The 72,089-nt window shown below is 34.8% G+C and overlaps 3 protein-coding genes across 7 annotated transcripts in view; all 3 read left to right on the top strand.

Annotated features, from left to right (window-relative positions):
* Positions 1–12,185, top strand: part of LOC118189162 (uncharacterized) — a 16,674-nt gene extending 4,489 nt beyond the window's left edge. For 2 of the 3 annotated variants that reach the window (XM_035359709.2, XM_035359712.2), the window contains exons 2-3: positions 4,434–4,771; positions 11,247–11,602. In XM_035359709.2, coding sequence (XP_035215600.1) covers positions 4,445–4,771; positions 11,247–11,324 — 405 coding nt within the window. In that variant the 5' untranslated portion in view covers positions 4,434–4,444 and the 3' untranslated portion in view covers positions 11,325–11,602. Of the gene's footprint in view, positions 1–4,433; positions 4,772–11,246; positions 11,603–11,926 lie in introns of those variants that run through there. The other variant, XM_035359713.1, reaches the window with a different exon arrangement.
* A 3,888-nt stretch (positions 12,186–16,073) lies between these two features.
* On the top strand, positions 16,074–33,071 carry LOC118189154 (uncharacterized). 2 transcript variants are annotated; one of them, XM_035359702.2, is made up of 4 exons: positions 16,117–16,230; positions 21,849–21,956; positions 28,504–28,736; positions 32,832–33,071. In XM_035359702.2, exons 3-4 carry the CDS (start codon positions 28,515–28,517, stop codon positions 32,913–32,915), a joined length of 306 nt encoding a protein of 101 aa, XP_035215593.1. In that variant the 5' UTR covers positions 16,117–16,230; positions 21,849–21,956; positions 28,504–28,514; the 3' UTR covers positions 32,916–33,071. The 2 variants fall into 2 exon arrangements, with proteins under 2 accessions (XP_035215592.1, XP_035215593.1); XM_035359701.2 differs by lacking the exon at positions 21,849–21,956 and having other exon boundaries at positions 16,074–16,230.
* A 10,740-nt stretch (positions 33,072–43,811) lies between these two features.
* LOC118189155 (uncharacterized) lies at positions 43,812–59,521 on the top strand. Of its 2 annotated transcripts, none has more exons than XM_085817731.1 (3): positions 43,812–43,968; positions 52,358–52,706; positions 59,286–59,521. In XM_085817731.1, the coding sequence occupies exons 2-3, from the start codon at positions 52,365–52,367 to the stop codon at positions 59,373–59,375; spliced, it is 432 nt and encodes a 143-aa protein (XP_085673857.1). In that variant the 5' UTR covers positions 43,812–43,968; positions 52,358–52,364; the 3' UTR covers positions 59,376–59,521. The 2 variants fall into 2 exon arrangements, with proteins under 2 accessions (XP_085673857.1, XP_085673858.1); XM_085817732.1 differs by lacking the exon at positions 43,812–43,968 and adding an exon at positions 44,099–44,226.
* The last annotated feature ends 12,568 nt before the right edge of the window (positions 59,522–72,089 follow it).

Raw genomic sequence — 72,089 nt, 5'->3', positions numbered from 1 at the left:
TAAGATCCTTTACATTTCTTTTAAAATTTTAATCTGAATTTATGCCAACTTTAAGCCGATCTGAGAAAATGAAAACGAATACAGTGGGTTTCACGCCTTCAGAAAGAAAGCTATTAAGTTAATAGCAAAAATTCCGCAATTACAAAAACGAAAAAAAAAAAAAAAAAAAAAAAAGAAAGAAAAATCTGAACGGTCATATTAAAGGGACTCGTACATCTTAAAACCCATAAGATCTTCGAATATGTGACTGTTGCAAGAATTAAGACAATTTATTTATTTTAAAAGCAATTACTTCCAACTTTTACAGCTGACTACATAATATAGCTGTTTTCTGGAATAGTAAGCAGAAAGTTTGTGTTGCCACAAATATTTTTATAATTTAATCCGCTTTGTGAAAAAATTTTTTTGTCATGTTTCCACCTTGCGCGAACAGTTTAAAATATTCTGTTGCATATTTAATATATAGCTTTTATAACATTTGGAAATTACTGAGAAGCAAAAATTCTAAGAATTTCTTGTTAAATTTTTATTTTATTTGGAGTTGAGTTTATAAAATGTATTTTATTAAAAAAATTTTGTAATGTTTTCATGCATAAAATTTTTTTAATATTAAAATATTCATCAGATTTTTGGTTCAGTTAGAAAATAGTGCCCATATAAAGAATTCCATCAAATTTCAAGTATGTACCATTAGCCATTTTAAAGTATCATGCGCGCAAGGTGGAAACATGGCTAAACCTTTTGTCACCAAACGGATTAAATTACAAAAACATTTGTGGCAATACAAACTTTCGGGTTACTAGTTCCGAAAGCAGCTATATTATGTAGTCAGCTGTAAAAGGTTGGAAGTAATTGCTTTTGAAATAAATAAAATATCTCAATTCTTGCAACAGTCACATATCCGAAGATCATAAGGGGTTTTAAGGTGTATGAGCCCCCTTAACGGCATTTTAACGGTGCCCCAAAAGGGTTTGTTAAGGTTTTCCTATTCTCTCGCTGAGCTCGCAGTCTACCAGTGTGCTGTTGCGCTTACTCTTACTAACCCACTTCTTTTCTTCTATTCAGCTTTACTGTTAAGCATCATTTTCTTCTTTCCGTTAAAGCAATTGCATCTCTTTAAGGCATTAAAAAATCGCAGTGCTTTTAAAATAGTGTCAACAATTAATTAAATATAAAAAAAAAATATTTAAATTTTAGAAAAGCTAAAAAGTACAATATTTGTCAGCATTTACCTATGTACGTTATGCAGGACGTTACGTGGAGGACTTTTTAAGAGAAACTGGCTTGTATGCACGTTATAATGGAGAAAACCACAAAAACGCCCATGCACCTAGCCCGTTCGCCGAATTTTTAACCTCGGACGAAATGCCAGTGTTTAGCACTTTAACCGCTCGGTGTCTGGTGGGCGCTACAGTGCACTAGTGGAGGATGGCTTATGTAAAGATCTTACTTCATTTGTTTAAATGTCCGTGCGCTTTATTTAACAGCGCCGGTCCTTGCAGTCTTGCGCCACTGCAAGGACCGGAAGTGGTGGATATTTCATTATGGAAGCATCTAAATAGGTGGCCACCATTGCCTCCTATGAAGGGACAGTTACATCCTTGCCTTCTCCGGTTTTCGAACCCGGGCCCTACGCTACGGCAATCAAAGTCACTAACCGGCTGGGCGGGAGATCTCACTTCACTGCAGAAATGATATGGTGTGTATTTAAGGGCGGATTCGAGGCATGCTTTGGGTACAATCGCTAAAATACGCGCCTTCGAAACAAAAGATTCATGTTTCGATTTGATCGACAGAAAATCGTTTCTTTCAGTTTAGATTCTAGATGGCGCCATTTGTAAACCCACATCAAAACTTATTACAATGATCTATTTTGATTTAATATTATTTGAGCAGTGTTGCTGAGAATTAAATCGGTGGCCTTACAGTCTTAATATAAATGTCATGAATTCCTAATTACATTCGTTATGAAATTCCATCAAGGTATGTAACATGCAGTCTGTGAATTTTGCAGGTATTTCTTCTTTAAAAGACTACTTCGCATATTTCGCTTTAAAGTAGGATGATTCAAAACGCTATGTCGATGCGAAAAAAGTGAGCACATCCTCTGTTCACACTTTTACACAATTTAAATATTTTAGACATCAACTGCCGAAAGTCAGCATACTTGTTTTTAAATAACCTCTAAATTCGTAACGTTTTTGAGACCGATAAATATTCCAAATAGTATTACATAATCTATCTCAATGCAATTACTTTTGCAGTAACTGCTTTTCTACATTTCTGGCATTTTCTACCAGCAACAGGCAATTATGGATATTTTTTAACATTGAAACCTGCTTTTAAATTCAGCCGGATAAAGAAGCTAAATAATTTGGAATTATTGTGCAGATTTATGTAGACATTTGAATACCATTGTCATTGGCATATGTCACGACTGGAAAATTAATTGTACAGAATATTTTCTCATAACAGATAATTAATTAATTGCGTTTAAAATCAAATGTCTTGTTTGCCATCTGCGAAATAATTTTCTTCAACCTTTAAACGTTTGAGATTGTTATATTTTTCTTTGATATTGTGCTGAAAAATAAAAAAACACCGGTAAAGAAATTAAAAGCGAAATCAGAACTACGCCGAGACTAGCTGTCAAAGGTTGTTCGGAGCAGAGCAGACCTGTGATATATATTTATAAACTTTAAAAATATTTAGACGATGTGATTCCACTATCGTAGTATCTCTTTATACTTTCAAAATTTAGAGAAAAAAGAATTACATTTCATTTACCTCGATAATGCCCACGCTTTTTGACGAATAACAACTTCAGTACTTCATACAATCAGCTTCACATGCCTCATAGAATCCGCTTCACATTTGAATTAAAACATAAATTTCCCAGTGGAATACCATCAAAAATAGAAATAATTATAAATATTAACATATTAATAGTATATTTTTTTTATAAAACTTCACATATAAGACCGGCGAATAATGTGCGCGGCATATCTGATGCCATCTAAAAAAAAAAAGAAACAAAAAAGTTAAAAGTAGCTTAATTCGTAAAGTCTGGTAGACAGCTTCCGCCATCTATTGACGGCAATACGTAACAACAACAACGCATAACACTTTTAGTTTTGTTATGCGCTATATAGTTTTCTTTTTAAGTTTAAATAATTTCCTGGTGATGAAGAAAACAAAACTCATCTAGAAATTTTCCTATCCTTAATTACTGTCCCGTGGTATGCAAACGAATCTGTGCTATTATAATATGTGAGCGTCTGTTTGTTGGTTTGTCTGTGACATAATCTCCTCCGGAACGGCGGGGATTTGAGTTTCGAAAGAGGTACCCCCGGATTCCGAAAATTCGTAGGAAGCCATTTCGACCATTCTCATCTTCATACAGCTTTAATCAGCCGCCGCGATATTAATTAAAAATTATGTAAACACTAATTTTCGTTCTCATATTAGCAAGTGGCAACAGTCTAGAGATAAAAATGCTTTATTTCAAAAAGTGTTGCCACCGTTCGCTTTCAAATCGTAGAGTTTATTAATCAACAGTTTGTAAGTTTTGTTGAAATTGTTGTGTTTCAGCTTTGTAGTCCAGGCTGTCGTAGTATTGTTGTATTGAATTTGTGTTGTATTTAGTTGTATTGATTGAAGTTGTATTTAGTAGTATTGATTGAGGTTGTATTTAGTTGTATTGATTGAGGTTGCATTGCAGTTTTTGAATTTGTCATTGATGCCAGTATTGTATAGTATATTTCTCTTATTGTTGTCATTGAAGCTGCATTGTCTTGGATCCTTTGGTAATTGAATTACAAATAAATGATTAATTATTGCTGCGAACTAACCTACAATATCATTTAAATTCTGAGAGCATATGTAAATCAAGTGCAAGTATCAAAATCTATGAATATGTAATTCCAATAAATTTTTTAATCCTAAAAATTTATAAAAGTGCATAAGTGAATAATTATTGGGCAGGCAGGAGGCAGACTTATCAAGGGAAAGTTGCTTCCAAACCTAACTCTTTGAATTATTCAATTTGTATTTCGTCATTCATGTAGGCAAGGATAAAAGGAAAAATCAAAACCAAAAGTAAAACCAAATATTGTGAATTACTAAAAAGAAATTTAAACAAGTTTAAAAAGTGGAATTTTGAGAGAGGAGGAGGTTTTCTCCCGTTAATAGAAAATTTACTTCTTAAAAACGTGAACATTTAAATGAGTCAAGCATTTAAATGAGTGAACACTGGTCACAGCATTTAAAATGAGTGAAATGTTACAATTTCATGTAACTGTATTACTATCACATTTATTTTTTAATAACCGAGAAATTACGATGCATTTTCTGGTAGCAAATTTACACAGTATATTTTATATAGATTATGCAGAAAACTCCTGGTATCTCTTAACCTTTTTTATATTTAACAGATTAATCAAAGATGGCTTCTGTCCAAAATTTGCTCCTTTTGCTTGTGGTGATTTTTGCGACTCTAAACTCGGCTTATTCAAGACCAGCTGATACGGAGGCCACTTCAGCAGCTACTCCAGCTGATACCGCAGGAAGTTCATCTACTCCAGCAGATGCTTCAGATTCTAAAACAGATGATTCGACAAAAGCAAATGATTCATCTAAGGCAGATGATTCAGCTACTACTCCTACAGTTAGCTCAGTTACTACTGTAGCTTCATCATCGAGTGACGGAGGTTCTTCATCTAGCAACGCAGATTCTACAGCAAGCTCCTCAGATGATTCAGCTACTACGGCAGTAAGTAACTACTTTATCATTTCAGCAGCATGTTTAAAAATAAGGCTGAGGTTAATTTTCCTGTGAAAAGCGACTGATGTTTAGTAATTTTAGCAACCGATGTGCGTAGACTATACCTTCAATTTCAAGGATGCCCACAGGGGTCGAATAGCTCTCCGCTGCTCTGTAACCTGGTTATTAACGATTTATTACATAAGGAGTTACCTATTAATGCAAAATTTATATGCTATGCTGATGATTTAATAGTTTTGACAGCTGAGTCCTCCCTCGAGAAGATTGAAAGAACTTTTGTGAAAATTTAGGATGTTATAGAAGAATGGCTTTGAATAGAAAATTGAAATTAAATATTACCAAAACCAAGGCTATGCTTTTCTCGCGGAGAGGTAAACATACTATATATCCCAGACTGCGATATAAAGGTGAGAAGAAAGGAAGGAATTTAAAGTTCCTTGGAGTTATTTTTGATGATAAGTTATCGTTTAAGGATCATTTTGATATGGTCCATAAAAAAACGGATACTATTTTACAATTTTATAAGAGATCCTTCTCTGGGGAGATTTTAGCCACTAAGAGTAGGATTATGAAACAAATTTATGAATGTGTTTTTGCTCCTATTATAGCTATTAAGAGTAGGACTATGAAACAAATTTATTAATGTGTTATTGCTCCTATTATAATGTACGGTGTTGGAGCTTGGGATTCTAGGGCGGCGGAGTTGCTGAGACTAAGGAACAAATTGAATTCTATCCAGAGAGGCTGGCTCTCGCAATCACAAGACTTTTTAGAACTGCTCTTACGGAAATTGCTAATATACTTGCTGGCATTCCATCCATCTCGTTGTCCTATGACTTTTACTATAAAAAGTTTTTATGGAGATCAAATAAGATTGACTTTTATATATATACAGATGATATTGTTTTTAACACTGCTTTTTATATTTTTAATTGTCATCTTTTACATCCAAGGGAAAGAAGATCAATTATTTTTAATAGGTGCATTCCTGTATTTAATGATATTGAGGTCTATACGGATGGCTCGGGGTTGGAGGGAAAAAATTGGCTTAGCATTTGTAGTGTTCTATCATGGACTGCAGATTGAACATGCGAAGTTTAAATTATAAAAATATACACAGTCCAGTCACATTAATGTGACCATCTGTCAAAAGCCAGAATAACCACCTTTCGCAGAGCGGACTGCTGCGAGACGTGCAGGAAGAGACTCACATAGGTCCCTGAAGGTGTTCTCTGGGATGTTGAGCCATGCCGACTCTAATGCCGTGGCCAGCTGCGCTAGATTACGCGGTTGAGGATCCATGGCGCGAACAACTCGATCGAGATGGTCCCACAGATGCTCGATTGGGTTTAAGTCAGGTGAGTTTGCTGGCCAGGGGAGGACGGTAAACTCATCCTGCTGCTCTTCGAACCACGCACGTACACTGGCAGCTGTATGGCACCTCGCATTGTCCTTAAACAATGCGAGGTGCCATACATAATAAAATAAATATGCTGGAAGATGCCATCATCCTGAGGAAAAACAATGCGCATGTAGGGGTGAACATGGACCGCAAGGACAGATGCGTACTTGTATTGATCCATTGTGCCTTCCACAATGATCAGTGAACCTAGAGAATGCCAGGAAAACATTCCCCAGACCATAATGCTCCCGCCTCCAGCTTGGACCGTTCCGGCAATGGTTGCAGGGTGGTTCCTTTCAGAGGTTTCACGCCTTATACGCCAACGTCCATCTGTCCGATGGAGCATAAAACGCGATTCATCCGAAAACGCAACCTGTCGCCACTCAGTGGACGTCCAGCTGCTGTATTGGCGTGCAAATTCTAGCCTTCGGCGTCGATGAACAGCAGTCAGCATAGGTGCACGAACCAGGAGTCTGCTTCGGAGGCCCAGACGCAGCAATGTTCGCTGAATAGTACTTTGGGAGACACTTTTGGTAGCCCCTTGGTTCATTTTGGTGGTCAGTTGCTCAACGGTAGCCCGTCTATCTGCCCGAACGCATCTCCGCAACCGTCGTTCGCCTCTGTCATCTATGGCCCGTGGTGCACCACATTTGCCACGTCGCTGATTTTGGACAGTCCCATTTTGCCATGCACGGTACACTTTTACCACGGCGGCACGCGAACAGTTCACAAACTCAGCCGTTTCGGAAATGCTTCCACCCTTGGCCCGAAAGCCAATGATCATGCCCTTTTGGAAGTCGGATAAATCGCTTCGTTTCTGCATTACGCCAACGATTGAAATGTTTTCCGAAGCCCTCACACACCCTTTATATACGCTCAACTGCACTGTGCTGCCACCTGCCTTCTGTGATTGGTTATTTAACTCTGACATGGAAAGTACGTGGTGGTCACATTAATGTGACTGGACTGTGTAATTCGTTGTATCAAGCTGAACTGATTGCTATACAAAAAGGCCTTGGAGTGATTTGTAAAACATCTTAATGAATCACATGTAATTACAATACATTCTGATTGTATGCCAGTTCTTCAAGCACTTTCTGACCCTAACTATTCAAATTATTAAACAATTGGTGGTCCAATTGGAGGTAAGGCATCAATTGAATTTTAATTGGGTTAAAGCCTATATTAGTTGTTTGGACAATGAGAGGGCGGATGTCTTAGCAAAGGGGACAACAATGAGTAATGATATGGAAACTGTCAATGTACGAGCCTCCAGGAGAAGATGCATTAACATTATGAAGTGTGACATTGTATAGATAAACGGCGGACTCAATGGGAAAACTCTTATAAAAATAATATGTTCATGAAGATTTTTGTTCCTAAGAATAATATGAATATTAACAATGACATTGACTTGAATCAGTTAATTACAGGTCACAAGAGATTTCCCTTTTATCTGAAAAGATTTTATGTTCAAGATAATGATTTATGTAAAGTATGTACAAAAGTAAGAGACAATGTCCACTTTATTACAGAATGTAAGTTAACCAGATGCATTGATGGAGCGAACATAGATTTCATGAAAAATGGTTTACTTAAGGCAAGAGCAATAGCACATAAGATTATGAAGATTATTACTAACAATAAAGAATCCATTGGCATTATGTGATTCGTGTGTTTGTATGGTTGTGTGGATGTTTGCGTGATGTGTGAATATTAATTTCTCTTTATTTTTTATTTAATTATTAACACACCATTTTGATGAATTACGATTAGTTTATGTTTCTCTTCTTTCCTTGTGTGTTTTAAAAAGGAAAATTTTATCAAGCAGCTATATTTTGAAATGCTGGCTGAATGTATATTTTGAGTTTCTTTTGTTGCTTCATTCTAACGTTTTAGTTGCTCGGACTCGGGGCCTGGTTTCTCGGTGCTTAGTTTTAATTTTCTGCTGCATAATTTTATTTATAGGGTATTTTGAACATGGCTGGGCCGCTGGTTGCCCTTGTTTGTGGTTTTTGTACTGGTTTAGCCCGTATAGGGTCATAGGGCAAAATTTGTTTTGCAAGGTGGACCGGGCTGCTCCCTAAGCTCACCTTCAATTACAAAAATGTTTAAAATACGCAAAGAGTTTTATTTCGGCATTTTTAAATTTAAGAGATCAGTTTTGAACAAAATTACAAAATCTATTTTTTTAACTCATTGTAAAAATAAAACAGAAAACGTTTGACATCCGTACGACATAAACTGAGCGAGGTATTAAATTTTAAAATCGAACATCATAATCAGGGCCTGCAAAAACTGAAAAACGAGATGTATCTAAAAACATAAAATATCAGTTAGGAAAAAGTATCTGATATTCAGAGATTAAGTTCAGCGAGATGTATCTAAAAACATAAAATATCAATTAGGAAAAAGTATCTGATATTAAGAGATTAAGTCCAGCGAGATGTATCTAAAAACATAAAATATCAATTAGGGAAAAGTATCTGATATTAAGAGATTAAGTCATGAGCATTTCTATGCAGATTATTGCGAAAGGTATTTTTTTTCCAAATTGTGATTTTATTCATATAATCTCATAGAATTCATATCCTAAAAAACACTGCAAGATTTTAGTTCTAGCATGTAGAGAACTTTTAATATAATTTGCATTAATCAAAAACTAAAAATATATGTAGCTTAATGAATTTGTTGTATAATTACTACTTTATGATTCCAAAATAATAAAACTACATGCTATTAACGTATTTTCAGACTATAACTCGTGCTTATAAATCATTCGTCTTTCGGCGTAACAAATGTCAGGATTTGGCGATTGGGTCCCCTAAAAACCCCAATCGCCCTTTAAAAGGTGGAGTATATAAGCATGCCTTCTTAGCATGCCTTCGTAGTGCAAGGTCTGCAAGCTCGGCACGTGTTCGAGAGGTCCGGGGTTCGAGTTCCGGCGAGGGCATTGCTCATTTTTCAATTCTAATTAAAGTTTTCTAATAATGAAAATTAGAGAAGAGGTAATTAGGCCTCTTACCGTGGAATACATTTTCACCGGAAATATGCAAGTCTTTCGTTTGAAATATTCGTCCTTCTTAATGCATATGTTTAATATTTTATGCTCTTGTACTAAATATCCAGAAAATATCCATATGATAGGCGATCTTATTTGCCAGGAACTTATAAGGTATATCTCCCGCCTTCTTAGCCTGCCTTCGTGGTTTAGTGGTCTGCACGCTCGGCGCATATTCGAGAGGTTCGAGACCCGGCGAGGGCATTGCTCATTTCTTCAGTTTCCTGACATTGATAAATTGTAAGTTACTCTGCAGTGAAGCCCGAACTAAAAGGTGGTTAATGATGATACTTCGTCACCAGGATTTAGCGATTGGGTCTCCAAAAACTCAGTCGCCCTTTTAAAGGGGGAGTATGTAAGGTATTTCTCCCGCCTTCTTAGCATGCCTTCGTAGTGTAGTGGTCCGCACGCTGAGCGCATATTCCAGAGTTCCATGGTTCATTTACCGGCGAGGGCGTTGCTCATTTTTCATCATTCCTGCTTCAAAAAAATAACCGAATGACTCTACAAGGTTTCCAATAATTTTTTTAAAAATATCGCCTTAACGGACTAATCATTTGTGTAAAGCGGGAAATATTACCTTTCCGCACGTCAATTGACTGGTGCTGATACCGAATGATCGTTAAACGGTATTAGTTGTGGCTTGTTTCAGTTGTCTGACCTAATCAGAACAAGTCGACGAATGTAAACATGCCGAGAAGAACAAGATTGCATCTGTCGTTAGTATGGACTATAAACATTATATAGGTGACACTACGATTTTACCCAGGTCCATCCCAGACTTTACCCATGTGAGCACTGCAGAGGACGGGTCCGGCGGTGTCCCTTGCCTCTTTCTCTATCACTAAAACGCCCGAGAAGACTTTTGGTTCTCCGTGAATGAAATATGTGAAAAGTGACAATTCACCTCTGCTTCGTATTGAAAATGTTTTTTTTTTTTTTTTTTTTTTTTTTTTAATTATTATTAATTTCTTTGCACATGCGATGCAAATAATTGATGTTTTCTCTTGCTGGAATAGGCGTAATTAGGGAAGGAGAAAGGAAATTAGGTAAAATACGTATAACCAGTGAACATAAAATTTTAAAAACTAACCGTATAAATGCAATACATTAGCAAAAAATACTGTATTAGGAGGTTTTATATGGTAGAAGTAATAAGCAAAATTTGTGTATGAAACCTTCAGTGAGATTCTGAAATTACCGATGAAAGGTTTGTAGAGACATTATGTATTTTTTTTAAAGCAGGAGAGATGAAAAATGAGCAACGCCTTCGCCTGGAATCGAACCACAGAACTCTGGAATATGCGCCCAGCATGCAGACCACTACACCACGAAGGCACGCTAAGACTGCTAATCTTATAGGTTTAGGCTTCATTCTAAAAATTTAGAATGTATCAAGCTGGCTTAAAAATAATGGAGACTCAATCTAAATATTACCAGCATCAAAGATTTTAAAAGCATACTTTCAAATAAGAATGTTATTAAAAATTTTAAGCAAACATCTCAATACGCTGGAAACCTTTAAATATGTTAAAATTATGTGAGTCTCTAAAATTAAATGAAATATTAGAATGAATAATTATAAGACTGTTACAGAATGAAGAACCGTACAGATAGTAAATTAAAATATTGCTATGGTTCTATTATTCTAATATTGCTAACATTTCAATACTTTGTAATTAACAGCCTTAAATTAAAGTGTACTGAACTTAAAATATTGAGCAGTGTAAAGAAGTAACTGCTCAATATGAGGAAAAACAAAACTGTGCAAAATTCATTAAAATAAGTAAAATAATTAACGTAAAGTGTTACGGTTACAAGAAACCTCATTATATAATGAATACATAAGAAATAAGTTAAAATTAAGGGTACATAGGAAAGTATGCAGAATAAAAGGTAAAGTAATTTTAAAAGTGTTCGACAGATGACACTGTCACAACAAGCAGTCTATAAAAACATGAAATTTTTCAAAGATTTTTTTTTTTTTTTCTTTCCAACAGTTTCAAAAAGAGATAAGAGACTGTGGCGTCATCGTATTAGCCCACGATAGCTTTTACCACCATGACTGTTGCCATTAGGCGAGGATAAACTTTTGACGTTGCCACTCACACAAGTATATTTCCGAAGAGCGGAAGTCAATTCTATTTATCTTACAGAAAGATCCAAAGTACTCCACTCCAATGGACTCACAGGGCATGCCCAGTGCTGCAGGCTTGCTAGTGCAGCAGAGACCCTACTATACAGCTACTATTATCCTTTTAATCTTTTCGTATAATTGCTTTTTTTTGTGAATATAATATATGGTTACAGACGAAAAAATATAGTAGTGTATTAAAATAAATTTTGTTTGTTCACAGTTATGAGTTCCTTCCTTCATGCTTACTATTCGTCTATGCTTACTTTGTCCGTGTTTATGTGTTAAAATCGTTACGCTTACATCTGCTTCGTCAGTAATTTTTTTAGAAACACCTTATAAGGTACTGCCTTAAACCTTTCTGATACAAAAATACTACTCTTTCTTTTGAAAGCCTGAAAAAAATTTGAATTCAGTTGGTTTTTTTAAAACATATCTGTGGAAGTGTTTATAAAAATCGTTTTACATTATAATGCATTTATAATTGCTGAAAACTGTGTTAATATAATTTTTTAATTTAATTTTTTATTTTTTTCATCGTTTCAGAAATCTTTTGCAGAAGAAGTCATCGCAATGGCATTTTAAATCCAGGAGAATGAAGAACGCTTCGAATTAAGACCTGTATTGAAAGAAAATTAAAAAAAAAAACCTCCAAATCTCTTAAACTAAACCTATTATATTTTTTAGCATTGCACTTGATCTACCTCTTTTAATTACTTCAGAAACATTAATGTTTATGTAAATTATTACTGATAAACAATTTTTTTAATTTAAAATATACAGCCTGAATAAAAGGAGAAAAATGTTTCTGTTATTTTTCTTCGGTAAACCCTTGCACTAAAACATTCATTTTACAGTTTGTTCTGATGATAAAATGTAAAATAAAATTTCATTTATCAGTTTTAATCAATTACATTAAGTGCAAATGTAATGGCACAGCGGTCGGCAAACTTTTTTTACTAAAACGCCATATTCCAGAAATGCAGAACTTCAGAAGGCACCGTGAAACTTCCACAGTAATAATAATAATAATAATAATAATAATAATAATGAATATAATAATAACTTTTATCAAAACAGACTTAAATTATGTGTACTTAAATTATGTTAAGTTATAATGCTCTAACGATCTGTTTTATTATTGTATCAGGTTGTTCATAAATTTTGCTAGATAAGCAAGACAAATTCAACTATTGATATTTTGCAATTTAAATTAGTGACACATAACAATCAGCTGAAATGAAATAATTTTCTTAGTACCCAACAATGCAAAATCATAAAATTAAATCATAGTAATAAGGCTTGTAACATCCTACATATTGTATTATTGGAATTTTAAAATTCCCAATTTTTAATAGACATGAAAAGTCTTAGCTATTTCCCAAAATAATAATTTTAAAATTTTGAATTCTATTTTAAATTGCTTTACAAATAGTTGTCATCCACAGCTTCAAAATAAAGAATAGTTAATCTAAACATTTTCATATTTTTCAAAAATATAATATTTATATTATATTCAATATTTTCAGATACTGAATTAATATTTTCTATGTTAACAGTTCATATCAACTTTGTAAATAAAAATACCAGAAGATCAAAATATTAAAGAAAAGTTTGCAGCCATTTTTTTGACTTCTAAAGAGCAACAATTTTCGCAGCTGTAGAATCAGTAGCAAATCATTCGAATAATTTCATAAGTTTACATCCCAAATGTAAATAGTTAACGAATATAAAGAAGTGTGACAACGCTTAACACTCTGGTAAACGTGAACATTGATTAACTGCGTTTGGGTCCACGGCATTTTCTAATATAAAATAAACCATTCCTGAAGAAGAAATAATTTAAAGTAATCATAATCGTTTCAGATTCTTTATTATCTATTTTCTTAAATATTGGGAACCTGGAAACCAAACAATTTCTCATCATATCGAAATTTTAATTTACTTTTTTAATTAGCCAAAACACTGAAAATATCTTCATTGGATATTTTACTCATTTTCTAGTTCTTCACTAGCTAAACTGAATACCGAAATCGAAAACCATCTATATAAATTACACCGATATTTCAATAATCAGTGTAATTTCTATATAATCATATCTATATAATAATGTACATCAATTAAAACGAGATTGAGTATATAAATGTTTAGAACAATCAGTCGGTCTGCATAAGAAAGTTACAGCCGAAAACATCGCGGAGAAAACTAGGCGAAAACGTTGTGGTATAAAACATCGTGGAAGGAAAAAATGTAAAGAGAAAAGATTGCGGTTCTAAAACTCGTGGTACAAAATAAAGCGGTCGAAAATCAAAAACCTCGCAATTAAAAACATCGTCGTAGAAAATATTGTAGTAAAAAAATAAAGTACCTAAAAGTCATCGCATTGTGATCACATGTGTTTTTCAGGTTTTAAAAGTTGAAAAGGCATTTTCACATAATGATTTTAGAGCGCAAGAAGGAAAGAGGGTGAAAATGTTAATGACTCTTTAAAAATAAACGGAAACAAAACAAGGTATAATTTTTCACTAAAATATAACAGATTAACAAACGTCAAAGAAAATAATTAACAAAGCAATTTTTATAGAAATTATCTCATGCAGTTATTTATCTACCTTTTCGTAAACATTTTTAGACTGTAATTTTAATTAAAAATTATCAGTAAAACTTTTTAAAAATGATTTATTTATTAATAACCTTTGTTAATTAACTACGCAAATTTAAAATTAAGTTCTATAGAGTTGCATTAATTTTCTACTCATTTTCAATTTTTAAATGCTTAAGTTTCCATCTTAATTTTTCAGAAAAGATTTATTAGTTCATTCAAAGGTACGAAATATAGAACTAACAATATTCTTCTTTCTTTTTCTTGTGCTCCCAGATCATTATTCGAAAATGCACTTACAACTTTTAAAACCTGAAAACGCATGTGTGTGATGTTACCGTCACGGGATGATTTGTAGGTACTTTATTTTTTACCACGATATTTTCGACGACAACGTTTTTAAACTGCAAAGTTTTTGAACTACTTTATTTTCGACCACGATATTTTGTACCACGATGTTTTAGAACTGCGATGTTTTCTCTTTGCTTTCTTTTCTCCCACGATGTTTTGTACTGTGACGTTTTCGTCTTGTGTTGTTTTCTCCACGATATTTTTGCCACGATATTTTCGGCGGACACCGCTCAAGAAGTAAGGACATAAAGGCTTCACTTGAAATTAAAATTCTTCCAGGGCAAGACTTCAAAGAACGCCACCTAGTAGGCACATGTTTGAGAATTTCACAGAATTCTGTTTGTGTAAATAAATGAAATGCTTCAAATAATTCAGGCCTCTTTGCTGACATTGAAAAATGGCCAAAATTTTTAGAACAATATTTTCTATATCCGCATTCAATTCCAAAGCATATTTTGCTGTATTATGTACAACATGAGTACAGTAATTAGCTATTGCAAACACATTCATTTAATATAAAGATGTTTGTAGGAATGCTTATTCTAAGATTACAGTTTGCATTATGTGCACTAAAATAAGAAATTACTTTCCAATCTAATTGCAAATTGTTCATAGTAAAGAAAACTGTTGAACCAATTATGCCGCGACAAATATTCAGAGTCGAATTCGTAAGCGTCGAATATAGTCGAATTCGTAAGCATCGAATATAGTCGAATTCGTAAGCGTCGAATATAGTCGAATTCGTAAGCGTACACGTGCGTGTTTGCGGAGTTGTGCTTATCATGGAGATATCAGGTCAGTTTCGGCGATTTGTGTGTCGTAATCCTTCACGACATTAGCCCTGTTTGTTGCAAGAGTTCTGTAAATTTTATAAGATATCAGGTAAAATGAGTAGCCAGAAAGGTATGAATGGCGGAACGAGATGAAGACGATAGATTGAAGGTACGCCAAACACAAACGCAGGTGACTACAGAATTCAACATAATGCCCAGTGTCGTCTTCAGTTTGGGGAAACAAATTCAGGACATTGTGATCCATACTGAGAAGACCTGGACAAGGTACACCAAGATCGACAATGACGAATGCTGATCGTCCTTTGACACTTTCAGCGCGGCGACACATGATTGCTACAGCTTTACGCTCTCACGTGAGTTTTATGCGCCGATGAAGCGCGAGTTTCATGGTCTACAGTTTTCCAGAGGTTTATGAGACAGGGATGTCTGCTAGAAGACACGCTGCTTGTATCCCGCTCAGTACAGAGTACACGACAAGGTGTTTAGCATGTCCACAATTTTGGCCACCACTGCAAATACATGTTCTTGATTTTTCTGACAAGCAGGTAAAAGTGCATTAAAATTAAAAAAAGCTTAAATTTGATTTTGATTTTAAAAATAACATATGTTTTATTATTTTTGAAACTTTAATCAAATAAAAATTCACTTAAATGATAAAGAAGTATTTAAAAATGTTCAAAATACAGACAATGGAGTTATAACATTAATTAAATAATGTACGAAGGGGAAATATTCAAGAAGTTTTGCTACAACTAAAATTATTAACACGTTTAAGCCAGAAAAGGAAGGTTGCTTAAAATTTCACGCTTAGATATAAGTGCTTATTAGAGTAACAAAGTACTTCTATCAATAGGAAAAAATCAGGAATGAAATCAAATTCTAAGCATGCGCACATAAAGTTATTGAGGAATTATGGGAAATCGTAATCCAGATAACATCAAATTCCTCTAATTCTAGGCGTGAAGGTTTATTTGAATTCCGAAGGGTTTTCTTTGCTGTCTTTCGCAATATTTTGTCATAAAACTTGCTTTCATATTCACTTCTATTCAAACTCGAGTTATTCTCTTCAAACCAACATACAGAATTATTTTTCGGAAATCCAGGTAGGATTGCTGTCCTTTAATACTCTGTTATCACAGTGTCATTTGAAAGATTTCGAAAAAGCTGATTTCTTAAAGCAAAAGTTTTATCATATCAATGAAAATTGCAGTATATTGATAAGAAAACTGTGACAAAGAACAACATTCTTAAGGTTCTTATCTCTCTTAATGAAACGTCTTCCTAGTTTGATTATTCTTATTCAAAATTTTTATTCATGTACTTATATTTATTTAAAATTTTGATAGAAGAAAACATCACTTTGAAGGAAAAAAGTTCTATAAAACCTTTAAAATTTATAGCTAGGAAGCAGTCAAAATGAATGTGAGATCTGAAACAGAATCGCTATTTACATAAAATTTTAGAAGTAAGAATTATGCTTTTAATATTGCGATTATTTGATAGATCTTGTAACAGATTTTATTATGAAGTGAGATTTTGAAATCGGAAATGCAATGATGAATACGCAAATTGGAAATCCAAAATAGTTCCCTCAAAAAAGGTGGCGAATTGATGTACTAATTATGCATTTTAGAGGAAATTCTAAGAAAAAATTCTTTGCATTTACGTTGCAAAATTACCAAATTGAAAATTACCTATAACGGAAGCTCCTTCAGTTGGAAACTGTATCCTGAATCCAATTTTGAGTATTTAATTTTTTCGTCCATTCAAAGAAACACTTTTGTAAAATTTTAAGAAATCTAGAAAAAAATCAATCAGTTATCGAAAATTTCAGGAAATTATTACAGTTTAACAATTTCATTCCATAGATTTTTTTATGCAGGAAAAGTACATTTCTCAATATATAATTGGATGAAAGCGGTGCTTTTATTGTGTTGTAGAATACTCCAGTTCAGTCCAGTTTGGTCACACGTTCTGAACTTTTAAAAGCTTTCCTTGCCCACCAGCGGCCGAGTCGCTGAACACTGGTAGTTCGGTTCGGGGATCGAATTCCGGCGTGGTGCATGGACGTTTTTCTTATGTGTAACTTGTATATCAGCCAGTCTTCCGCTTAGGTAAATAGCCTTCGAGTGCTTTGCTCTAATTAAAATAACCCAAACGAAATCAGCCTTTTCTTTCGGGAAGGAGATTCACAAATCCCTTTTAATTTATTTTATACTGGTTTTCAATTACTATTTTAACTTTCTGATCTTTTTTTCTTCTTTACAGTGTAGGGATTTATATTTATTTTAACTAACATTTTAAATTTTAAGTTCAGACTTTTCTATAAGCCTTCATTCCCTTAATTGTCTGTGCCAGAATAGTTAAATGTTGTAGTATGCGTCAACGCATGCAAATTTTCTGTGTTCAAAGAAGTATAAAAGCCGAGAGTTTCGACAGGAGAAAGGAAGAGTTGGGTTCTAGCTACAGTCTTTCTGCCGTAGGGTACGTTTGCTTAGTGCTGGTTCAAGTGGCTTAATTGTATTTCCTTACTGCCACTGGCGTAGAAGGGGATTGAAGTTAGGGATCTGGCTGAGCATTGTAGATTAGTTTAGCACTTGTTAAACATTTCAACTTTTAATTTTCAATTATTCGACTTTCAGTTACCGCCAAGGTAAAGGCGAAGTTGATGACGCATTGTAAATTTTAAAGAGTTAATAAAGGGTTTGAATCCTTCTTCTGTGTAGTTTCCTGCTGCTTTTGTATTCAAATAGAAGTTAATCCATTTGGACGCTACAACAGCCTTGCATGTACATTTGTTGCGTTTGCATCGTAATTTGCTTTTATTAATTTCAGGTCCTCCTATTTTGGGCTTCGAACAGTGAAAATTTATATTTTAAAAAATGTCATGAAGGGTAAAGAGGTTTGGGTTGCACATAACTGCAATTCTTGTTGCTAGTACAGTTACTAAAACTTACAACTTAAAATTCTTATTTGCTCTCAAGATTATGAATAGTATAAATTAGCTATATGCAGCTAAAATTAACCCTTAGATTTTAAAAAGTAATCGTAGTTATTTATATTACGCTCGCAAACGTAGTTGCTTCATATGAGTTTCAGAGATTTCAGTAGTGTCGGAAATTATTTACTGAAATGAACTGACAATATCCGTTAAATTTTCTTAAAATTTTAGCTCTTCCAGTTCGCCATTGCAAACAAAAAGGCCAAAAGTCTTGTATAATTACCAGTTAGTGATATCCCAAATTTTCGCGCACATACTAATCTAAGACTGCCGGTATTTTACTACATTACCCATTCACAAGTTAATGCTTTAATTCACGTTAGGATAATATCTGAGTAAGGGACTTAGCAACGCTGACTGTAGTACCGAAGGACCCAAGTTCGAATCCCGTAGAGCCTACGGTTGTTTTTATATGTATAGATTCTGTGGAGCGTGGGAAGCTCTAAATATGCGGCGAGCCGAAAATCCTCTCGAGCGGTTGGTGGTAAGGTAAGATGGATAGAAGACCCTCTGAATGCTCGCCTTAAAAAGTGGAGGCGAAACTGTGCAGAGTCGTACTGTCGCTACTGACGCCTGTAAGGGGCTCAAGGCTGTTGCCAACGACCGGCTCAGTCTTGCACTCCTTGCCTCGATGAATTCCGAGGGTTTGGTCTGGTGTTACTGTCAGACAAGTTAGATACGTCACAACAACATAACGTCAACGTATGTCTTGTGACTTCTCCCGCTTCTGGATAAAAAGAAATGGGATAACAAGGGTATTTAGATTTGCGTAATTTAAGTACGATTTAAACACGAAATGAAAACTGATAGCAAGAATGTTGAAGAAAATTCAAGAACTCTCTATGGATAATTTTTTAACATTTTTCTGTTTAAAGTTTACTGAATTCAATGAGAATAAATATCAGTTTATAAGGTATTTCTCCCACCTTCTTGGCGTGCCTTTGTGGTGTAGTGGTTCTGCACGCTGGGCCGGTATTCCAGAGGTCCGCGGTTCGATTCCCGGCGAAGGCGTTGTTAATTTTTCATCTTTCCTGCTTCCTAAAAATACTAATGTCTCTACACTGGCGCCCGAACTAAAAGGTTTGTGGATGATGACTATCCACACCCAGGATTTGGCGATTGAATCCCCTAAAAACCCCAGTCGCCCTTTAAAAGGGGGAGTATATAAGGTATTTCTCCCACCTTCTTGGCGTACCTTCGTGGTGTAGTGTTTCTGCACACTGGGCCGGTATTCCAGAGGTCCGCAATTCGATTCCCGGCGAAGGCGTTGTTAATTTTTCATCTTTCCTACTTCCTAAAAATACTAATGCCTTTACAAGTTAGCTACAGAGTGACTCATTCCAAGCACGGAAAGATTGAAATAATGGTAGAGACTGATTGGAAAACTCCTTGGTTACATAAGAAAATATTAACAACACTTTTATTCAATATCTTCACAATTTGAATGGACAGCTTTCTACTAATTTTAGTTTGTGCACATTACACATTATATTATTTTCATGAATCAAAAGTAGTTAGGACTTCAATCATGATTCGATATGGTATCCCTGTGTCTTTTTTAAATCTTTATAATTCAGATTACAACTGTGTAACTATCTCTGGTTATGACCCTAGCCAAAAAAAAAAGTAGATTTTTATCATATCTCTTTGAGGCTTTTGTTAACTTTTAATTTAATTTAAACAAAATAGCTTTACTCTTATAGAAAGAACTTATAGAGTTCCTGTTAAATAAAATGTCGAGGAACCTAGTGAATTGATAAGCGAATTATCGCTTAGTTCAAAGAACAGAAAGCGTAAGCTCAAAAAGGGTTTAGTCACTCTTTATCCACTCAAAATAAGATTAACAGCCCTTTCTTCGGGCGTACAGCAAAGCCTCCAGTTGCGCTTGAACTCAAAAAGTAAGAAATATTCGCCCGCAATCTTAAACTAGCCGGCAAACTATCAAAAGGCAGGTAATCATACGGCCGAGCGTACAAAAGCTTAAAGAGACGTAACCCAAACGAAAACTCGCGCTACCCTGGAATCCTAACTCTCTTTCGAAGTCAGTTGACTTAACCTTCCAGCACGCGTGTATGCGCAAAATTTAAGACAAATTCAGTTTTTAATGCATATTTTTCGCATATCGAAGCTGAGACGTCTAAAGGTCATTTCTATTCCCTTTCTACCCTTCCCCACATCATGGAATGGGCCAACAGGAAGACATTTGACTTTTTAAATGGCTTTTCCGTAAAAGTCACGACACGCGCGTGGTCGTGGGTGAAAATTCGGAAAATATTTTTTCCTAAAATATTTTGTAATTTTGTGTTATTCATTGCCATGTATTATTTTAATTTGAATATATTTGGCTCTGTAAATTTTATGTCGGTTTTTATGGCAAAAAAGTATGTGCAACCAGCTGATTTTGCTCGCATACTTCAAGAATTATCTGATGAAAAAAAGGAAGACAAGAAAACCTTTGGATGGCAGAACAATAGAGATTTCCATTCCTTATTTTCTTTTATTTCTATTTTTTTAGAAATAAATAAAAATATTAAAGTTAAGTGCGTTTTTGTAACCAGTAAGAAGTAAATTTCCTTTCAGAAGTAAGTAATGCTAAACTTACTTTTTTCCCTACCAAGGTATTTTTCTTTTTTATTGTCTATACTTGCCTTTGATGAATATTAAAATTAGCTTCAATTTTAAAATATATTTATTAATTATGAATTTAAATTTTTCTATAATGAAATACATCATTGCATTTCCATCTCACTGACATAAGAACTTTAAAAAAATAATTTGCTTATATTTGAATGTGATATCATTTGCATTTTGCAATAATAAGATTAATATTTTATTTCTTAACAAATTTATTATTGATATTCACTCATTTCTGTCGTTTTTCGGGCCAAAAACGGTAAAATAATTCACTTAAATGCCGGAAAAAATACGACGCGCGCGTGCTCATGTAAAATTGCCAAGCGCGCGTGCTAGGAGGTTAAATACTATTCTCTTCCTCATTTGTATTTACCGCGTTTCTAAAACTTCATTCTGGTAGGGAGTTGTAATCTGAAGCTAGGAGAGACAGGAAAGGTGATCTAAATTAAAATAGCTGTGACGAAACTAAAATATACCTTATAAACTTTCAAATTAACTTGGGAAAGCAATTTTCGGAGTGTGAAATAAAGTAATAAATTTAAAATGTCGTTTTGTTGACGCATTGATGCCAGCCGAGTTGAATTAAGTGAATTATTACCTTTTTTTTTTTTTTTTTTCTCTTGCAATTTTTATGTGGCAAAGGCTTCAATTCCGACGGAAAACGTGAGGTCATCTATGAGAAAGCCTCTGAACTTGGCTCGAAAAAGATACCAAAAAGTTAAAAATCAAGATTACTTTTATATCTATGAGAAGTACACTTTTAAACAGTTTTAAAACAAGAAAAACTTAAGAAAGAAACTTCTTGATATTAACAAGTGAAATATGAAAGGAGAAACATTTACCCATACCAGAATAAAGCCTATTTTACTAAAACAGTTGTATATTCGAAGATTGAACTTACATTGGTGTTTCTATGTGCACTTCCTATGATATTATTTCATCTTAAATTGTTGAGAATTATACGTTTATTTACTGAAGAAATTATTACCTGTTCAGTAAATACCTGTGCATTTACCTCACTGAATCATTTGTGCACGAGGCTTGATAAAAAGATTTTCTTCACGTTAGTGCCTTTTGTTTTGCCAGGACAAGAAATCTGCTTATGGAAGAAGATAAATAGTATGTCTTTGAGAGAGTTAATGAATTGAATATAATCTTACACTACCGGCTAGAACGGAAGAGCTTCAAAGGAAGGTGAGATATGCAGAAGAGATTTCCTTTTTTTAAAATTAATTTTATCTAGAATAAAAAGTACGAAATAAATAACCTTTATAGGGTACTCAGTTTTAGTTAAATAAACTAAAAAGGAAATTTTAAAAAACTTTTTAGTTTTTCCAAATTAAAAATTTTCTAAATTTTAGCTTTTTTAAATAATTTCTTCATTTAATACGCGTATTTAAATAGCTATCAGAATATTCTTAGTCGATATTGGGTTAAAAGTGATGTTGCGAGATACCAGTTCAAGAACTATATTGGGATATTAGCAGGAATATTCAAGGAATAATAGATGTGATAATGCAGACATATTGAATGCGTATCAGAACGATTACATTCTCAATTCACTTAAATGCTTCATCGACAATCTTCATTTAAAGTTCTTCATTGATAGCAAACCCTATGAATTTGTTTCTTAATTACATGTGATCAAAAATATTATGATAGCTGGAAAATTTAGTTTTTACTTTGTAGTGTTCCTCGCCCTTTGTCCAAGATGAACGTCGAGGAGTCACTATTGAACTACGTCGCGACTTATCTCTGAGTTCAAGCAACTAAGACGTAGACTCGAGAAGGGTTAAAATACCCTTTTATTCACTCAAATAGGAATAACAGTCGGCTCCTTCTCTTGCTTACAACAAAGCCTGTATTCGGGCTTTAATTCAGAATAAGATATAAGAACTAAACTAAAATTAACTAAACGATACTTAGCCGAAGCTAGAAACAATTATCTAACGTAGTTGGCTCTTAACTAGCCTGAATATCAATAGGAACGTATTATACGGTCAAGCGTAACAGCTTCAAGAGTGGCTTAGCCAGAAAGCAAACACATGCTACTAAGGACTCTCTATCGAAGTGAGCTGAATCTTCCTTACATACTTCTTCTAACTCATTTGCATTGAACGCGATTCTAAAACCTCATTCTGTTAGAGAGTTGTAAGTGGCATAAATTGAAAATGGTTTCAAAATTAAAATAACTGTTATGAAACTAAAATATGCCTTACAGCTTTTTATTGCATCTGGTTAAAACCATGTATTTTAAAATACTTTTTATATTTAAATTATTTTTCATGATTATTTTACAATATCTAAAACATGAAATGGCTTGGGTATGTTTCTTATTTATATCTTCCTTCTTAAAATAAATTTGCAATAATTTGTTTATCTTTGAAAAAGTACTCTTTTATGATTGCCTCTTCAGTAAGACAAACGAAACATTAGTCCTCTGTAAATAATATACCGGACGAAAAGTAAATAATAGCCTTTGCCCCGCACCAGAAGCATATATCATGAAATTTATTTGCTTCAAGAAACGTACATTCAAATACAGAAAAGCCCTCGAAAGGCCAAGCAGTAGTAGTTCAACTAGTGAACCTTCAAAACGCTGAGTAGTGGTAATTCAATATGGGGTCAAATCCCTCCGAATGGATTGGTTGCATATGAGTTTTGGTAAGGTGAATACGACCGAGCTTTCTTTTAAAAAGTACCGCAAGAGACCAACCCTTACAATTTACGTTGGAGATCATCGTACATTGTGTTATTCCGAATATTGCTGACGGTAACGTAGACTTCATTTTTGCGACCAAAACTAAAGACAAACTTTTTTTTTAGTTTACGGATTCCTGACGTCAGTGCTTCAATTTCTGTTTATAGGAATTTTTGGCACATACGCAAATATTGAGATTTTCGATCCGATGATGACATTTCTCCTACAACGCGTTGTCAAGAACACCGATATCCAGAATGACTGCTTGTTAAGGGCAATTTGCCCAGAAGGGCTATTAATTTCGTTTTGCCATTTTGCGTCGATTCACAACAAACGGCAAATCAGTTTTTAAATTGTTACCACCAAATATTAGAGCCCTGTCGAAATATTGTATTAGATTGTATCGAAGCCCTGTATTAGATTTAAAGAAATTAAATAATGAAAAATCTGGATAAATGTATATACGTTTCTCGCATTGTGATAAAACAACGGTACCTACAGCCATCCAGTTTTGAATCATGTACGTATCCACCCGAATGTATATCTGGAATGTATATCGAAATATCTGGAAGCCAAAATTTGGAATTTTTTTATTATATATTTCATATTTTGTAAACTATTTATAAGTTTTTGATTAAGTAACTCAACGATTTCACAGCGAGCAATGGTAACATTGTATGGGGGGGGGAATTATCTGCAGCGTGCGAGATTGGTTATTGTCAAATTCTAAGGATATGCTCCTTTGTAGATTTTGTGATATTGCTGTTTAATTGAATTTTATAGTTTAAGTGAGAAGAACATGATGTTTAATAAATAAAGGTAACACACAAAACGCTAAAAGAACGCCCCTTTGGGCGTAATATAAAGTCTGAAAGCTTTCAGAATAAATAAATCTGAAAGCTTTCAGACATTTTTCCTTTAATTATTTTCATTTATATTGCTGAGTAAGTTTTAATCCTTCCTGTCATGACACATCGATATACAAAGTGTTAGATTTCTACTATCGAAATGCTGCTGTGTCTAATGTGAATTTGTTCGCATTAGGAATACGAAAGAAGTTTAAAATCTGGAATTTCATATTATTTATTATTTGCTCAGAAAGCTAAAAAATACAACTGTTTGTGAAAATAGCAATATTTCGCAGTTTCTGATTTTTTATATTTAACAAATAAGCAGTGAATATCTTTGTCATTTAAATTTGTTTACTGAAACGAGTGCACTAAAAGTAAGTTTTGTTGGGAAAATTTCAGACATAAAACATCTTGATAGGAGGGTCATCCTAATCAGTTAGTCTTCAGCACCAGTACTACTCACCATTTTAGATGCTTCGGTCACAAATTTGACACATCGCTCTACAGTTTTGGTTTGACAAGGGAAACTTTAGAAATCCATTTGCAACGAGGTGCCAGTCTTTAATAGATGTTTGATGCCCTCATCCTTAATGTTCCTGGAAGAGGAGACATATTGCAACTACCCCAGGAAATCGTGTTGACAAAGTCTCTTGCTTGGAAGTTGAATTCTGGCGTGACGAAGTTTCGAATAGGTTTTCCTTGATGGAGTTTTTAACATTTAGCGCAGCCTTAGTTCTCGTATACGTCTCCTTTCATCCACAATCAATGCAAGAATCAAATTTTCAGCGTAAGCAAAGAAGGAATGAATTCTTTTGAATTCTGAGTTGATGACTTGCAGCAATTTTTGAATTAGATATCGTCATGTTCTGATGGTAAGAACTGTCATTAGACCGATTTCGATTTCCAACGGAAAAATATGTAATAGTTCAAACTAATCACCGTCAACTGCCTGATTTCATCAGTATGTTTCTCTAAGCTCGCGTAAAGTTTAAGAACTTAGAACTCGATTTGTTGTCTTTTTGAGTCTGAAAGTGGAACATGATTACTAGCGGCGTAGCTAGGGTTTCAGCGGTGACTTTCAACTGAAGAGTTTGCGCCCCTTTCTGTATGCCAAAATGAAAAATGTTTTATTCTAAAATTTCGTAACATCAATTTAGCGCCCCGGGATGAATGTTGCGCCCAGGGACAAATGTCCCCTCTTGCTCCACCCTAGCTACGCCACTGATGATTATGAGCTCTTAAATCTTCTAAAATTGTACCTGACTTTATGGTAGGGGAAATATGAAGTGAGTAAGAGCGATCCTTGCTCAATAATTTTTTGTCAACTTGTAGAGACATTAGGTTATTTCGGAGCAGGAGTAGTGAAAAATGAGCTATGAGGACTCGAACCCCGAACCTCTCGAATACGCGTCGAGTGTGCTGACCACTACACCACGAAGGCATGCTAAGAAGGCGGGATAAATACCTCGCAAACTTAAGGAATGAAAAATCAACCTACTCAAAGCGAACCAGTAGAAGATTTTCACTGCCAGCGGAGACTTTTCTCGACCAGTCCGTTGAAGGATTTGGGAATTGTGGTAACGTCATCCAAGAGAATAAAATAGCTGACGGAACTGCAGTTTATTGATGTTATAAAGTTCTTAACTACTTGGTCTATGCTGAATGTAGAGGAATTAACTTAACTGTGTAGCGACTTTTCGCTGAGTTCAAGTGTAACGGCAAAGTCCAGAGAAGGGTTAAAATAACCATTTATTAACTCACTTCTTTTTATTCATTTATACCAGATTTGGCCATTGCATGCCATATACCGAGTACGATGGTGTCTATGGTCGTGAAAAACAAATTCGTTATTAAATCGGCTAACTGTGCGAAGGAGGTGAAATCGATTAATAAACAGAGAGCAGAGACAATAGAGCATGTTGAAAAATTGCTTTTAATCTGGATAGCGGAAAAACGTATGTGCAGTATCATGTACATTGCTTTATTTATGTATGGTACATATTTCAGTCATTGCATTTATATTCTAGTATTAAAAAGTGTCATAATAACCCTTTTACAGGCGGTGGTAAATATCTTACCACTAAGCAATTTGTTTTCTAGCAGCGTACGAAAAATTATTTACCCGCGCCCGATATCAGGAATTTTCCTCTGGAACAGAGCTTCACATTTTCTGTAATAGATGGCTGTAGAAGACACGTAAACCGCAACATTTCTGCATTCATCCAGTTTTCAAGCAAAATGGAGAGGGTAAGCACGTACTCTTTTCTTATTTTATTGTGTAATGATATATAAAAATACGTTAAAAGCTATATATTCATATGTTTTGTATCTTAAAGGTTTGATAACTAAATTGTATTAGGCATTTAAAAAATTATAGCGAAATATTTTGTTTTATACATATTTGAATTTGGTGGTAAATTATTTACCACGGCACGTTTAGTGATTTTAGAGGTGGTAAATTATTTACCACTGCCTGATAGAAACACAATTTTACTAATATGTTTCGCTTTAGAAATAGCATTTTGTTTGGCATGGTACTTGATTTCTTTGTATATCTAATACTTTTATATTAGCATTTCAATAATTAATTATTTCTAATATTAATTATTATAAATATTATCGAAAATATTTTAGCGTTTATTTACGATTACATAAATATTTATGTATTTAAAAAGTAGAATTAAAATATTACTTTAGAATGCTATAAAGGTAATATTTTGATCAGTATGTTCAAGAGATATCAAAATATAAGTAACTAATTAAATGTAATGAATATTATTTTAGGTAAACGAATTGAAGAAAAAGAAAAAAAAATAATCACCGAGGAAGCTGTAGAGCATTATTTTGCACTGCCTTCAGATCCTGAAGATTCCGAAAAAGGACTCCCTCACGCAAGAACTGCAGGCTTTTTGGGAAATCATAATTATGAAGAGGATCAATAAATTACCTTAGATTTGTACTGGTCTTCTGACTATTTTTTTCAATAATCAAGAAATCTCGTCAATTATGCCAACAAAGAGATTAAAAAAATATCCTTTCAGATTTGTATATCAATGGCAAAAAGGCTGTCCCTTGAAATGAGCCAGAATTTGTCAAATTACAGTAAATGTGTTCTTTGATCACCCATTTAGATAAAAATTCAAGAAAAATATTCAGACTTCAATCTATTGATGAAAAAATGGTAAAATTCAAAAGAAGGTCCACAATGAAGCAATATATGCCAGGGAAGCCTGTAAAAAGAGTTTATAAGATTTGGGCTAGATCAAACGCATCAATTGCTTACCTATATCAGTCTGAAGTTTACACTAGGAAAAAGACTTGAATTTAGGTTGAGAGTAGCTCGCAGCCTAATTGGAGGCTTCTCTAGTAAAAAACGAAAACTGCAATCAAACTGGGTATCAGCAAAAAAGGAAAATGCTATTCCAAGGGGAAATCCGGAACAACCAATGTTAAAACACACATGCCAGTCAGAGGAGAAAGTTACAGAAGGTGCAAATATTGCATCACAAAAGTAAATCAGAAACGTACCAAGGTGTTATGTTCAACATGTCATGTATCATTCTGTGCTGTTTCATGTTATAAATAAAAATAAAAATTAAAATCAGTAGAAGTAGTGCATTTGGTTATATTTATATCTGTAATCAATTTTATATTAATCATCGATTTTATATTATATGTATATTTAAATAATCAAGAATAAATAGTTTTCATCAAAAATACATGTTTATTTGTGATATTTTTGTAATTATGATTTTTTTCTTTTGCACAACTCAGTAAAATGCCATTGCTTATACCGGGCGGGGTCAAATATGTTACCACCCCTATTATAAACAACAACAACCACAACAGAATTCCAAAAATAGTATTTTTGGTCATAAACGAGCTACTTTTCCCTAATAGTTGCTTAAAATATGAATTTTGAAAATAAATGGCCTGGGCCCGATAAAGGGATAATAACTAATAAGATATGTTTATAAGAAAAAAATTAATTATTTTATTTAATTAATCTTCTTTTCTCAATTAATTTCTTAAATTTTCTTAAAGTTTTCAGCAATGTTTACATCCAGATTGGTATACGTCCAAAGATCTGGAACGGATGAATGATGCTCAGTGAGGTACCACAGTATTTAAGGGAAATCTCTTTGTCTTCCAATTTTAATGGTTTTTTTTTTTTTTTTTTTTTAAATAGATTAGCTGAAGATGACTTCTGGCCTGAATAAATTTCTTTTGATCGTGGTGGTTTGCGCAGTTGTGAATTTAGCAAAGCCAGATGAAGAGACAACAACTACTGCTTCAACTAGCACTGCTGATTCTTCGGGTAAAACAATGGATATTTCAGAAAGAACCTCAGATTCTTCAACCAGTGCGAAAGTAAGCGATCCTACTACAACTACACAGACTAGTAGCACCCTGAAAGATGAGGTGAGTTTTTCTATTAAGGAAGTTTGAGTTTTAGTATTTATTGTAGTTTTTTTTTTTTTTTTTTTTTTTTTTTCCCGTTTTGAATAATGCGTAGTTATGCATGAGTTTAGGAACAATATGATTATATCAGGTCTTCCAGCGTCATAAGTATAAAAGTAAATCAAAAATTATCCACAATCTTGTTTCTGTAATAAATAGAATAACATTAACAAGTGTATTATTTCCTAAATAGTTGTGTTGATTTTCCACGCTGTTCTTCTAGTGGTCCACAAGATTGTGTTTCAACTGCAATACGAGATATTTTGCTGGTCTATTAGCCATTTATGGATTACTTGTTTTTTCACTTGAGTATATGAAGCAGATCGATTGCCTCATAAAACGTCTTTGATGGTCCACATAATGATAACTGTTTCGTGGAAAACATGAACCTCGTTGGTGGTCATTCATTAGATAGATGGAATCGTTTCACCACCAGGTTTTTAAACTATTCTGCTCATAAACACTTTTGGCTTGTTCGGAGCTGTCTCCATGTTGTGCTGTAAGCCCGCGTTGAATATGTCACTCCTACGTAACAAAGAAATCGCATCACTGCTCTCTCTTTTCTTTTTTAATACGCACTTCCAGTGGTGCAAAAGGATCTGGAAAAAGACAATTCAAGTACGAGTACTCAAGCGATAGCCCAACAAATGGCTTTATCTCAATCCATTGTGTGGAGGATACTCGCAGCAAATTACATGAGGGCACATCATCTTCTTCGCGTCCCATTATTAGAGCCTGAGGATTATCCACTCCAGAAGACGTTTGCTACATAGTTCCTGCAAGAGTGCTACAAACAGCGCATTTGTTGGCTCCATATTGTTCACGGATGAAGCATAATTCACACCTGAGGGAGCCTTCAATCAGCATAATGCCCATGTGCAAGCTTTGGAGAACCATCATCGCACGCAACCACGAGCAACTCAACAGCGTTTTACGGGGTCAATGTTTGAGCCGGCATTCTTGAAGACTACCTCACTGGGCCGCACCTTCTGCCCATTCCTTTGGACCGTAGGGCATATCTGATCTTCTCGCAACAAGTCCTGTCCGAACTACAGCGGTGGATCGTTCGTGGTGGCCCGGTAAATTGGCTTCTGAGATCACCGGACCTATCATGCATGGACTTCTTCTGCTGGGGTCACATGAAGAGTTTGGTGTACAAGACGCCCATTCCTTCAGTTGAAGACCTCGTCGCTCCAATATCTGAAGCCAGCAAGATACGTGACATACCAGGAATCTTCCAGAACGTAAGGAATTTCATTCAGCGCCGCTGTCAGGACTGCCAGACGACTTCTGGTCGTAATTTTGAACACCTGTTATAGTACAACCTTTCAATAAAATGTTTTCAGTTCCATTAATGTGTTGCTGTTTCTGTTCTTTTTCTCTGTGTCTTTGCACCATAGCTCTCAACTACGGCATTTTCGACTCTGCATTCCTATGCGATTCCAAGTCGTCTGTGTACCCCCCTACACAACCCGCAAGTTTGAAGGTCTGGTAACGAATAACCCTGTATATATCAAATCTTAATACTAGCACTAAAATCTTACAAACGCTGCTGCGTTCAACCAAAACTACCTCTTCCATAATTGCAAAGCCGAAGCAACCCTAGAAGTTTTCTTATTTTTTCAAGTGGTAATCCGTCGACAACTTAATCTTTCAGTTTCTACTATTTCCAACTGTACAATGTATTATCATGCAAATTTTTCATGCTGCAACTCGTATCTCACAATACATGGGAAACAAATGTTATATCTACGAGTCAAATGCAGGATTTGCAGCTTCATCCGTGTAGGTAAGACACCATTATTAAAAAAAGTTTAAATTCAGGATTTTTGATGACTTCTATCCTAAAAAATTCCGTTGCCTGTGTACACTATATACATATGTTATCAGAAGCTTTAAAGTTTAGACATATTTTCTAATTTCTAGAGAAATGCATCACGAATTATTTTATAACTGCAACTGCGGCTATGGTGTAAAATAAAGTTTAACTCACATTTTTCAGCAATGTTTAAGTCACCAGAGCTTTAGGGCAGTAGTCTCAATTTGGTGACCGAAGCATCGCGGCCCCCGAAATAGTTTTAGTCGGCTCGGGAATATATTTTTCGTAAATTATTCAACATTATTATGACATTTTTTATTATGTCAAGAATTTGAAGGAATTGTCAGATTTTAATTATTCTAACTTCAGTTTCGCATTATTTCCATTAACATTTAAATGAATGTTAGCTATCCCCCAAAAAATCTGCAAATAGAGTTAATTAATTTTCATTATAATATAAGACTTATTTAAAGATTTCTAAAGAGATAGACCCTTATCGATTTAATAGGTTTTTCGATGCAGGAAATGTGAAAAATGTGCATTACCCTCTGAGGGATTCGAACTCCTAACTTCTCGATTATTCGTCGGACGTGCTTACGATCACATTACGAAGGCAAGCGGTAAAAGGAAGAAAATACCTTATACCCTTTTTTCGTACTCGTCAGAAGATAAATACCTTCAGCCTGCGAGTTTTTGCAATAACAGTAATCGTAATGTTTGTGAATACATTAATATTTGAACAGTTCTTTTTACCGCAGCTGAAACTCATTATGTCTAAATCCAGAGCGGGCAGGGTTTAACTTCCTTGGATCACTGGTAGAATTTAAACCGGCTGATAAGCACCGTCTCCAAGTGTGCCAGCTGCTCTGTCGGTGGAGTAAAGTTAAGTGATATCTAAATCCAGCCTGATCTATGAGCAACTATAATTAGTAATAAAGACTAGAAATAACTAGACTAATTCTAGAAATTTGTCTCCAAGCTATATTATGTGTTTTATGTAAATCTAAACGCCAAGAGATATTGTAGGTGAAAGCTACAGTAAGAATAAAAAAGCTTAAGATTTTTATATACAAATATTTGGCTTTTTTATTCATGCACCGAAGAAAAATTTAATGAATAAAAGAAAGACAATAGAATGCCATTATTTATTCTTAAGTGATGTCCCTCTATGAAACTTTTCATAATTTGTTTACTTTTAATTTAATTAAGTTATTTAGTTGTGAAGTCAGGAATATTCAACATTAGAATTATTTTAAATAAATGTCAATTTGAAAAGTTATTAGCTATTATTACGTTTAATTATAAAGTGTAACCAACAAGCATTTCTTGCACATACCCCAACCTTTACATTTGAGACAAAAAAATAATATAAATTGGAAATTTCCTTTGCGATATTATTATTACCATTTACGTACGTTTCGATAAACATTTAGCAAATAAGATTTTTAATTCAGTTACAAAAATTTGTTTTGTTAAAAAAAAGTTTCATTCTATTTCATCTATTAACTGCGATGTTTTCTCTTTGCCTATCTTTTCTTCCACAATGTTTTCTTTGCGTTGTTTTCTTCGCCGTCGTATTTAATAGAATTTTAAACCAAATATAAATAAACTTGCAGAAAATATGATAAAGTTCGACAGAAACACTGAAAGAAAATTTCGAAGTGAAAACAGCATATTCAATAAGGTATCAGCACCTAAAAATATAATTTTCAACTCCTCATGAACGAAACATATCATATGTTTTTTTTTTCATAATTTGGTAATAAGGCAACTTACATAAAATTTTTAAGCAAATATCGGGCACATTTGGAAAGATGTCGATGATAGAGTGAGTTCTATGGCCGCTGTTTTCTAGAACCAGCTGAATGAGAAGGGATTTTTCACAAACTATCAATTTATCGCACAATTCTTCTGTGCAAATGAACTTATCGAGTATTATGTAAATAAGCAAACACACGTGTATACGTACTATATATACGACAAAGAAAGGTGCTTGAGCATGAAACACATGTATGACATCAGAACAAATGTTATGACAATTTGCGGAAAGTCAAACTGAACAAAGAAATTACTCTGAAAAATCCTAAACTAAACTAAAGAAAATTATCTTTATCGCAATGAAAAAGAAATCTCTTAACTTCGGAATGGTTTTTGATTTTAAATGCACTCTTTCGGTCATTTTTAGGGATTTATCTGTTTAAAATCTGTACTTAGTTTTTGTTGTTTTTCTTTTCCAGGGTACAGAATATGATGAAGAAACAGCAGCCCTTGTCTTTATGGAAAAAATCATGGAATCATTTGTCAAAGATATATTTGGTTGATAAAAGCGAAAAATATTACAAAACCATTTTTAATAAAGCGTTTTAGTATTAGATTGGCATTTTGTGTGGAATAATATGAATAACACCAAGATGAGCTCTTCAGTTTTTGTGCTTCTGTGTATTGAGAAACTTTATATCTATAAATATTGAATATCACTCCCTCATACTGTATTTGCTTTGATTAGAATTCAGCTCTTAACAAATTTCAATTCTGTACACAAGAAATCCATCACTTAACGATTAATGATTTTGCAAAGTTTCTGAAAAATTACCAAAGATTTTTGTTTTATAATTTGAAAAATCTTTGTTATAAAGACGTTAGTTGCCTACATCATACCGAACGATACCTATAACTTTGCATTTCGAACGCCTTTTGCTTCTTCTTTCTCTACTTATTGACGTAGAGTCAAATTCACAAGTACTAGGCATTGATTGTAAAGGGATTTATTACGTTGTAACTTCTAAAATAAAATTTTTAAAAGTTCTTTGAATGATTCTTGACATCTTTAGTTAAACTCAGTTTTTAAAGGCGTTGTTCCTTAACCGAAGTAAATCGATATGGAGTTAAATATAATTAAATGCAAGAATGTAATTGAATCAGCTTAATGTGTAATGTGTATACGAGACAGCCTTAACTTAGAAAGCCCTCCACGGAGGAATTCCTTCCTTTAGCAAGGTAACCCTCGAGTGCTTTGCAGTAATCATATAAATCAAACCAACGAACTGTTCCTTAGTAGATTAATAATTTTAAGTAGGAGAAAATCCTAAATCTCAATTAAAACAGTGATATAGTGATATATTGTGTAGTCTCTATGTTCAAAATTTAGGACATCCAAGGAGTCCAAAGCAGTTCAAGAACAGTTTTCTTGAAGGAAAAAATTATATTCCATTCTTTAAAATGCAAGCTTTACATAGCATTACTTAGAATAGAAAATTTAAATATATTGAGAGAAAAAAAACTATATTATTTATTGAAAAATACTTAAAAACAATTTGTAAAGCAGCATTATTATTTAACATAAATTACTATATTTGCCAGGTGATCAATCTGAAAACATTGCATTTAGAGTCAAATTTATAGAAATTTTTAAAATGATGAAAATAAAGATCTTCCCATGTAGCAAATCTTTCTTAAATATGATTATGCTCATCTCTAACAGAATTTCACTCATTGATTTCGCAGAATTTACCAAAATGTTGATGAAATCTTGTAGAGCTCCTCACCACTCTTCTAAAAATTCACTTTTCAGGCTTTTGACGGGATGAATTTCATTGGTGGTAGACATCATACACATGTCTATTGGTGTTCAAATCTGGATAGTAAGCAAGGTATTTCATCAAAGTAATATATTATGTTTCCAAGAGTTCTTACGCCATAGATATTCCATGAAGACGAGCAATATTATCATTAGCAGAAACTCTGAACAACAGATTGTAAATGGTATCAAATATATTGACATTTTCAGGCTCTGCTGAAAAACAAAAGTTACATCTACACTGGTTTCAAAAAGTTAAGTAACAAACTGAAAACTGATGATAACTCAAAAAATATGCAAGCATACTGGACGAAACATACTGATGATATTTATTACACCACTTGTGACTTACAAACACACGAAAATGTTGCACAGAGTATTTGCATTTTGTGATATAAAATTTTCTTAAATTCATGAATACAAATTAAATACAAAATAATTTCTCAGTACTAAGTGTCATCACCCGAATAGCAATACAGGCCTCAGAGTGAGAAAGTTTTGCCTGGTGAATTAGGATTCTTCTAATATGCGGCTGATGTGAAAACGGCCTGCGTTTCTGTGTGCAGTCTGTGTGTCTGTGTGGTTCTGTGTGTCTTTAACAGTGTGGATTTTCATAAGTTCTCATTCCATACTGTTCCGCTCATTCAGCAGTAGCGAGTCGCTTTGCTGACAGATGATCTTCCTTCGAAGATTTCCCTTTCATGAGCGTTGAACTGATTCATCCTGCGGCGGCCTCTTGACGTGTAGATTTCGGCTTGATTGACTCTTTATTTTCCTGTTTCTGCAAGTTTGCTGCTGGTCTGTTTTTACGGCTACTTTCTTTTTGCTGACTTTCCAAATGTAATTGCTTAACACTCGGTTGATCGCCACATCTCAGAGATCTAAAACTAATGACTTACTTCCGATAAAAGTCTTCGAAAATGCCCGCTAAATTCTTTACTCATATTCTGATGTACAGGCATTCATTGAGACTCGCCTGCTTTCAGATTTCACCGCTAATTCAAATACTTGTTTTGGCATACCGGGTTTTTCCAACTAAAAGAAAACACTGGATCTGAAACAATAACCCAGGCAATATAATTTTAATAACTTCTGCATCAATATTTTTTCCACATAGAAAGTTTATTACTTGCAACTTTCTCAAAATAAACTCAGTCGATTTTTCTGCCTTAGTCTGAAGTCCTGACTTCGGTTTTGTTCTATCTTTCACCACGAGTAATACTTTCAAAAGGAAAGTTTCAAACTTATATTTCCTTTTTGGTTCACATAAAATTTACCGACACATTTATACCAGCTCTGGGCCTGTCCTCGAAGCGCAGCGGTTACTGTGGTGACATCACCTAACTCTGCAACAGGGTACAATAATAGATGAGTTTTTAATTGTTCCGAGAAAGTTATTACCACCAAGAAGGTCTTCCACTATCGAAAGTGGTGGCTGGTTTCATTGAGGCGCGTATGTTGTCTGTGCCTTCCATTAGACTACATATTTCTAGAGGAACTTGGAATCTGGGGGGAACCAGACTAAACCTCAGCTGGTCTTCCAACATTATTCGTAATCAAATCAAAGGCCACTTATAAGGTTTTTTTGAACTGATATAAGTCCTACAACATTACGAGATAATTAACGATTATCACTAAGTCTGTAGATAAAATGAAGGAGACTTGCGAAGGTTTACACAACGTTTTTATTAAAGTGAACTTTTAACATAACCAGCAAGTAAACCATTCCTTATAGAGATGTAAGTTAACACTCTGAAGGCCAATTCCTTCACTGACCTATTGCTTAAAATTCACAATCAGCTCAAATTCCGTTTCCGATTTACAAGTTCTGTCTCCTACCGTTCATGAAAGAACAAAGAGATGTGAACTTTTCAAATCATAAAGTTTCTAGTTTCTAACAAAGAGCGGTCGCTAGCCACTGAGTGTACACGAAGTCACCTTTAATCTAAAGATAAGAAAGCACAAAAAAAAAAAAAAAAAAAAAAAAAAAAAAAAAAAAAAAAAAAAAAAAACTTTTAAGGACAAGACAATCTACAATAAAGATGAACGGATATAATACATTTGGAGAAACTGCACCTTAGTCTATTGTGTACTTTAGGTGAAAGCTAGCCTGTGATCTGAGCCGTTCGGATGGCCGTTGGCTGTTTGAATGAAAGGCCATCTTAAATGCTTTGATTGTGAAAGCCTTAATCAATTACAAATACTTAAATTTAAACGTTGATAAAAATAATCTAAAACAATATAACCAAAAAATAAGTAGTAAGCTGGCTAAACTAACTTTGCCAACCTCGTACGTTTAAGACAATAGGCTGTGAGAGAATGCTAAAACCGGGATAATAACATTTAGATAGAGCTGGAAAAATCTAACAGCCCTACACGAATGCCAGAAGCTTTCACTTCTCTGTCTAAGATTCAGCTTAAATACATTTAAAGCTAATTTGTGTTTTGGTGAGGTATACGGAAAATTAATTTAAAGTATAGATCAAAATTCTAATAACTAGTTAATTAACATAAGAACCTGTAGAGACATTAGGTATTTTTGGAAGTAGGCAAGATGAAAAATGAGCAACGCCCTCACCAGAAATCGAACCGCGGACCTATGGAATACGCGAACAGCATGTAAACCACCACACTACGAAGGTGTGCTAAGAAGGTGGGAGAAATAACTTATAAACTTTACACAATCAGTGATTCTATCGCATTACTTTCTTAAAATCCAAATGAATTCATGTCATTTACAAGCGGATGGTGATCAATCAGGAGTTGCGCTAAAGAACACCTTCAACATAGAAGTTTGTCCTTTAACTAAGAGGCACATTAAATGAAGAATTCAATTTTCTTCAACTCTTTGATGTGGAGATGTTGGCAAGCTGGCAAATGAGAAAGAAGAAGTGATATTGATCTATTACTTACAGCATAAGTAACAGCATAAAGAAATCTTATCTGTGCTGTGTTTTGGTACCTTGATATGGTAAAACTTTAGGCATCTAATCGACATTCTAAACTAATTACTTCTATTACTTACAGCATAAGTAATAGATGTAACTACTTTAGAATGTCGATTAAATGTCTCATGTTTTACCATATCAAGGTACCAAAACACAGCACATATAAGATTTCTTTTTACAGGGAAACATGAAACAAAGTACATGAGTTCATTTAATTTCAAGATAACTCTTAAAATATTTACTCTTTATGGATGCGAGATCTCAGACCAGAAAATAGTAGATGGTTAGTATGATTCAGTATCTTATGCTTCTCATATGGAGGTATACACAGGTATACGACTTGCCCAACTTGAAGTACTGGAGCAAAGTAAACTGAGATTCTAGCTGAAAATTTTCAGTTAAAATGCTATATATCATTTGAAAATATAAGTAATTATAATTATATGGCTTGAAAATCACCTAAATTATGTACATTACATTTAAACTAGTTTTATAAGTTAAAAGAATATAGTTTACATTTAATGCTGAAGAAACAACTGAAATAATTTCCTGAATATATATATATATATATATATATATATATATATTTAATTTCATTTTCTGAGAAACATTTCGTTTTCCTACCAATCTTAATTCAATGTGATTTCATTTTGATTTTTCTTCATCCATTCAAAAATACGGACACTCAACTTTTTAAATTGCAACACTGTGAGGGAGTCATCAGCAGTGAAAGAAATTTATTCTGCATATGGCCTTTAGTGGTTCAAAGAAATAGTTAAATTTAGAGAGAAACACAAGAACATTAAATAGATGAAATCTACATTTGGAGAACCCGTCTTGCACTTCAATAAGAGCTCGTACTTATCATGGCATTAAATTAAATAGGCTTTCAGTAAAAGATAGCTAAAAGGACTAAGGAATGCATTCCATGCCTTCAGTTTGCAGAGACACTGAGTCCATTCGAAGCAGGAAAGATGAAAACTGAGAAGTTTCCTCACCGGGACTTGAACCACGGGTCTCTTGAATACGCGCCCAGCGTGCACACCACTACACCACGAAGGCATGCTAAGAAGGCGTGAGAAATAATACCTTATATACCGCCTTTTAAAGGGCGGCTGGTGTATAGGGGACCCAATCGCCAAATCCTGGTGATGAAGAATCATCATTCACCACCTTTTAGTTCGGAACCCAGTGTAAAGTAACTTACAATTTTTCAATCCCAGGAAACTGAAGAAATGAGCATAACCCTCGCCGAGACTCGAACCTCTCGAATACGCGCCGAGCGTGCTGACAACTACACCACGAAGACGGGAGAAATGCCTTATAAGTTCCTGGCAGAGAAGATCGCCTATCATACGTGATTTTGCTCAGACCATTACACTTGACGACTGCCTAATACGACATTCAATAATGCATACCCAAAGACAACGTTTCTTTGTAGGCCCTACACGACGTACGCCTCATACAAACTACGATTTCAGAGTAGGTAAATCCTCCTTCTTGTAAGCCGATCTTCACCCTTCGTTTAAACAACTTTAACTTGCTTATATTGAACCATTTATCAAGATAATGGATAATGAATTCTTATGAAAAGTTTAATCGCGGGCAGATATTGAAATGCTACTTACGTTCAGATTGAACCTTCTACTTTATACTGCTAAGACAGCAGTTCTGATCTCCACGTATGGTATGGGCTCATTCTGAAATTCTGATTAGTGAGCATATGAGATAGGTTTGCATTTCCTCTAAGTCTCAGATTATGTGCATAATTCTTCAATTGTGTTATAATTTTTATAAACAGAAGTATACTTGCAAAACTGATTCTATTATGCTGATTCAGGAAATAAAGCATTACATTAAAAATGAATGAAGTAGACCAGAAACATTTTAAAACATGCATGATACTGAATGGCGTTTAAAACAGCTCGAACGAATTAAGTTACCCATTATCAAGAGCAAATAGACAATTGAAAAAAAAATAGTATTATTACAAGAAAAAATCTGATGTGTACACCACATGACTTCCTTGTACGGAATATTAAATTATACGCATTTTTCTCTTGAATTTCATTTAAATTGATTGGATTGAATTAAATCTACTTCGTCGACAGCGCATAAACCACAATAAAATAAATGCACTCTTTAAAATTCACTATATTTGTTTTCTATACACTCTGAATGCACAAAATGTATATCATTTGAAGAATTATCGTTCCCACATGTTCTATTCAAATTCTATAATAAAGCTAAAACGATGTATGAAAGAAATTAAGCAAACAAAACAGAAAAGAAACAGTTTTTCACAGACGATTTAGTATTTCTCATTCAATTAATTCAGTTCTTACTTCGCGACAAGGCAAAAATACATAAAAACTCAAAATATTTGCATTAAAAATTACGAAGTAAAACTTAAACACTTATTTCCTCCAAAAAATTCCAGAAAGGATTAAGCATGATTTAATTCGCAATAATAAATGAAGGCGTTATTATGGTGTTGCGAAGCTTAGTCTCTCTCGATTGGCAACAAATCTACAATTCTGCTGTTTCAAATGTAAACAAATATGTCCGCCATGTTATTTAAAACTTAACCGCACTTAAACATCTTTTAAATTGTTGATAATTCTACAAATATTGCTTCCAGAATTACGAAAGGCATAAAAACCTTAACCGGAAGATAAAAACAACATAATTCAATCATTTTTAAAGCAAAAAATGTACAATTTACAAACATATAAGAGTAAAGAAACTGAGATCACTGAGCCGGGTAACAGAGTGGATATATATATAAATATATTTATATACGTTTGGTGCGGCCGATTGCAACCAAAATGCGAGGTGCACATCTACATGTTATGGCAGTCCTATATACAAAATTTCAACGTTCTGAGGCTACTCGTTTTTCAGTTATGCGAGATACGTACGTACGTACGTACGTACATACGTTCGTACAGACGCCACGAAAAATTCTCTTCAGAATTAATTTTAAAGCAGTTTTATAATTTTTTTGGAAGAAACGAGTCTTTTATTCTGTCCTTACGTACAGATATCACGCAAAAACATCGTTAAATTGCATTCGATAGCGGTCAAAATGAATATTTTCGTTGAAATATGTTGCCTGAAACTTTTCGCTATTACAATACTTCCTTTTTACTTCGTACAAGGAAGTAAAAAGGAATTCCAGGGCACCCTATTTTGGTAAAACTATAAAAGCAAAATAGCCTGGTACAATATGAAAAACCAAAATCCAAAAAAAAGGAGAAAAATTCATTTGAAGACCAAAATATTACCTTAAAATAAATCCTAAGGCAATATGACTTGAAGAAGCATTGGAGGAAGGCTTTCACTATTTGAATTACGTCCAAGCACTGTACGACTCTTTGCTTAAGGGAAAGGGCGCCTTTATAGATAAACCGTTTAAGGTAAACTCGATCATTTTCATATTGCATGTGGGGAACAACCACTAAAACTCCCATGTAACTACCGTATTGACTTGATTTTGATTCGGTGAATTTTGAACTGTCAAAGGTCGGCGAATTTACTGATTCGGCCACCGTTTCGCAAGGGAATCCGAAGATGTACGAAAACAATAAATAATAAATAATTTGAAATAGCACTCATGTAGTGAAATATGGCTCTTTTAAAATTTTCTTGTGGCTCAAAAAGAATGCAACAGGTATTTTTCTTAATAGTATAAAATATCGGGATTGAATCCTAATCCCGAGAAATAGATTCAGTAGAAAATTCAGTCGGAGAAATGAGATTCTATATTATTACAAATACCCAGAATTCGAACTGAACAGCAAGAGCTTTGAATTGTAGCAAATAGCTATCCACTTGAGATAAAGAAATAATAAACGTATTTGCATAGTTAAACGAAATGATTCTGCAAATGTATCAGCAGTATAAGAATTCAACAGAAAATTCGGAATTATGAAATCAGCTGAGTCGAAGGGCACTTTTGGAGTGGTTAAATCCTGAGAACAGGAATGTTGCAGAACTACAATACGAACTTTACTAGCACCATAATCTTCCGAACACGTTGTAGGGGAAAGGATGTGATGGGATCAAAGATCTGAATGCTTGCCTGTGCGCATAGGTTCCTCTAGATCGAATAGAAGTATTGACGTCAGGGATCTGCATACTAAAATAAAAGAAAAAAATCTGAAAGCATTCATATTTTACATTACGCCCAAAGCTACTTTTTTTAACGTTTTGTGTGTTACCTTTATTTGTTAAAAATCATGTTCTTCCCATTTAAACCATAAATTCAATTCAACAGTAATATCGCAAAATAATTTCGAAATGAGTAAATCTTTAGAATTTCCAATACACAGTCTCGCGCGCTGGAGATAAAAATGCTTTTTTTTTTTTTTTTTTCCGTACAGTATTGCCATTGCTTGCTTTGAAATCGTTGACTTTGTTAATCCAAAATTCGTTAAAGTGTTACCAAAATATGAAATTGATAATAAACCAAATTCCAAATTAGGAATTCAATATTCGGTGGAAGATTACGTTATTCAAGGTTTGATGACTCGAGATACCGTTGTTTTATCACAGTGCGTGAAACATACTGTTACGAAATGTACAGGCGTGGTGAGATAGCTTCCCATCCCCAAGCAGTTTTAGGGTTGCCATAAAATGGCAAAGGAAGGCAGTGTTGCCACATTTGGCCACAAAATTGGCGATATGCCATGGACGGATGGAGAACCTTCTGGAACGAATTCTTAGCGGTTTATCCCAGAATGTTCTCGAACACAAGCCGAAAGCTATATAAACCCTGCTGGTCCGCAGTCATTGGAACACTGTGCTTCATCGAGAGGGCAAGTTAGAGTGCCTCGTCGAGAGGGCAAGTTTGTGTGCCTCGTCGAGAGGGCGAGTGAGAGTGCCTCGCATAGAGTGCGAGTTAGTTAGTATCGAGTTGGTGTCTCATCTAGCTACTCAACCCCTGCGGAGTCGATCGACTTGACAGCCGGGCAGCGAGTGCCGAGTGAATCGTCGAGTGCACCGAAAGAATCTCATAGTGTATCGCGGTTAGTGCATCGTCGAGAAAGTGTGTTGAGCTCCGGGAACGACTGAACCGAAAAGTCAGGAGCTGTGCTCTGTGTGTCGTCGAGTCATCTCGAAAGTGGAGAGTCTCGAGAGTACGTGGAGTTCCGAGAACGACCAAGCAGAGTCGGGAGCTGTACTCTAATGCTTTGCCGTGAAGCTGTCTCCACCGTGATAGCCTGATAACCTGGAGGCTGTGTCGCTGATCGTGTCAGCGTGTTTATAGTAGTTCATCGACGACTGTAAAAACGTATTTTGGAGCTGTCCTGACAATATTGACCAATAAAGTGTCTTTCGATACTTCATAAAGTGTCGTCGTTATTCACTCCAAATCTACGAACCCCGTACGAATGTGAAGAAAGAAAATAACGTCTAATATAAGAAATAACTGGTGCCAGAAAAGAAAAACGTAACAATACATACATTTATGCAGATTCTTCATTATTTAATTTCTTTAAGAATAATGCAGGGCTCTAAGATTTGGTGGCAGCAATTTGAAATGTGAACCGAAATTCATAGTGAACCGACGTAAAACGCCAAAACGAAATTAATAGACCTTCTGTGCTAACGCCCTTTAGGCTAAAAATTGCCATCAGTTTTAGTCTGAAAAGTGGAGTTTACCGTCAGCAATGTACTCCAGCGTAATCAGTAGCTAATGTCGTAACCACTTCTCATGCAAAATCTGACATTAAGGGGGAAAATTAATGCTTTTTGAAAGGATTCATAAGATAATTAAGATGAAAGAAACCACGCAGCAAAATCTCTATTAAATGCTATCTCGCAACTGGAAATCTGTAATAATTGCAAAAGACAGTCAAGTTCGAACCAGTTTCGAGAAAGCTGAATCTTTCTTCAGGGCAAATAGAAATACACCTGAAGCATGAGGATCCTGTCTTTCAGTCTAATCCTTAAAGACTGGCGGTAACCATACCGTAGTTGAATGATAAAACTGTGAGCATAAGCACTTCGTCTTCGGTGAATGAATTGGTAGCAGGAGACTAGTATGTCGGTGCCGCTGTATACAATCAACAGTAGCGTTCTTCCGTAGAAGACATTCAAAAAAGACATGTCTTTTATCACAAAAAAACTCAAACTCTTTGTCATAATAAAATAACTTAAATAAATCTACTTATAAACGTTTTTAGATGAAGTGAATCTTCAGATCCGTGTCATAACTAATTAAGACTGATAAAAATGGGCAGATTATTAATTATTCCCACTTAAGTGAACATATAACAGTAACATATTCAGAATGAAACGATAATTACGTGAAAAAAAAATTCAGATCTATGAAACCTGAAGAATAAATTTTAGGCTCTGCGAAACGGCAGACAACTGCTCTTCTTTTTATCACCATTTTAGCATATGAAACTTAATCTAAAAATCACGCCATTTTTAATCCAGATAGAATGTCACCTTCGGAAGGATGTGGTTAGAAACGTGTCGTAATAATCGTCGTCAGCATTGATCAGGTGTATTGTGATTTCACATTCGAAGGACTATAACTTAGCAAACAAGAATGGAAAATTCTGAGCATAAGCGCATACTTAATGAAGTTATAATGAGCATGTGCAGTCACGGATTATTGAAACATATAATCCTAAGAGCAGGATGTTAGATAGCATCAGTGTATCTTAGTTCATGGTATAAAACCTTGCTGTCATATGACTCAGAACTATTAAGCGATATCCCACGCGAAAATATCGTATTCAAATCCTTTGTAGAATTTTTGTAGAATCATTCCAATCCAGATTTGCTGCTTTGTACGACTGGGACATTAGTTGTCAAAGCATAAACTACCAGGTATGTTAATTTTTTATTCAAATGACTACGTGTCCTTACCTAAGCAAAATATGTGTGTCTGACTCAAAGAATCTGTCCGAGCATTTCGTTCTCAAATCTGAGGGCTATGATTTTAACATTTAGTCCCTAGTTCTGAAAATAATAGTGATGCTAATTACAATCGCATCCTATACTTCTTTACTGTGTTTTTGTAAAATTGAGACCATTTAAGTATCTTTATATAAAAGCTGATTTTTATATTGCTAGAGATAATCATAGGTAGGTTTAATTTTCCAAAAGATATTTTGCAGAATGCAAATCGTAGCTTATGAAATACGTAAAAATATTTATTATTTTGGAAGTCAATGTTTTAAATTTTGTTTACTATTCTATCTTATAATGTTTTAAAAGTTTTCTGATGATTTTCATTCATAAATTTTAGATAGATATTGCATGCTCCGTTATTTATTGCATGCTTCTGCGAAGTTCTAATTTTATTAAATAGCTAGAACAGTGAGCTAGCCAGTGTTTCCTTTCCCATGCATCCCTTTTAATGTTGCTAGAAGATTATTCCTGCCTCCTTTTCAAAATTTGAAATATATATATATTTAGATTTGTTTCTAGCGTGTTTTATAAATCAAACAACAAAAATTATGGAAAAGGTTCTTAAGTACCAAAATTTGAATAAAAGTAGTTTTTTATATTTGTAAAATAAAATTAAATATCTAAAATCTAAACAAAAAGCTGACCGCAAACCATCCTAAAACTATGAAATTTCCTTCCCTCCCCGATTGAGAACCCCCTGGACTAGAGTAATTTATAATACTTCGGTAAAGCTTGTAATCATCAACATTTTTACATGCACAGTAAGAATTTAAATATAAAACTTTTATATCATATAATTAAATTATAAAATTCTCGCGTATAATATAATTTTCCAACAAAATATGTCTGTTATGAATAATAGGTGAGTGAAATTTAATGTGGCCACTGGGAAGGCAGTACTAATATACGTAATGCCTTCTCAAATGCTTTAGAAACGGTTGTAAATACTTCTTTTTCGTTCGACAAAAACCTTTATTAGTTTCATTTACAGTCGTTTCATGCCTTAAAAAACAGTATTTACTCACATTAATCCTTATGCGAGTATTATGAGTACTTTTTCACTCTAAGGGAAGTAATATATCGCAATGGATTTCATTTTTTCATATTAACGGAGTACTTCATTATGGGTGCTTCTTCATACTGAAGAAGGTAATTATAACCAGCTGTGCTTTTCCTAACAGAAATGTCTGAATTTTTTATTCAAAACAGGCAGTATCTGAGCTACCTGTTCTGTTAGAAAAAGGTGGGGAAAAAGTGAACGTTTCTTCGAATTGTGCTAAAGTTAATCGTTATTCAAGTATCGTTATTATTAATGTGCCAAAGTTAATCGTTATCATTTCGTTTTATTCAGGTATGATTACCAATTTTTCAGAGATCGTTTTTCTCAGGAGTGGAAAATCCGAAATACCTTTATATGCGGTAAGGTCGTAAATTTACAATCCGTTTTTTCAGGGGTAGAGCAGACAAGGAGCGGAAAATCTCGCTCGGGATCTTAAGAAATTGTGGGGGTTGTTTAAAGATCTAACTTCTCTACATTCAGTTTTATACAGAGGAAAATACAAATTGAATTCTTCGAATGAATGCAATTTTGTACAATGAAAATGTATTACTTAACGATAAACTGTAAGATAAATAACATCTTTTTTTAAAGCCATAGGTGTAGAAAGACAGATATTTGTTACACGAATGAATTTGTAGTAAATATTGAGTTTTTCATTTCGAATGCTATGTTCCATGTATGCGAAGTAACTGAGTATGCGAGATAATAGTCATAACCGAATGGCTTTCAACCTTTTCACGGCTAAGGACTGTTTCTGAATTACATTGTGGTCACTGGTTTTCGATTAATTTTCTAATGGCATATAAACAATAATTGTTTTTATTTGAGACTTATGAATAAAATAACGCAAACTAGACTGCAGAAAATTCATAATAATGAAGTTAAATAATACTGAGAAATACATTATTGATGCATTTTTGTGTTTTATATGTATATGTATAAATTATATGTATATGTATATTTTGTGTTTTATATGTTATATGTATTAACTACTACTATAATCCTTAAACGGAATCCTTAAAATATATAATATCTATGTATAGGTATATATAAATGGAACCAAATATAGAACAAGGTATAAAATATCTTTATTATACAATGTTCATTACCATACGTATATTTACGATACGTATATAAATATAAATAGTTAGTTAGGTTTCGTACATATATAATTTATTTTTATATTTTGTATTTTTTGTATTAGATTCAGTACTGTATACGTATCTGAAGTTTAATTTGTTCTCTTTTTGGGTTACGACTTTAAGTGAGAAAGAATTGTTGGTGGTGAGCCACACACACATCCACACATATACATTAAATAGTATTTACATGTCGTTTATAAAGTATAATTGAGTGCAATTTAATCATAAAGAGTTAGAAAATATTCTACGGAATTACTTCACTTCGTAGACTTTTTGTTAAGCTTCACCATATTTCTTAAAGAGAATCTCAATGCTAGTTCCATTTCCAAGCTGTTTATGTACCTTATTTTTCATGCTTTGAATTATATTTAGAAAATTATTTCACTTGGTTATAGCTGAAAATGCAGTTTTTTTATTGAAGAATTTAAGGATAAGAAGAGAATTATGTCCTTTTCTAATTAATTATTCTTGAAGCATTTAATTTTTTTTAAAAAAAGCGCACATTAATACGGATCACTGAACTAAAGTGGTCGACACAGGACAGATGAAAAAAATAAAAGAATTACAAAATATTGCAGAAATTACATAAAATAGCGAATAAACTTATTCGGCATAAGCTCGCTAAATAACAAACAGATTGACAGTCAGAAAGCGCGCCTTGTCACAGAAATATACTGTTCATCGGGTTTAAAGGTTATTCAGACTAACGTGCGGTTCAGTGAGTAACTTGTATTTTCCTTTGAATGTATAAACTAGCCAAAAAAATTGAGCACTTGACAATTAGATGCAAATTTAACAGATGGATTGAAGGAACCCTACTGCAACGTACCACTTTGTGTAAGTATTTTCGTGGATTTCCTTAAGGTATGTAAATATGAGCCCATTTTCCTTAGAAAATTCTCCATGAAATCATGCCTAGCCAACCCTCATATGTTTTGCCATATTCAACACAAAATCATTCTTAAGATGATTAATTAATTAATTTTATGTTAGATGATACAAAGCTTTTCAAAAACTAGGATGCTTTCCGTAAACGATTAGTATTAATAAGCGCTGTTCAACTGGAATTGGGTTGGATTATTTGTTTATAGCAGTGCTTTTCAGCCGACTTACATATACCTGTATGTATTGCTCAGAGGGGGGTGGAAGGAAATTCCTGAACGAAAGCAATGTAATAATGAAATGTTAATAAACAAATAAATATAACTTTTCGTATCGTATGTAATTTGTCTCCGTTCTGATACCATGTGCATCATTTATTTCTGATATACTGATACTGAATGAGACCTAAAAACACATTTTTTTAAAAATATATCTCCCCTTATGATCCCTGACACAGCCGTTTACTTTCCCCTTCCGTAATTAACGTCAGTCTCCTGCTCTTGACAGCATTTGCCAAGCCACGGAAAATCCACCATTCTCTTTCATTTTAGATTTCGTGCGGTTTATGCTTCTCACAGAAACGCCAGTCAAATCAGCATTAATAGTAAAAATTTTGTTATCGGATTCGTTAGGAGAATGCTTTGCTATAATCAAACAAACCAGGCCAAACAATAGATATATAAATAAGTAGCTTAAAAAACTGCTATATTTTATGTATACTCGTTAAGTAGTATTTCAATATATATAATGATTAAAAGAAAGGAAAAGTCGGATCCTAACTGATTGTATATAATGTAATCCCTATGAAGGCCCTAACAATTCTTTCTCACTTAAAGTCGTAACAGTCCTGTAATTTGATAAAAACATTCATAAAGATTATCTTAGGGGAACTATAAAGTAGTTTTCCAGCCTTATGAGTTTGGAAATTAGGCACATATGTCGAAGACGAAGCAAACGCCACAACAATGGCTTTCCTCTCCTCCCGTCAATGAATGAATGAGTGAATGTTTTACTTCCTTTTCTCAACGATAGTGGGGTGAGTCGCGGCGGCTAGAATGTGCTGCTCCGCCAATAATTCCAAAAAAGGGGATAACTTCTTATTGTTCATCAAATAATTGACATGATATTAGCAAATTTTAAAATGAAAAGCTAGATGCACCGTAATCTACTGTTTTACACATTTCTTTCGTCTCGTTCTCTTTTCTCAACATTATGTATATTGCGCAACATAATTTTTACTATACGAGTTTTTAAAATGATAGAACTACATTCTACAGAGGCCGCAACCCTTTTTACTATACTTCATGTTATAAGGTATTTATCCTGCTTTCCTAGTGTGCCTTCGTGGGGTGGTGGTTCTGCACTCTGGGAAGGTATTGCAGAGGTCCGTGGTTCGATTCCCGGCGAAGGCGTTGTTTTATCTTTCCTGCTTCCAAAAAAATCCAAATGTCTCTACAGTGACGCCCGAACTAAAAGGTTGTCGGATGATGATTCTCCGCACCCAGGATTTGGCCGATTGGGTCCCCTAAAAAACCCAGTCGCCCTTTAAAAAGAGGGAGTATATAAGATATTTCTCCCGCCTTCTTAGCGCGCCTTCGTGGTGTAGGGGTTCTGCACGCTGGGCCTGTATTCCAGAGGTCCGTGGTTCGATTCCCGCTGAAAGCGATTACTCATCTTTCCTTATTATCGTAAGTTTTTATTTCTGAAGCAAACACATGATGTACAAATTTACGCAAGACGTGCAGTCGAATACTTTGCAGCTGCCATATTATGTAGTTAAAAAAAAAAAAAAGAAATCTGGAAATAATGTTTATCCAATTTTTACGTTAAAGCTCCTTTCCTATCTATCTTAGCTTCAGCTTACAATTTCCTGCCAGAATGTGTGTTTAGAATCGCCGCGTTTATTGCGAATGAGTTCGAGTAGTAGTTAAGTCGAAGTTCTACTGACTACAAGAGAGAAGCACAGTTTCTTATTAGCGTGCGTTTGCCTTTTGGCCATATCTCTCTAAGCTGTTACTATGTTCGGCCAAATTAAGGACCCTTGGTAGCTTCGCTAGCTAATTCGATATTTAAAGGCCAACTAGTGACACTTATGTTAGCTTTAGCTACATCTCTCTAGTTAAGCAATAGTTAAGTTCTTATTTTTAGACTTTCGAGTTTAAGCCCAAGTGAAGGCTTTGTTGTACGCCCTGAGAAAGGGGCCGACTGTTAAGGGTAATTAACTCTTCCCGCGTCTTACGTTTCTGTTACTGAACTTTATGCGATTACTAGCTAAGCCTTTCACTAGGTTTTTCCACACTTAAGCTGTTAGATAAAAGGGTGGAACCCCACAAACTTTCAGATTTTATATTATGCCCAAAAGGGCATTTTTTTCATTTACAGACACATGCATGTTTCGAAAGCATTCGGGCTAACGCCACTTTTCGCTAAAAATATTTAAGAACAGTAAATCTTTAAAATTTCTGATAGATAGTATCAGGAGCTGGAGATAAAAATGTTTTATTCTCTAAAATGTTGGCACTGCTTGGTTTGAAATCGTTGAGTTTTTAAATCCAAAATTCTTTAAAGTTTTCTATGTTACAAAATATAAAAAAATTAAGTAAATATAAAAAAGTTACAAACTATGAAAAAGACAATAAAATAAATTCGAGCTTTCAGGTGGCCATGTTCGGGTGGAGAACAATGTTATTCAAAATTTGATGACGCTAGGTTACCGTAGTTTTTTCAAAATACGAGAAACTTATATACCTTCATGCAGATTCTTTTTTATTTAGTTTCTTCAAATATAATCCAGGGCGATAATGTTTGGTGGCAACAATTTGAAAAGTGATGTTTTAAATTTAAGTATTCAATGCAAAATGCCATTTCGAGACTAACAGCCCTTGTGGGCTTTGGAGTAAAAACTTATTTTCCTTATTAGATGAAAACAAAAGTAATTGAATACAGAAGCGGAATAAGTGCACACGGAAACGACATTGCTAGGTGTGTAAGTACATCATCAGGAGAATTGAAAGCATTACTTTTACAAACCTCACTGCAAAATATAATTAATCACGCACACCTCATACACTTTCTTAGTTAGTTTTTAACTGGAAACTTCTAGCAGAGATGTTGTTATAGACGGCTCGGATTACGCTTCTAACACTAAGATAAATTTATAAAATTAATTTATATGTAGCTGCTACATCTTTAGCTATATCTAGCAGTTGAGCTGAACTTGGTTTATTAACTCACCTGGTTTTCGTAAACTTCATTAATTTGTGTTTATGCAGTTTCAATCAGTAGAGACAAAATAGACTAGAACATAGACACTGGCAACCAACACTTTTTGAAATAAAGCAGATTTTTATCTGTAGCGAGCGAGACTGTTGCCAATTAAAAAAAGGGAAGCGAAAATTAGCGTTTTCAGAGTTTTTTTATTAATATTTCGGCTGAATAAAGTCGTACGAAAATGAGAATGCTCGAAATCACTTCCCACGGATTTTTGGGATATCTCTTTCAAAATACTGCTCTTCTTCGTTCTGGAGGAGTTGATGCCACAAACAAAGAAACAAAATGACAGATGCGCACAGATTTTAATAGCATCCATTATCTTCGAAATTGTTGTTTCCTTGTAACTCATAATAACATGCAGTTGCATATTGTATTCCAATCGCTAAATGTGCTAATAATACATAAGTGTTTAATGATCAGAATACAACAATGATTAATTAATAAAACTTAGGGATTGTTAATTTTTCATTTTGTCTGCTTCCAAAATTCCTAATGACTCTACAGTGGCGCCCGAACTAAAAGGGTTGTACATTATGACTCTCCACACCCAGGATTTGGCGATTAGGTCCCAAAAAAAACTCCAGTCGGCCTTTAAAAGGAAGTGTATATAAGGTATTTCTCTCACCTGCCTAGCCTTCCTTCGTAGTGTAGTGGTTCTGCACGATGGGCCGGTATTCCAGAGGTATGCGGTTTGATTCTCGGCGGAGGCGTTGCTAAGTTTTCATCTCTCCGGCCTCCAAAAAATCCTAATGTCTCTACAGTGGCGTCCAAACTAAAAGGGTGTTGGATGATGATTGTCCTCACCCATGATTTGGCGATTGGGTCCCCTAAAAAAACCCAGTCGCCCTTTAAAAGCGGGAGTATATAAGGTATTTCTTCCACCTTCTTAGTGTGCTCTCGTGGTGTAGTGGTTCTGCACGCTGGGCCGGTATTCCAGAAGTCCGTGGTTCGATTCCCGGCGAAGGCGGTTGCTAATTTTTCACCTTGTCTGCTTCCAAAAATCCTAATGTCTCTACAATTTCATACATTTCCTAGGCATTCTATAGAATGCCAAACTACAAACCGCCTAAATATGAAATACACTTACGATTCGTTCCGAAGAACCGAAACTACTTACCAGAAGTTAAGAAAGAACCACTTTTATGAGCGCTGCTAGAAAAAACAAAAAGGGATTAAAAAGGGATTTTTTGTTGTGAAACAAATGACTGTTTCTGAATTTAAATTCTGTTTTCACGTAGATCTTACTGATTTTCAGTCTCAGCCAGATAAAAATAAAAATTTATTACGCTGTATCAAGATCATCTCAAATTTATTACGCTGTATCAAGATCATCTTATTTTTTACATATTTCGAAGAATAGATATTTAATGGCACTGATGCATTATTTTTTCATAATAACATTTGTGCTTTTGAGGAATGAACGCCTTTTAAATAATGCCTTAACATAAGGTTTTTTCACACTTTGCCTAAACAGTATTTTTCATTCTATACAATGCCTAGGAATTATATACAATGCCTAAAAAAGTATGTAATAATTCTCAGATTTTCATACTTTTCCTAAAAACTTCCGTCATTATATACAGTGCCTAGGCATTCTATAGAATACCGGTAACTCATGCACAATAAAATGATCAAACCAACTAAGATAATATAATGATCAAACTTTATTGATGCAGTAATAAAAGAAGAAGAGCGTAAGTTTGGTGGGATTTTTACTAACTTTCTTTGTCGACGGAAAAATACATAAGTGTCAAAATACCGCATTTATTTTGGTTTACACAATGAAATGAGTAAAATGGCAACTACAATGTATGGGTGATTTTTAGTTTCTGTTAAAAGACTCCATGTAAAACAGAATTTCCTTATATTAATTGTGTACAATGCACTAATGTTTTCTGGATAGTTCTGAGAACAATTATGAATAATTTATTTACTTTATTCCAAACAGGATAAAGATGATTTTCTTGCTGAACAAGACCCTTTTGGTCCTTATGGTACTAAGCATAATTGCAAGTAATGCTTATGCTAGGCCAGTGGAAGACGATACCGTTAGTAGTCCAGACCCTTCCCCTGCTGACCCCGCAGAAGATGCTGCTTCCTCTGCTGCAACTGAAGCAGGAAAAGATTCTTCAGCTAGTACGACAGATAGTTCAGCTGGTTCAACAAGCTCTTCAGATGATAAGAAAGATTCTTCTTCAACAGCTCCTTCCACAAGCTCGAATGATTCCTCAGACGGCACTGCCTCACCTGACGCACCTGATACAGCCAGCAGCAAAGATGGCGCCGATGATCCATCAGTGAGTTTTTCTTTTTCGTTCTTAATAAAAACATTTTAGCTTTGCAGATTTCGTTGAGAGTTTCTTTAATTTTCTTGTTTCGCAATTAATTCCTTCGAAAAATTCTCTTTTATTTCCTTTTAGTTCTTATACGTTTCATTAAGGTAGAAAATTTTTAACACAATACTATGATTACAGAGAAATTATTATCAATAATAAATGAGATTAATATTTACATTTTTTATAAAATTTAAATATATTATTAGTACTCCATTTTGCTAATGTCGACTGCGGAGATTTATTTAGTTCAATTAAGAGTTAATTTTTATTTTAAAGCAATTTTCCTTCGATCTTCATTTTTAACCCACGCTTTGTTGCCAGAATGTTAATAAGCTAGCGCGCGTGTACTCAAATGAGGTAGAAGGAAAATGTATTTAAGAGAAAGTTTTGGAAAAGTGTTGTCAGACTTTTTTTATTACTTTTTTTTCAGTCTTTCCTCAGTTCATGATATCAATGTTCAGTTTTCTTAATAAGATGGTATTACAAACGTTTTGTGTGTTTATTTATTAAATATCACATTAGACAGATCTACTTTGTCTGTCAGCAATCAGTTTTTAATAAAATGGTTTGCTAAGCGATTTTCTTACATATTATTCTGGCTTGATTGGAACCCATTTCAAAAATTCAGCTTAACAAGTTTCGCAGGCAAACAATCCACCGAGCATCCAACCAATGTCTGCATTGATTCTGGTTGTGTTTCCTCTCCCAATTCACAGACTTCACAGCACTCCTTGCCATTAGGCCAAAAGTCTTTAGCTTGACATTGTGCCCTGTTTCTTTGCATGGATTACAGAATTAACTAAACGACAGACTATTTGCTCCTGTCTCCTGTGGACAAATGAACCTTGATAGATCGTTCTAACATTCAGTTCCAGTTGGCATTTCTAAATAACATTGTAAGGTATTTCTCCCTCATTCTTAGCATGCCTTCGTAGTGTAGTGGTCAGCACGCTCGGCGTGTCTTCGAGAAGTCCGTTGTTCGAGTCCCGGCGAGGGCGTTGCTAGTTTTTCAGGTCTCCTGCTTCAAAATAACCTAATGTCTCTACAACCAAAACTTCTCTCTTTCGGGAAACACCTCAGAGTTCAATCCTGCTTCAGTTTCCCAAACATAACAAGCATTCGGACCAGGATGTCTGAAACATTCCAGTCCAGGGACGGAAATAGCTTTGACTCTGTAGGTCCTTTCAGTTTTGAAATTAAATTAAGCAATCAGCTGCATTTGATCTTTAAAAGTGGATCTAGTACTTAATACGGTTTCAGTTTTGGGAACGTATCAAGCCTCTGAATCTCGATCTAAGGAAGAATAAAGTTTGATTCCAAGAATATCGTTTATAGTTAACTTCATCTCAGGTACGAAAATATCTAGATTATCAAAAGCCGTCCAGTTTTCTGTCCGTCCATCACTTTCTAAGTCAAAATCCCGCTTAAGATCGTATCGCTTTTTACCATATGAGCTTCATAAGGTACTTTCTTCCTCGCCTCCACATACCTTCGTTATGTAACTGGAAACACGCTCGACACATATTCGGGAGGTCATGAGTTCGAATCCCAGCTAGGTCATTGAGGATTTCTTCAGTTTCTTTGCTTCTAAAAATCCCAAAAGACTCTACACTTTAAAGAAATGTTCCAGATTATTATTCTTGTTCAGATTCGAAAATAGTTTTAACGGTATCCTCCATTTGAGTTCCAAAAACACGTTCAATATTGATTTTAGGAAATTATTTTAGTGTTTTGTACAGTTTCAGTTCTCGCAAAACCTTTGGTTTTCGAAATCCTAATTTGAAAGTATTCCATTTCATTTTGAGAGGTAATCCGAAACAATTTTATTCTTCCCTGCAAATACTTCCAGCATTAGTTTCTGCCCTATATCTCAGGTAAACTATAGGCTTCAACGACCCTGGATTTGATTCCATTAATCCCTTTTTACATTTTACGTTATAACCCACAGGTTTATAAAAAAATTGACATCATTGGTCTCGCAAAAAAGATCTTTGAATAATCTATATTTCTTTGATTATAAAAATCACCTTGGATTTTTTTGCCTCAAGTTGGCATTTGAAAAACTTTTGCAGTACTTAATCTTTCTTTGCCCTTAAAGATGTTTCGTTTCCCCGTTAGGCCCACCAGCGGCCGAGCGGTAAAGTCGCTGAACACTGCTAGTTCGGTCCGAGGTTCGAATCCCGCGAACGGGATGGCTGCATGCGCGTTTTCGTGGTTTCCCCCATGTGTAACGTGTATACGAGCCAGTTTCCCTTAGAAAGTCCTCCACGAAGGCATCCCTCCTCTTAGGCAGATAGCCCTCGAGGCTTTGCCATAATCACACACACACGTTTCCCCGTTTACATTTTGCAAAGAGTAATCCTCTTCCCTCATTTCCGGTTTCGCATCGTAGCTCAGGGCCGAGAGAGAGGGAACCCATGCAGGTAAAAACTGTGCAAGAATTGAAGGTGAGATTCAATCACGTTCTCCTCTCGGATGGCATGTTTCCTGGAAACTTGATCTGATGCTGATTTTTTGTTTCTTCTATATACGTTAGCTACGCTTACATGGCAGTTAGAATTTTGGGCAACTGTAACCTCAATATATCCGCAGTGTGATTTCCTAGTACATACAGGGTGAATCTGAACAAGTGGACAGAACTTTAGAAGGTGATAAACGCAGCTATACGAGCAATATTCATCATGAATGTATGAATTGCATGAAAAATGAGCAACGCCCTCGCAGGGACTCGAACGTGGGCCTCTCGAATACGCGAGTGTGCTACTGTTACACTACGAAGGCATGCAGAAAGCAGGGAGAAAATACCTTATATACTCCCCCTTTTAAAGGGAGACTGAGAATTAGGATACCCAATCGCCGAATACTGGTGGTGAAGAATCCTCATTCACCACCTTTTTTTAGCTCGGGCGCCACTATAGATACATTAGGATTTTCTTTTTTTATACTAGAGAAGGGAAAAATGTGCAATGCCCTCGCCGGGACTCGAACCTGGACCTCTCGAATACGCTCCTTTTATGCTATCTTTAAACACCGAAGGTATCCAGAAATTCGGGAGAAAATATATATTAATTTTATGTCTTGTGATTATTTAATTCTATTTGTCCTCTTTTTTTTTTTTTTTTTTTTTTTTTTTTTTTTTTTTTTTACTTGATAAGTCTTAATTATGTGTTTATAGTTTGTGTTTTAATGTTGTGATTGTGCTTGAGTTTGGTTTTGTGGTGAGATTCCTTATTTTGTGAACTTAGAGGCGACCCAAACAAGATCATAAAGTCTATTTTTAGACCAGGTGGATCAGGTCGTAACCTTATATACTGGCGAAACACGCAGGTGTGATAGTACACTCAACTCCCATTTCATCTCTATTTCATCTAACCTCCTACTTTGAAACGCCTCCTGTTTATCAATTTAAACGCGGATATTTACTTTTAAATATATAAAAGAGCAAAATCAAATCTAGTTATCATTCCAGTCGTCATCGCTAGTATTGCCATAGCACAATACTGAAGAATCAGAAATTTCTACAAATACTAAAATCAAGATCTGGCAAATTTATTTTCACATACCTAGCAATTTTTAATATTATACTACATTATATTGATTAAAATCTAGCATATAACTTTGATTTCCATTTGACAAGATGCATTATAATTTGTGAGGTATTGTTTTTTATTATACTGCATTCGTCAAAGATTTGCGCTAATTGCGATACTTACAGTAGATTACATACCAGTAATCTACTGGCTACCTATGAGTAACGATATCTTTTATTTCGTTTCTTTAGAAACTGTTAGATTGCTTTTCCATCACAGAATTAATAAATATACCATCTAGTTTTCAAAAGACACTAATGTTATGTAAAAATGTCTCGAAGCTTTACAAATATTTCGACAGATAGATAATCGTATTACTTTTAAAAGATGATTTACCGAATTTATGGAATTTAAATAAAAGCAATCCGTTGAACTGTAAATGTACAATAGATCTGATTATACCTTAGGAAACCAAAGCCGAAGATAATTCGCTCCTTTAGTACTCACTTACTTTTGATATGTTAGGGTCTGAATTTTTTAAGATACACATAGGCTTTTAAAGTTATACTTACGCAATTTTAGAAGTGTTCAAATTACTCTCCTCTAGCACCAATGCACTTCTCTATGGGAATTTTCCAGAGATTAAATGCCTCAAGCCATTCATTTCTTGGAGTCGATGAAAAAAATGCCTTTATATCCTCATCAATCTCATCTTCGAAATGAAAACGACGTCCATGTAAGTTCATTTTTAGATTGAAAAATAGCCAAAAATTAGACATGGCTAGATTGCGTGGACAGGACTGATGATCTATCACTCTGATGTGTTTTTATTCAAGAAACTCAGTTGGCAATTTTACTGAATGAGAAGATGCGTTATCATGGTGGAGCATGAGTCCTCTAACATTCACCTCTTGAAGAATTTTAAATTACGTCCAAAGGGGCGTTTTTTAACATTTTGTGTGTTACCTTTCTTTATTAAATATCATGTTCCTCGCACTTAAACCATAAGATCCAGTGCAACAGCAATATCGCAAAATAGTTTTAAAACGAGCATATCTTTAGAATTTCCGATACAGAGACTCACGCGCTGGAGATAAAAATGTTTTTTCTGCACAACGTTGCCATTGCTCGCTTTGAAATCCTTGAGTTTGTTAATCAAAAATTCGTCAAAGTTTTAAAAAATAGGAAATCGATCATAAAACAAATTTCAAATTTCAAATTTGGTCTTCCACATGCTCATATTCGTTGGAGGATTACGTTATTCAAAATTCGATGACTCTACGTACCGTTGTTTTATCACAATACGAGAAATATACATACATTTATGCAGATTTTTCATTATTTAATTTCTTCAAATATAATGCAGGACTCTAACATTTTGTGGCAACAGTTTGAAAAGTGAACCGACATTTATGAGTCCGACGCAAAATGCCAAAACGAAACTAATAGTCCTTCGGGATTCAAATCCCTTTGGACTAAAAAAAAATTTTTTTTTTTTTTTTTTTTTTTTTTTTTTAAATTTAAGACATGAACTTAAAAACACATTGTTGCGTTTCGGAAGCCTCCGTGGATTTGGAGTGATTGATAGCAAAACGTGATGAAGAATCAAAATATAATTTATTCGTCAGTATTACACAGGACAGTTCCAAAGACGCGTTACAATCGTCGATAAACTACGACAAACAACCTGAAACAATCAGCAACACAACCTTCAGGATATCAGACTATAATGGTGAAGACAGCTTCACGGCAAAGCACTAAAGTGCAGCTCCCGACCCGGTCGTCCGCTTTCAAGCTAATCTCTGAACTCAAGACCCTGACTGCTAACTGAATTCAAGATACTCTCACGGTATACTACTACTCCGCGTGCAGGCAAGGTATATATAGCTTTTGACCTGCCTTCGAGAACATTTTGGGGAAAATCGATAAGAATTCGCTCTAGAATGTTCCCGATCCGTCTGTGGTTGCCAAATGGGAGATTTCGCGCCAAATTTTTTCAATCCTGTCTTTCCTTGCCACTTTCTGGTAACCCTAAACTCGCTTTACTGGGAAGCTATCTTACCGCAACTGGGCATTTCGCAACAGTATTGTTATGAATTTGCATAAAATTCCATGCCAGTGACAGAATATTATGTCTTTTTAAACATTGTTAAGTAATTTTAAAAGATTTTCAATTATAAAAAAGATGCAACCCTGTAATAAAGTGAAATTTGGTAAGAAAAATCATTTAAAAAAGGACTTCATGAAATTACTCTTGAATTTTTTATCAAGAATAATAAAATAATTTCATGTTTCATGAAAAAGTTTGCATAGAAATTTCATGCTAATTTAGGATACTAATTTAGGAAATTTCATGCTAATTTAGGATATTGATTTAAGTACATCGTTTTACACAGTTATCTTGGAATGAAGTGATTAGCATTATAATGATTACATAGTAAAAGTACGCAATAAAAAGTACATATTTAAACTATTCAGTGTTAAATCAAAACACACGGAAATTTTAGCTCCTTTTAAAAGCGTTTAGAAAGCAGAATAAAAACAGGAACAAAATTTAAAGTTGCCTAATTGTAAATCTACGAATTTTGTTTTATACAGACTGATGAAAACTTCACGTGACAAATTGATACAATTTGCCTTCATGAAAGGACTGTAAAATCTCTTAGCAGTTAACTCAAGACAATCACGTCGTTTGTCTCTTCAGATCGCTTTTAAGAAGTGAATTTCAAATTATTTTCTGATCCCTTATTTGCTAGTTAATCTTTTTAATATACCGATTCATAATTTTAATCTGAATCATGAGCATTTTCATTAACGAAAGAACCAATACCAAATGTGTAAGAAGGCCCCCTTTAATGTTACTTTAGGCTGCTTAATAAAATACCTGTGTGGATCATATGGATGAAATCCAGCGAAGCTTCATTTTACTGAATATTGGCTTTAAAAATAAATACATAAACATGCTCATGATAAAAAATGTTAATGCTATTATTATTTTTTTTTTTTTCAGATGTCTGAAATAATGAAAGAAGCTATGAAAGAAGCTGAGGAAGAAGCTGAGGTGGTAGGTGAGATAATTGCAGCAATGATGCAGGCATAGTGGCCGCCATATCAGCAATTTTAAATCCCAATCGATAATTTTTTCAAGAAAATCGCACGCTGCATACGAAATGATAACGGTGTTGGAGTGATTGTTTTTCCTATTTTTACGTACGTAAAATTTGGAATAAAATGTTTTCATACTAATCTTGAGTCTTTATGTCTCATGTAAGCAGCTATAAAAAGAAATCTGATGTGTAACCACATGACTTCCTTGTACGGAATATTAAATTATACGCATTTTTTCTTGCATTTCATTTAAACTTATTGGATTGAATTAAATCTACTTCGCAGATAGCGCATAAATCACAATAGAATAAATGCATTCTTTAAAATTCGCTCTATTTGTTTACCATAGCGACACTCTGGCACTAGGTTTACTTAACAGTATTATATTTTGTTCATATTATAACTCAAAATGCACAAAATTTATATCATTTAAAGAATTATCTAATCATAGTCACATGTTCCACTTAAATACTATAATAAAGCTAGAACGATGTATAAAAGAAATTAAGCAAGCAAAAGAAAACAAAAACAGTTTTTCAAAGATGATTGAGTACTTCTCATTCAATTAATTCAGTTCTCACTTCGCGACAAGGCAAAAATATATAAAAATTCAAAATATCTGTATTAAAAATTACGAAGTAAATCTTAAACACTTGTTTCCTCGAAAAAAATTCCAGAAAGGATTAAGCATGATTTAATTCGCAATAATAAATGAAGGCGTTGTCTTTGTTGTTGCGAAGCTAAGTTTCTCTAGATTGGCAACAAATCCACTATTCTGCTATTTCAATTGTAAACAAGCAATGGCCGCCATCAAAAACATTATTAGGCTTAGCGGCACTTAAGCAACTTTAAAATTGTTGATAATTCTAAAAATATTGCATGCAGTTTTACTACAGGCATAAAAACCGGAAGATAAGAACAACATAATTCAATCATTATTAAAGCAAAAAATGTACAATTTACAAACATATAAGAGTAAAGAAACTGAGATCACTGAGCCGGGTAACAGAGTGGATATATATATAAATATATTTATATACGTTTGGTGCGGCCGATTGCAACCAAAATACGAGGTGCACATCTACATGTATTAGCAGTCCTATATACAAAATTTCGACGTTCTGGGGCTACTCGTTTTTGAGTAATGCGAGATACGTACGTACGTACATACCTTCATACAGACGCCACGAACAATTCTCTTCAGAATTAATTTTAAAGAAGTTTTATAATTTTTTTGAGGAAAAGAGTCTTTTATTCTGTCCTTACGTACAGATATCCCGTAAAAACATTGTTAAATTTCATTCGATAGCGGTCAAAATGGATATTTTCGTTGAAATACGCTGCCTGAAACTTTTCGCAAACTTTTACAATACTTCCTTTTTACTTCGTACAAGGAAGTAATAATGAATTCTATTCCTGTGAGTGGCAAGTTTTGATTTAAGATTCTTTCGCAAAAGATCTCCGTGAAGCTCTTTGAGTGTATGAACCAGACAAATATGTTACTCAAAGCGGAAAACGTCACATTTTTATACCTAGCTCTTCAAACTGCCAGCTTCTAAGTATGCTTTAAGTACTAAATAGTCCAAGTGACTCATAGACGTCTACTACTACTATCGTACCAGAAAAGAGGGACATTGAATAGTTCTCGGGGTGGTTCAAGAAGTTGGAATCTTCTTTTATTTATTTTATCATTTGTTGCATACTCTGTATGTAAATTATGTACAACTTTTAAATCCATTTTCTTAAATATTACAAGTATTCAAATAAGTACGTTTTATGTTTTCAAACTATACATCTATCGTCATTAAAATTATACCGACAGCCTTTCATGCTATCGTCAAAAAGCATCCTGAATACACAAGACAAGTTCCATTAACCTTTAGGTATTTAAAAAACATACGAAACTGAATGAACATTCGAAGCTTCAAAATTTTCCACTTCGAAGCTTCAAAATCTGTGAAAGGTGCAAGGGAAAAAACAACGCTAAGATTTCTCCCACATTTCAGTGTAGCAAAATTCAGTACCAGCTGCAGAGTTTATTTGTTTGAACTTTCAATAAACCCGACGAATAAACCTTTTTATTGCGTAATTTATTTTTACATTAAATTCCAGTTTAATGAAAATATTATCAGACATGCAATATATAGTTTTAAATTTATATTTTCATTTTGTCTTTTTTCTTCTACAATTCTGAACCTGTTATTGTTCTTCTGCAAGCACAAATGCTGATTAGCCCTAAAAGTATTTATCAACAAAGCACAGAAACAATTACAAAGGAAATATGCATCAAAACAGAACATAAACCAAAACGGAACATCTAATATTTGAAATGCACATTCAAGCCAAAGAGACATAATATTGAAGAGCTTATCCTCATCGCAGCTAGAGGTAGGCTGCTGTAAGTTGTTTTTGTCACGAATAGATGGTGTTCGATAAAATAGTTCGGTTATATCCAAATAGTTTGGTTACATTCTGACCTTCTGACTTTACAAACGTCTCAGCAAAATTGATATTTGTCTACTATCTGCAATAGGTGGGGAACAAGATAAATGGGCTCGAGTTTGATGAGTAGTAGCTTCAGATTCAAGAGCATCTTTTGAAATGGATACAAGTTCGTAGGGTATTACACTTTTCGGGCGTCACCTTTTCTTCAAAGAAGCCACTGAAATTTATTTCGCTCTTGATATCATTTTCAAGACTGAGACATGACTTTGACGAGAATTTCGTCTGGTTCGTTGGGATTGGCAATATCAAAAGTCATTGGAGTCACTATCACATATGGACCATCTTGCTTAGGCATGAATGTCCAGTAGAGTCTCATTTGATGCAAACTTTATCAATGGCGGTTTTTCATTCCATGCTTGATGGTCAATACCAACAAATAATGCTAGACGAGGTTACAGATCTCTGTTCTTTCTTTCAACTGGGTTATATTGCGGGTGATAGACAGGAGTAAGAATTTGATCAATGATCAAGATACAGGATAATTTTTGCATGACAGCACTCGTAAATTAAGAACTATTATCGCTTATTATTTTCGGGGTAAGCCGAATCGAAAGGCGGCATCTTCTAAACGACTTGTGGCACATTCTGTAGCCGTTGCTTTCTATAAAGCAAGCTAATTCTGTTCACTATATGGCACAGTCTTTTACAGCAAAAATCCATTCTTCAGCAAGTGTTGTTTCACGAGTAGGACCGAAAAGGTCAATTGACAGGATCTCAAAGTGTTGAGCATAGACGGAGTGTGAAATAATCCACATACCTTTTGATTAGAGGCTTTATAGAGGCAGCATTCGAGACAGCTTTTGATATAATCCGCTATATCTTTTATCATTACAACCCAGTAGTATGTTTTTTGCTATTCGATAATTTCCCTTCAGATCCATAGTGACCTGCCATGGATGAATCATGATATTCTTTCAAGACCTGTTTCCTTTCTTGAGGTATAACTATCAGGTTCAATGTTTCTTCTAACTTTCTTCGGAAACATACAATGACCTGACTAGAACAGAGAGCTTACTAAAGCTATGTTCACTAATTGTAGTAAGTGGACAGGATACAGACGAAGGGTATACAAAACCCTTTATTTTTTTCTTTATATACAATGACTTCCGTACTTCGGAATACAATGACCCTCCACTCGGGGTCTAACTTAAAAGATATCAAAATAAAACTAAACTCTAATTTAACTTTAGAATAAGATTGGCCTTATAATAACAGAAAGCGTATGTAGCACAGAGACTGTGAACACTACAATACGTTTAATTTATCAAGAGGATTAAAACCTCTGGCCTGGAAGGCAAAGTAGCAACTGCGTAACTTCTAAGGTAAGCGGCCTGCTTCGAACTCACGGCTTCCTCTCTTCTGCTTGGCAAAAAGGCCACACTTAAATACTTGGCGTTCGCCAGACAACTTTGCATAAAACTCCTTCACGCTTATAATTCTGGCCGGAAGTAGAAAATAAGAAGTGATAGTAAAGATTTAAAATAAAATAAACGTTAGTAAAACTTAAGATCCTTACATACTTCCCGCCAGAGTTAATTAGTTTGAAACTGAGGTCTAAAACGACCTTGTTGAAAACTTTTAGCTCTAGAAACTAACGCGAGACCAACCTTTTACAAACATAACTTAGCTAGAAACTAGAAAATTTTAAAAGAAAGAAATTTGTTACAATAGCAGCTCCCGGAATATACAACAATCTTTTTTCTTTTTCATCTGTACTGCATCAAAACAGGAGCTTTATTCAATTCTGGTTCCTTCCAGAGATCTGGAAGGAAAACTAGTTTAATGAAATGTTACAGAATGACATTGTAAATAACATATAGAATATACTTTTCTTAACATTCTTATTTCATTCATGACTATTTTAATTATCTCTCCCCGTGCTCTCTGACATGTGTTGTAAAAACACCAAACACGAATGTGTTTCTGTCTATGTGTTCAACACTTCCTCCTATAATCAAAACACTAACGTGTTAAAATTCAACATACGAGACCTCTTAACACACCCTAATTTCAACTCTAGACCCTGAGGTACTATTCTGAAAGTGGCTAACTCTAAAGTGTAGCGTCAGAGAGCCTAACTACATCATTCAACCTTTAACACATATTCACCATGATTTAATCTTTACAGTCACACGAATAACAAATTTTTTAACATTACTTTCACTTTTACCATATCACGGTATTTCTAAACATTCAAAATAACAGTTCACATGTATACAAGAACATATCAAGATGCCGTTAATTTTACACATTTGAAAACATACATTAGTAGTACATTGTTAACTTCTATTCTTTTCAAAGCAAGTGCCAATTCTTTCTACATTGAAATAATAGTACATTTCAAAAAGTCTTTCAGACTAAAACTTCTTTCTTGTTAGAATGTTTTAAATAAAATTTATACAATAACTTTTTACAATATTTAAGTCTTTATACAACGCTATTATACATCAACTTTAGTTTTACGCGCGAGTAATTGAAAAACATAATAAGAAAATCGGTCACAACTCATTTCTCGCCCTTTTGGCGATAAAGGTAGACCTCGCATGAGGTAAAACTTCTTCAAATCTGCCACTTGCAGTAAGAATGAAAGATTAACTTAAGTTTGTAAAGTAACACAAAATTTTACTTATCTTTGTAATATTCAGACATCCTTTTCTGGGCCCAGTCTTTAAAGGTGCTGCAAACCGTAGCTTGGTTGATCCTCCTTCTTGTACGGGCTCGCCCTTCAGTGCTTTCCTCTGGAAGCTTCCGTTTTTCACCACTACGGCCACCCTTGAACATCTTCCTTCTGTCCTCTGCTTGTGGTCTTGGCCGTTTGAAGGCAGCTGGTCTTGGTGGAACCGGGAAACTTCTGTCGTGATCCTGCTTGGACCTCGTTGTTGGCCGTTCAAATTTTTCTTGTACTTTTTCCTCCGCCGCTGATGGCCCTTCCGCAGTTCGGCGACTTTTGCTGCGGAGAGTTCTGTCGGATGAGTCAATCTTCCGTTTCACAGCCGGGTTATAGTTGCCGTCCTTTCTCCCGGTCTTTTCCACATACGTCGTCCTTCTCCCTTCTTCATTCTGGGGGTGTTCGTGAACTCTGTTTTTTGGACGGTGGAACGACTTCTTTTTCTTTGTACCTTCAATTTTTCCGCGGGGCAATTTTCTTTTCACTTGCTTCTGTCTCTCATTGGCTTGCCCTTGTACTTGTCGTTTTCCCACCTCTGGAACTTGTACCTGCGGTGTCTGCCGTACCGGATCCTGCAAAAGATCTGAAAAGATTTGCATTTTATTACGGTCATAGAATGGTTTTATCTGGTCAATGTTTGCGGAACAGGTTTCGCCATTTCTTGCCTTTAATACTACAACAGCGTGAGTTATTTTTTCTATAACATATGGTCCTTCAAAGCGTGGGAAAAATTTGGCAGTTTTATCTTCTGGTGCTGAAGAAAGTGAATGCTTAATTTTTAGTACTTCATCCCCTACTTTATAAGTTACTCCCCGTCGTTTCAAATCATAATAGAGCTTCTGTTTTCTTTGTGCTACTTCCGTATTCTTCTTTGCTTCCTTAATTAGTTTTTCTATATCACCCATTTTAAATTCTGGGGCTCTTTGTTGCACATAAAATAATTTATCTAACGGTGTTATAATCTTTCTGCCTAGAAATAACTCAGCAGGAGTTTTGCCCGTTGTATCATGTTTTGCGGTCCTAAGGGCGAAAGCAAATTCATTGACATAGTTATCCCAGCTTTTATGAAAATTTTTAACATAACTACGGATAATTTTCACTATATTTCTGTTGACCCGTTCCGCTATATTTGATTGCGGCCGATACGGGACCATTTTTAAATGACGTATGCCCAGTTTTTGGCACATGTCTTCAAATATATTACTTACAAATTGAGGACCATTATCCGATATAACTTTTAGGGGCGCCCCGTATTTTAAAATATATTTATTTAAAATAGAATCGGTAACTAATTTCGCGGAGGCTCGTTTTAAGGGAACAATTTCGGTCCATTTACTAAAATGATCAACTATAACAAGGAGATAGCGACTTTTGTTTAACTGACTTTTTGGGAAAGGGCCCAATAAATCGATACCGATTATTTCATTTGGAAATTCGGATTTAATACTATTTAGAAACCCGGCCGGGCGGAAATTAATATAATTAACGGCTTGACATGTTGGGCAGGACTGGACATACGCCCTTGTTAACTTTTGCAGTTCAGGAAAGTAGACTGCCTCGCGTACGCGTTGAGTAGTTTTTCGAATACCAGCATGAGAAGCTAAAGGGCTGTCATGGAGCTCTTGCAGGATATTTAATCTAAGACTAGCTGGGATAACAGGTCGAAATTCGTTGTTGGAATTCGTAGTTTTTGTATAAAATAATAGACCATCTATTAGTTCGTAATGGGCCGCCCTATTTCTTATCGCCACAATATCTTGGTGGCTAAAATTTTCAGGATCCTTCAAATACTCATAAATACTTCCAAACTCAGGATCCTTACCCAGTTCGGTTATTACAGTTTCTCGGGAATTTATTGTACACGCTGTCAGCATTGCAACTTTTACGGTATTACCCTGTTCGTCTAATTTAATTCGTGACAGGGCATCTGCTACGATATTTTCCTTTCCGGGGGTATGCTTGATTACCAGATTATATTCTTGCAGCTTGAGTGCCCATCTTATTAACCTTGGGGATAAATTTTTTCCAGAGTACAATCTAGTTACCGCCGCATGATCAGAATATACTGTTATCGGCGCCTTTCCAAAATAGACTCGGAACTTTTGCACTGCTAACAGAACTGCAAGTGCCTCTCTCTCGGTCGCGGAATAGTTTCTTTGTGTTTGATTTAAAGTTCGGCTAAAAAATGCTACTGGCTGCTGATTTTGCGAAAGTACCGCTCCTACCGCATAATCCGAAGCATCCGCTGAAATTTCTAAATTTTCATCCTTTTCAGGAAATTTCAACACAGGGGCTTGCGTTAATGCTTGTTTTAATTTTTCGAAAGCACTATTGGCTTCGGCCGTCCACGAGAATCTTGCCTTTTTCCTTTTTAATTTTAACAATGGCTCAGCGATAGCCGCAAAATCTTTTATAAAGGACCTATAATATGAACAAAGTCCTAGAAAAGAAGAGAGCTTCTTTGCTGTGTTTGGAGTGGGATACTTTTGTACCGCGATTATTTTTGATTCATCTGTCTCGATCCCTTTTTGCGATATTTTGTAACCTAAATATTTTAATTCAGGGGCTGCAAATTTGCATTTTTCGACATTAACTTTTAGACCGGCCTCATTTAATAAAGAAAACACCTGTCTTAAATCCTGTACATGTTGGTCTAGATTATCACTAGTAATAATGATATCGTCTAAATAGATAAATGTGGATTTTCCGAGAACAGGTCTTAACACAATGTCCATGCATCGCTGAAATGTTGCTGGGGCGCCTGAAAGGCCAAACGGCATTCGCAAAAATGCATAAGTGCCAGACTTGGTTATAAAAGCAGTCTTAGGCACGTCCTCAGGCCTGATCCCTATTTGAAAATAACCATTCGTTAAGTCTAAAGTTGTCATAAATTTGGTTGATTTTATGTTCCTTAAAATTTCTTCTATAATCGGTAACGGATATACCGGATATTTCGTTATGGAATTTAATTTACGGTAATCAATAGCGAATCTCCACCTTTTTGGATGCTCCAAAGGATAATCATTATTTTTCTTACATAAAACCACCGGACTAGCATAACTACTTGAGATAGGCGTTACGATCTTTTTACGTAGCATATCGGTAATATGCCATTCTATAATTTTTTCCTTATTCTTATCATACCGGTATGGTTTTTGACGAACCGGCAATGCATCTCCGGTGTCAATACTATGGTTAGTAACCTGGGTAAATCCTGGAATATCACTAAATAAGGAAGCAAATTCACTTACCACTTGTCGGATTCTATCTTGCTCGTCATTAGGCAGGTGGTCGAGATTTACCCTTGGCGGTTCAACCTTTTCTACACGCACTGGTTTCATCGTCAGTTTAAGAGACGCTTCATTAAAATCCAGTGTAGCTTGTGCGTCTGAAAGAAAGTCTATTCCTAGTATTAAGTGTGCTTGCAAATTCTTTACTATAAAAAACATCACCTTTACTTGTTCGTCCTTGATACGGATGTACAAAGGTACTTTACCTACGCACTTACATTGTTCTCCTTGCGCCGCTAATACTGTTGTATTATCCGCATTATATATGCGGTATTTGCGAAAATACTTTCTAAAAAAGACTTCTGCCACACAGGAACACTGCGCGCCGGTATCCAGGAGTGCGGTGGCCGGGATATTATTTACCAAGACTTCAATCTTCGGAAGAGTTAAATTTTTCACCATTACTGTATTTAACTTGTAGGAAGAGGGGTTTTCGTGGCCTTCGGATTTCCGCACCCTCTCGTCAGCAGAAATCCGTTTTAGTTTAAATTATTTTTTCTTTCGGTGCTTTCCTTCTTTCTCCACTGGCCTTGAGACTTTTTTCCTGGGTTGCTATTGAACTGTCGACGTTCGCCGGCTGTTTTTGAATGCTCGGGTTTCCTTGCCCACTGATTCGCTTTTTCTCCGTAGCCATGTGCTTGAGTTTGCTGTAGTCTTGGCGTACCAAATTGGTTTCGCTGTTGATATTGGCGTCTTCTTTCGACGTCCGCCGTTCTTCTACTTTCAAACTGGATTGCTAGCTCAAATAATTTTTCCAGTGTAGTCGGATTTCTCAATTCAATAAAGTCTTGCACTTGGGGTAGTAACCTCGGCAAAATCACTTGAATTATTTCAGGATCCGGACGGTTTCCATACAAGAGCTTGAAAACGTGAATTTTTCTTAAAATAAACCTGGAGAGGTTTTCCATTCTTTGTTGATATATACTGAACAGTTCTGTTTCTAATTTCGCACGATCCCTTACAACAGGGAAGGCTTTTAGTAGGGCAGTCTTGAAATTTTCGTAGGTATAGGTGGGACTTCCTGCTTGACCCAAGAGACTTCTGCCGATACATTTGAACCAGTTAAGCGCTTGGCCCCTCAAAGCGCTGGTAGCTAAGGTAACTTTTTGAAACTCGTGCACGGGGTAGAGCATGAAGTGGTCATCCAATTTTTCCAAAAAACTGGTTACCTGTGAGTTTCCATTAAACGTTGCTTCCGGTTTCATCGAAGCGCGCATGGTCTGGACAATATACCCAAATCCTTCCAGGGCGGCAGCTGGCATTTCTGGATTCTGAGCTGTTTCTGCAGGCAGCACAGGTTCTTCTTGAAACTCGGCCATGGTTATTCTTCGTCGGGCGCCACTATCAGGTTCAATGTTTCTTCTAACTTTCTTCGGAAACATACAATGACCTGACTAGAACAGAGAGCTTACTAAAGCTATGTTCACTAATTGTAGTAAGTGGACAGGATACAGACGAAGGGTATACAAAACCCTTTATTTTTTTCTTTATATACAATGACTTCCGTACTTCGGAATACAATGACCCTCCACTCGGGGTCTAACTTAAAAGATATCAAAATAAAACTAAACTCTAATTTAACTTTAGAATAAGATTGGCCTTATAATAACAGAAAGCGTATGTAGCACAGAGACTGTGAACACTACAATACGTTTAATTTATCAAGAGGATTAAAACCTCTGGCCTGGAAGGCAAAGTAGCAACTGCGTAACTTCTAAGGTAAGCGGCCTGCTTCGAACTCACGGCTTCCTCTCTTCTGCTTGGCAAAAAGGCCACACTTAAATACTTGGCGTTCGTCAGACAACTTTGCATAAAACTCCTTCACGCTTATAATTCTGGCCGGAAGTAGAAAATAAGAAGTGATAGTAAAGATTTAAAATAAAATAAACGTTAGTAAAACTTAAGATCCTTACATAACTAGTTGTGCTTCTTCTTTTCGGAATCAGGAGAGCATCAGTACTGTACTCTTATGTTTTTATAATATATCCTTTTCTAGTCCAAAAGTTGCACATTCTACTTCTTTCACTAGATTCTCAAAAGCTTCAATGATTTTTTGAAGATCATCATCTGCCAGCTGTGATTGGCGCAATTGTGCAGTACTAGTAGTAGGGATTTCGACGGCAACAGAATAGACTTGTTAAGAATCTGTACATGAGTGTTCACAAACAGAACGAAATTTTGAGGATCAGCAATAAAGCTGAATCTTCCAGGGAGGTAATTGATAATTAGATTGTAGGACTGGATTTATAAGGTCCATTCTTCTTACCAGTTAGTGACTTTAAAGACATCAACCACTTCGGTGGCTGGTTGTCAGAGGTGATCGTGACCAACTGGCTTTTATGATAAACGTATTCTTTAAATTTGTTGATTACCCATACTACTGCTAGGGCTTCTATGGTGCAATAGGTTCGTTCTCAGACGAAGAACAAGCGACTCTTCTTCATTTATTTTCATCTGGCGCAACACTGCTCAAGTCTACATTGCTAGCATCTATACGAAATACAAAAGGCTTCGTTCCATCAGCTTGCTTAAGAATCCACTTCCACACTGCTTATTTCTTCGTTAAATCAGTCAGAGGTTTGGCTACTTCAGAGAAATTTGGAGCATATCGACGCCACCAGGAGCAGGTTTGTACGAAAGATTGCACTTGCTTGACAGTTTCTAGCGACGACATATGTGCAATGGCAGCAGTTTTCTGTGAATCAACAGATATACCGTCCTAGGTAATGTGATGAACTAAATATTTTACTTTTTCGTAACAGAAGTGACCCTTCTCTCAGTTGGCCTTAAGCTTGAATAATGATAGACGTTTGAAAACTTGTTCTAAATCAGAAAGATGTTTATGGAAGGTAGGGACAGCACGGTCATATCATCCAAATATGACAACTCAAAAACATTATTCTGGACGGAAGGGAAGTTATCTGTCAGTCTAGAAAAGATGGCCAGAGCATTTCTTAATCCAAAGAGCATTCGGATAAATTTGTATGTAACAAAGGGACAAATAAAAGCAGTAGTGTACTTCTACCTGATGATAGTCTGACCTTAAATCAGTAAAATAAATTAATCAAATAAGTTATGGGCTTTCTTCACTCAATAAATCGTCTGTTGCAAAGGATAAGTTTCAGTTGCGATAATCAATGCACAGACGTACTTATGCGACCGGCTTGAAAATTAAGAGCTCAGAAGAGGCATGGGGGTGTCATACACTTCTACAATACCTTGTTTTAGAAAAGAATCAAGTTCTTTTTTCAATAATTCTTTCCTACTTAGGCTGGTCCGAGGTCGAAGAACCGAAACAGAAGGGCTGTTTACTGTGCTAATATGATGTTCAATGAATGAAGCGGCTTCTTCCCTTATTTTGAAGTCAGTTTGATATTTGTGAACAATGTATTAGTTTCAAGCTGTTCGGATGTAGATGACTGTTGTCCCTCATTTTCTCGTACTTGGCAATTCTTTAAAACTTTCTTTCAGTACTTTGGGTTGATGGGATTTCACGAAGCTATATTTTCTTCGAGGTTCATCAGAAAAGCTCTACTTATTTTCAGCAAGATTTAACACAGCTGTAGCTTTTTGAAAAAAGTAAATCCTTAAAAAAATGAAGTTTTTTTTTTTTTTTTTTTTTTTTTCAATCAGAAAAATAAGGAGTTTCGAACTCTTTTGTTTTTGAGAATACTTAGTTTCATGCGAAATACCTCTTTTAGAGATGCCAAACCTTCAGCAAGCTCAACACCAGTAGTGTCGTATTTTCAAACACAGGATCTAGAAGTAGTTTCCTTGCGAATGGACTGACTGCAAGGGCGATTTCGTGGTTTTTCCCCATGTGTAACGTGTATACGAGCCAGTAATCAACGAAGGCATCCGTCAACTAGGTACCTAGACTTCAAGTGCTTTACCATGATTAACCCTTTGCGGCACAATGTGTCCGGTCTGGAGACACCTAAAAATTTCCTTCTGTACGTACAGAAAAATTGAATGAAAAAGGATTTATAGGTTACTATAGGTTACTCTGAACCTTCTTTATTTATAGTAGATGGCAGCTCAACACAAACCAGTCCATATATTTTAGCTATGTTTAGTTTTTTAAAACCTCATTTTTCAAAGAAATCTTCCAGATTTTTTAGGGTATAAAAGAAATTGTTTGATAAGAAATTTCTATGTTATTTTTTTGGCTGTATGCTAATCTCCTTATTCTACATTAGTTTTAAATTTTTAGCTTGAAATCTTGCCTAAAATCAAACGGCGA

This window comes from Stegodyphus dumicola, chromosome 5 (genome assembly GCF_044657685.1).
Source record: "Stegodyphus dumicola isolate Sdum_Otavi_A_Nest chromosome 5, ASM4465768v1".
NCBI classification, from domain to species: Eukaryota; Metazoa; Arthropoda; class Arachnida; order Araneae; family Eresidae; genus Stegodyphus; species Stegodyphus dumicola.
The sequence above is the reverse complement of the archived record's forward strand: the minus strand, read 5'-3'. Positions and strand labels throughout refer to the sequence as shown.

Excerpts from the sequence above, each read along its gene's own strand:
- LOC118189154 (XM_035359701.2), top strand. The coding sequence starts at position 28,515 with ATGACTTCTGGCCTGAATAAATTTCTTTTGATCGTGGTGGTTTGCGCA. Across the intron at positions 28,737-32,831 it reads GTAGCACCCTGAAAGATGAG|GGTACAGAATATGATGAAGA; the intron begins GTGAGTTTTTCT and ends TTTCTTTTCCAG.
- LOC118189155 (XM_085817731.1), top strand. The coding sequence starts at position 52,365 with ATGATTTTCTTGCTGAACAAGACCCTTTTGGTCCTTATGGTACTAAGC. Across the intron at positions 52,707-59,285 it reads ATGGCGCCGATGATCCATCA|ATGTCTGAAATAATGAAAGA; the intron begins GTGAGTTTTTCT and ends TTTTTTTTTCAG.